Below are 72089 nucleotides of genomic sequence, written 5' to 3'. Positions count from 1 at the left end.
GCAAGAATTTGTAAGCAAGTCTGGTAAAAAAGAACTTAGAAGTTGACTCTCAGACCCGAAAAGAACTATGGGAAATGAAGTCCAAAAGCTAGTTTGCAATAAGGGACTGATATAAGGGAAATGCATTCTGGGAAAGGTAGTTTTTCCACTAAAGATGGCGACATTGCCCTGAAACACTTTTGTCAGCTCGAAAATACGTTCATGGTAAACTTAAAATACAGCTTTTAAAAGAATAAGGCGGAAAATCGTCTAAGAGTTTAAGTGTCAGTTCCAATGAAAAATTGAAAGGATACGGAACTAGGTGCTTCGCGGTTTGGGGCTCCATTGGTAAAGTGCCTTATTTACCCTAATAGCTGTGCAAAGTTTTTATGGTAGTTGGATGATTAAAAAGCTACCTTTAAGAGCAAACAAGCCACTTTAAAATCCTTAAGAAAGTATGAGAAAGCAGTTTATGCACTGAATGTTGTCTTAGAAGGGCATTCAAAAAAAGAAATGACTGCTTTATAGACTGAAAACAAATTTCAGAAAAGCTGTCTTACAAAAGAGTTGCTTCACCTGAAAGTTCCTTATAAGAAATCAATGCTAAATATCACAGCTGCTCATAACATCAAGAGTTAAAGCTAATGAAATGAAAATACTAAATCCTGAAAGTGTTTTTTCTCAGAGTAAGCTAATGAAGGATACGTTTCATGAAAGAACATCTGTGTTCTTGACTCCTTTGAATAGTAACAGTTTTGGTGAAAATACTGGAACTTAACAATCAAGTCAAAATGTTTCAACAAATTCAAGACGCTATTCACAAAAGAAAGCTGCCATGCTTTGTGGGCCATATTAGAGCTCACTCCAATCTTCCTGGTCCTTTAGCTGAGGGTAATGCAATGGCTGAGCATTATCTCAAGTGGAAATGGCTCAACAGTCACATGCTCTTCATCAAAATAGCAAAAGTTTAAGAAAGCAATTCAATCTTACCAAAGCAGCTCGTCAAATAGTTAAATGATGTGGGGTATGTCCAAAATATTTTCCTGTCCCTCACTTAGGGGTAAACCCTCGAGGTCTTCTTCCCAATTATCTATGGCAAATGGATGTTACTCATATTGTAGAATTTGGCAAATTAAAATATGTACATGTGACCATTGACACTTATTCAGGATTTTTAATGGTTAGTGCACAACTTGGGGAAGCTACAAAACATGTAATTATGCACTGCTTGAAGTGCGTTTCGTATATGGATATAAAACTGATAATGGTTCTGGATATAGTAGTAAGGCATTTCAACAATTTTGTACCCAATAGGAAATCGTACATAAAACAGGTATTCCTTATAATCCTCAGGGACAAGGTATTGTGGAAAGGGCTCATAGCAGTCTTAAAATACAGCTTCAAAAAATAAAAATAAAGGAAGAAATTTACCCTCAATCGCCACATAATGCATTAAATCATGCTCTTTTTGTTCTGAACTTTTTGAATATGGATGTCTGTGAGCAGTCTGCCACAGATAGATTTTGGCACAGTGGCACCCAAGCGACTTTTGCTCAAGTGAAATGGAAAGATCCCTGCTCGGGATTATGGAAGGGTCCTGGTCCTGTGTTAATATGGGGTCGAGGACATGTTTGTGTTTTTTCACAAGAGGAGAATGAAGCTCGGTGGTTACCGGAGCATTTCGTAAGGAGCGTGGAACTAAGAAAAGTCAGCTCCTATGACATTCCTATAAAGGAACCAGAATGAAAGTGGCTCGATTAGTGTTTCTGAGGTTTTGTCACTGGTTAATGCAAACAGTGAGGAAGTAGAGTTTGGAGCTGTGCCGCTTTTGGCTTTACTAGCTCCTCTAGAAAAATACTTTATATCACCTATATAGCTGTGCAGTATTTGGCGAAGAGCTTTACAGCAGCTAAACACCCTCAGCGTGAAGTGAAGTGTTTTGGTAGAATGAACCAAAAGTACTGCTGTAATAGAAATGTTTTTCTGAATTGAAGCACTTAGGGGAGCTATTATGAATTTGGGTGAAGGGACAGCCTCTAGTTAAAAACCGTTTACCGCTGACAGTGCATCTCTGCCAGTTCCAGAATGGCTGAGAGAACTCAGCAACTTTGGGGTGTGGCTTCATCCTAAGAATGTTACAGTCCCCTACCAACAAGTATCACAACTCTATAACAACAACCCTCACTAAATCCCAGTGTTGTATAGCAAAGCTGACTATAAACTCTAAACTTTAGAAATGATGTATGTACTTCCTGTCTAGTTAAGAGAATCTTTCTAATAGAGATAGTGATAATAATTAAGAGTAAGAAGTAGAAAAAGATGAAAATAAGATATGTGAGTTTGTAGAAATTCTGTCTTGTTAGATCTCTGTGTTAAGAAATCTTTAGGTAGCCGGGCGGTGGTGGCGCACGCCTTTAATCCCAGCACTCGGGAGGCAGAGCCAGGCGGATCTCTGTGAGTTCGAGGCCAGCCTGGTCTACTGAGCGAGATCCAGGAAAGGCACAAAGCTACACAGAGAAACTCTGTCTCGTAAAAACCAAAAAAAAAAAAAAAAAGAAATCTTTAGGTGTTTGCTAAGTTAAATATATGCTAATGGTAGCCCTATATAAGTTTATAAAGTAGATCCATAGAGTTCCTTTAAGAATATAAGCTTGCAAAAAGTATCTAATGTAGTCTTAAGACATATAGTAATAAGCTTGTAAGAAGTAAAGATGCTAGTTGTAAATGTAAGTTTAAATAAGAAATAAGATGGAGTGAATATAAGTATATAAGAAGTAATAAGAAATATATTTGCTGAAGTAGTTCTGTAGTTTCCTTAAAGAGTATATAAATAAGTAGATGTTAATATGTTATATGTGAGTTTGTAAAAGTATAAATATTGAGTGTGAATCTATGCTTAATGTATATGGCAAAAGAATTGGAGACACAGAAGATAGTGTCCTAGTAGACTGCAAAGTAGGCAGTCTGAATGGTTTCAAAAGCTCCAGAAGCCGCTAAGAAGCTAAGAATGGCGGACGCCAGAACCAGCACAACAAGGCATCCGCTGCTGAGATCCATGGAAAATCAACATAACACAGATAAACCTGAGCTAACATCAAAAAATGGTGTGGTTTAGAATACTATTGTACCTAAAAAGGTCTCTGTCTCTGAGAACAAAAGTTACAGAGACGCTTGTTTGAACTAAAATTGTTAATGCAAAAAGTTTTGGTTGTAAAACGTCTCTTCATATTTGGAAGTGAAAGCCTGATACCAGAATTTATTTCTTGTTTGAACTTTTTGAACTTAAAATGAGATAAAAGTATAAAAAGATTTGTTATGGATTTCTTCATATTGGAAGGCTAGTACCAGAATTTATAATTTGAATTTTGGGATGGGTTTATAGAAATTGTGTAAGTTTGGGTTCCTCTAACTAGGTTTGAGATTTTGTTTAAAAAATTATAAAGAAAAGGAGTTATGAGTAAATTAAGGTTGAATGTATGTTTGCAGAAATTATGTTTAACCTATTGATGATATTAATGCACTCTGGTTTTGTGGAGTTAAGGAAATATTTACGTTTGATGTGAATACATCAGAAGTTTTTCCTATGTTGTAGCTAGAGTTTTCCTGCTTGGCCCACAGTCAGGACAAATCTCTGTCACCCGCCAGTCCCACAGCCGCTCAGACCCAACCAAGTAAACACAGAGACTTATATTGCTTACTAACTGTATGGCCGTAGCAGGCTTCTTGCTGATTGTTCTTATATCTTAAACTAATCCATTTCTATAAATCTATGCCTTGCCACATAGCTCGTGGCTTACCGGCATCTTCACATGCTGCTTGTCATGGTGGCGGCTGGCAGTGTCTCCCTCCTCCCTTTTCACTTCCCAGAATTCTCTCAATTCTCCTCTCTGTTAGTCCCACCTATACTTCCTGCCTGGCCACTGGCCAATCAGTGTTTTATTTATTGACCAATCAGAGCAATTTGACATACAGACCATCCCACAGCACTATGTTCTGTTAGCAAGAAAATTCAAATGATTAAGAGTTAAAGTTGTAAGACTGAGAAAATTGTTAACTATATATAGCACCATATATGTTAATTCAAATAGTTCTGTAAAGAGTTTGCTTTGAATTGTAAGACTGGGAGAATTGTGACTATGTATAGCAATATTTATGTTAACCTGTTAATGGTAATAATGAAGCTAAGGGATTCTTTAAGTTTGCAATTACATTAAGTTTTTGGTTTAGAAAGGGCTGGATGCAGATAAAGACTGCTGTAGTCACCTTGGACCTAATTCAAAAGAGAAATGCCATCTTTATCATCCTCTACTCCCATACTGGGAGGTATAACAGCTATGGAGATTGCTGTAAGCCATTAATAATTAGTTATTTTTTATATATTAAGACGGGGGACCTATGGGAGCCCATTTTCAGGTTCCTCGTGGCTTTACCCAGCATGTCCTCATAGAGGATGATTAGGACCACGGGCCTGAGTGCATGGGTCTAAGATGGTCTGCACTTGGCTGTGCTGGGGGTGGGGGGGAGGTCTTTTGCTCCACCCCTTGGCGTCTCCATAAATACCCTGGGGCAGAGACAGTCGGGGCCCCTTTGGAAAAGGTTCCAAGCCGTCTAGAGGCTATCCTTTATTTTCTAACTGTTTATCTCCGCAAGATTCTCCACAATAAATCCTTCTATCTAATATTTCCTGCTGCTCACACTCAAGAAAACTCTGGGGAGCTGTGGGGTTGGTGGGTAAACGCCCCACAGGTTGTGAGTCGAGAAGCCTAGGGTACAGGAAAGTAAGGGAGCCCAGCAGTGGGATCACAGGAGTTAATATTGGAATGCATGAGTGGGGTGCGTGGACAGGTCCATAAAGTACATTAGCCAAGCTCTCAGTGCCACTCTGAGCCTGCATGACTTGGCCAGTCCTGTTGGGCTGCCTGATACCATAGAAAGCCATATCCTGGGCTCAACACAAATGTAGGCACAAAACAAACATTTAGTAGATAGCTGCTGTTCATAGCTCCTGGCTGCAGAAACACGTTCATTTGTCAGTGTAGGTTGCTAGAGCTAGAAGCAAATATGTGAGAAAGATCCTGGTTTTCTGAGATCCTAAAGGGTCTGTCTTTAAAGCAGGAGGGATGACAGCTGGAAGTCCTTGGCAGGAAGTTCACAAGTTTGCTAGCTCCTGCTCCAGAGTCCCGGAGTAAGGTGTAGGCAGCCTAGGATGGCCAAGGAAGTGTAAGAGCTAGAGACTAGGAAGTTAGAACCACCAGAGGCTAGTGTTACACACACACACACACACACACACACACACACACACACACACACACACAAACCACTTTCTGATCATATTCACAGAGTGGACAGTAGCACCCAAACTTAGTTCTTTCACTGGACACCAAGTCCACACAAGATCTGTGGCTGCACGAGAGGTCCTCATATGTGTCCACCCCACCCATACTTAACAGATAGAGCATCCACATGGCAGAGTCAGGCTCCCAAACTGAACTTACTTCCAGCATTTTTCCCTACAACTAGTGCCCTCCCCTCCAACCAAAGAGCAGAAGGACCCTACTAGCTTCTAAAGGAATCTAAGCCCTTCCCACCTCTTGGTGCTTTCCATGTGAACACAAAGACAGGTTGAAAAGTTTTTTTTTTTTTTTTTTGTAGAAAGGCCTCAGTGAACAGAAAGGTGGCTGGCTGGCTGGAAGTGGTTGCCGAAAACAGGGTTCCAACCAGCAAAGGATTCCAGCACTCAGGTACAAAAACCAAAAACGGAGGCTTTTGGTATAGAGCAGTACCAGGGAGTCGTCCCCCCCGCCACCACACACACACACAGTCACTTAGTGAACCCACCTGAACTACAGGGAGGTGTAGAGATGTTTCCTGCATACACCTCCAGGCTGTGTCACCAGGCAGGCTGTGTCAGGCTGCCTCTGGCATAGTGTACACACTGCTTGTTGTTAGGGAACAGAAGCAGAGGTGAATTTCAACACAGATAAATACATCTGCAGCCTTGAATGCAACCAAGCAACCTTCACAGGTCCTCAGCAACAACCTGGCAACTGAACCGTGCAGATATTAAAGCCAAATGGAGGGATTTGGGCTTCATCTACATACTGGATGTTGCAAAAGGAAGGCAGAAATCAGCCTTTTTAACCAGCACATGCTGAACCCTCCTAAGTGATGCCATCCTAATGTGTGCTCAGAGGCCAATGGTCTTGGGAGACAGCCCTGAGCGAAGGCTCCACAAGGAAGGCCACTGTGGCCAGCTCAGCTCATTCTTACCCATCCACAGGTCAGTCAGCAGACCCACAGGTGGCATTCTGAAGCTCAAGATAGTTCCCATTTCTGGGAGAACACTGAGCAGGCCCATCATGAGCATGTCAGGGCCAGGACACAGCCTCCACTCGAGGAGGAGGGGAAACCTTGCAGGTACAAACTTTCTCTTCTTTTAAGTTTGATTTTTACTTACGTGTGTGTCACAGGTGTGCTGATATCCTTGGAGGCCAGCAAAGAGTGGGAGATTCCCTGAAACTGAATGTGCAGGTAGTTGTGAGCTGTCTGATGTGGGTCCTGAGACCTGAACCCAGGTCCTCTGGAAGAGCAGGAGGCATTCAACTGCTGTGCCATCTCTTCAGCTCTAGCTACAAGCCTTCTTATGAGTGGACAAGAATCTTTCCCAAGCTACAGTTTTCTGCACACTCTGCTCTCTTCTTTCATGGAGGTGTCTAGAGCAGTGAGCACCACCTAGAATTAGGTGGAGGGCCCCCAATTCTTACTTGCAAGAGGAGAGACACATCCAGGCCTAGCAATCTGCATGTATCTGGGCAAAGGCATCCTGGAAGTTTAAACTCTGGCACACCTGGTGGTTGATATGTTGGGACTTCATTAGATTGCAGTGCCTTTACTAGATCTCCCCACAGGTGTATAGGTGACCCCCAAACAGCTGCACCCTTAAAAACTCCCACCCCAACATGGATGGCAACTTCCCTGAAGCTTCAAAGATGGAGTCTCCTCTTCATTAACCTTCCACCTCTTAACATGCTTTAGTACCTCCTGAGACCACAGCTGGGAAGGGTGACAAGAGGGAGTGAGTGAGTGGTTGCAGTCAGGTGAGGATCAGATGACCCCATCCCCCCCCCTCCTATGAATGAGTGCTGATAATCCCAGCCTTTGGAGAGTGTGGTTCAGGCAACACAGCTGCAGTGGTAAAGGTGCTACTACTAGCCATGCTATGCCCAGAGGACAGCGTTCCACAACAGCTTCTTCATTCCTGCCCTTTCCTGAGAAGCTTCATGAAGAGAGGTCAGTTTGGAAAATCAGAACCCTTCCTGGGTCAGTGTTAGAGGTGACCAGAAAACCCCTTCATTCAGACAAAATAGAGTGCCATGGTGACAGAGCAAGCCTGCTCACTTAGTCACAGTGACATACTTCAAAATATCTGATTGGGCATTTGAGTTTTAAATATTTGGTTTTGAGCTTATGTTTTACAAAGTAAGGAAATCTGTTGCCTTCCAGTGTTAATAGTTGAACACCAGCACGTTGGCGTCCCCTGGTGGATATGTTTAGAATCTCTGCTTTAGTGCACTGCTGGCAGCAGCCCTGGGCTTGCCTGCTCCAAACAGCTACCTTCTGCTCACCAGGAGCTGTGCTGGCTGAACCAATGAATGGCGTGAGGGAAAAGTCCAGGCTCAGAAAGGAGGAGAGAGGAAAGTGGGGAGATCTGTACAGAATGTGACGGGAGTGAGAAGAAGGACAACTGAGAAGTTGATGTGGAACACCAGAAGCAAGCAAAGATGTGTGTGGCCTTGCAAAGATGTGTGTGGCCTTTTGCATGAGCTGTTCATCTCACAAACTACTTGACACCGCATGTGAACCAGCTTGGTAGTGTAGCATGAATCTTAGAGGTCTTATTAATAAAAATCAAGCCTGAGGCCAGTTATTGGGGTAAATGCTGGAAGATCAGAGAGACAGAACAGGCCACAGCTTCCTCACCTTGCCAGTTCCTCAGCTGATCCTGTTTCCTCAGACTGGAAGCCTCTGAGTCCTCATATTCCAGTGGATCTCAGCTGAACTGCTGCTAGAAGCCTAAAAGCTTAACCAGCCAAACGCTTCTAGTTTCTGGCCCTCACGCCTTATATACCTTTCTGCTATCTGTCACCACTCCCTGGGATTAAAGGCTCACTTCTTGGGATTAAAGACATGTGTCACCATGCCTGGCTGTTTCCAATGTGGCCTTGAACTCACAGAGATCCAGAGGGATTTCTGCCTCTGGAATGCTAGGATTAAAGGCGTGTGCTACCACTGCCTATCCTCTATATTTAATATTGTGGTTGTTCTGTCTCTGACCCCAGATAAGTTTATTAGGGTGCACAATATTTCAGGGAACACAATACCACCACATGGTAGCTCTGTAAAGGTCAGAACTGCTGAGCAGCGCAGCCCCTAGTCTGTCTCCATGTGTTCCATGGGGCTCCACATGCACCTTTAGGGAACGAAGACAGAGTCAAAGTCTGGTTGTGATGCAATTCACTTTCATCATCCTCTGAAGCCAAGGGCAGCCTGAGCTGCTACAGACCATGGTGATCCAGGCCTGGCTATGTTCATCTACAGTTTCCAGACAGCAGGTGAGCAGAGTCCCATGGTTGCCTTGTACATCTCGACACAGCCACTCCTGAGAATATTCAGCTGCATGCTTGGCACTCTTGGCAGGTACAATGAATGTTGTATTCCATTTGGGGACACAATTTCATGTGTTCACAGAGTTTAACCCTGCCCTTCTTACTACAGAGTGAGTGTCCTCACAGGCATCATGCTGAATATACTGTGGGTTATTCACTCTCATGCATGTTATTAGCATCATATTACTTATTCCAGTGAGTCCTTGAAGCCTACCAAAGAATGCTTACAGGGATAGAGCAGTGAGTGGAAGGAATAGAGCCTACCACAAAGCTTATTCAGGGAACCCTGTCACACAAAGAAGTAAAATATCCGAATTCTCTTCAAAGAATTCATCTTATGAGTGGACATGAATGTTTCCCAAGCTACAGTTTTCTGTACACTCTGCCTCTTTCTTTCATGGAGGTGTCTAGAACAGTGAGTACCACCTAGAATTAGGTGGAGGGCCCTCAATTCTTACTTGCAAGAGAAGATACACATCTAGGCCTAGAAATATGCATATACCTGGCAAAAGGCATTCTAGAAGATTAGAATGATTATAAAGATAAAAAAATAAGGTTGAGAATATTCAAATAAGATACAACCTGTCAAACCCTGGGCTCCATATGCACACATGCAGTCCCATCCACACAAAAAAACATACAATGCACACACCCTGCCACAGTGGCAGGGTAGCTGAGTGTTAATTTTCTCTTGTGCTCTGTTTCTTGTTTCCCTGGAGACAGAGCCACAGGAGGGGAGACAGTACAAGGGCAAGAGAACTTGTGACCTCTATCTGCATAGCATCTCAGAAATTTCCTAGAGTTGCAGAACTGGCTTTTGTGATAGGTGAGAATAGCTCTGATGCATAAGTGTCTTAGATAGGCCCTGGAGTATCCTTGATAATATAGAAACACGTGAAGGCTGATTAATTTTCCTATGCCTCCAAGAAGTATGTGTGGGTGTGTCATTAGAAGACAATGCAGCACTGGGCAGTGGTGGCGCATGCCTTTAATCCCAGTACTCAGGAGGCAGAGCCAGGCGGATCTCTGTCAGTTTTAGGCCAGACTGGTCTACAGAGCGAGATCCAAGACAGGCAGCAAAACTACACTGAGAAACCCTGTCTGGAAAAACAAAACAAAACAAACAAAAAAAAAAAAAAAAAAAAAAAAAGGAAGACTGCAGCAGCTTGGACCCAGCTTAGGGTGAGGTAATTTATTTAGAAGGCAGCATAAATGCTTACTGTGTCTAAGGGCTGGCTAAGACTGTCCTGTGTGGGTTTTGTTTTTTTATTTTGCAGTACTACGGATTGAACCCTGGGCCTTATACGTGCTAGGCCAGTTCTCTACCAGTGGGCTGCATTCCCTTCTCTTTAATATTTTTTAGTTGGTCTTTGAGATAGGTTCTTGGTAAGTTTCTCAAGCTGCCTTGCATTTGCACTCCTGCTTCAGCCATCTGAGTAACTCCAATTGCAGGCCCAGTTACCATCAATTGTCTTAACCTCAAATTGTTTTTAAAGTTGTATTTAAAGTGTTAATGTACTTGTACCACAAATTGTGTGGCTTAGAAAATTGTGCCTTTCAGTTCTGGAGGGGAGAACTCTGAAATCAAAATGCCAGCTGACAATGCACTCTCTGAAGCCTATGGGGGAAGGTCCATTCCTTGCATGCTCCTAGCTAATCTTGTGTTCTCCAATGTCTCTGACATTCCTTAGGTGCATCGATTCACTTTTCTCTCTTTACATGTACCCCCACTCTCTTTGTTGTTTTTTTTCAAGACGGGGTTTCTCTGTGTAGCCCTGACTGTCCTGGAACTCACTCTGTAGACCAGACTAGCCTCAAACTCAGAGACTAGACTGTCTCTGCCTCCTGAGTGCTGGGATTAAAGGTGTGCACCACCATCGCCCAGCACATGTACATTTCTTTATGTGTATTTGTGTTCAATCTCCATCCCATATTTCTATGTGTATGTATATATGTTTATGTGTGTATTGTATGTTTTTTTGTGTGGCTGTGCCTGCATTATGCATGTGGAACCCAGGAGTTGATGTGTTGTATCTTATGTGAATGTTCCCCACCTTATTTCCCTGGCCAAGAGCAACTGGCCAGTGAATCTTAGGATTCTTCCTGTATCTACCTCCCCAGCACTGGGACTAAGGGTATGCTCTGCTGTGCCTGGCCTTTTTACATGGGTGCTGGGGGCTGAATTTATGTCCACTTATTCAGCAAGCACTTTACTGACAAAGCCATCTCTTTAACTTCCTAATCATCCCTATTTTTATAAGGATACTAATCATACTTGATCTGGAGTCACTGCACCTTTAACTTGGTTACCTCTGTAAAGACCCTGTTCCCAAAAAAATGATATTCTTTGAAGTGTTAAGTGTTAGAACTTCAATGCATCTTTTTGGGGTCAATACTTCAACACATAATAAGGTAACACATTTGGCTTATAGTACAAAATGAAAGTCATCCATTCTACTTCTTTAAACCATAGTTTTCACTTTAAATGTTTCTCATGTCAGTTTTGAGACTTTATTTCCCGAAAGCCTGTGTCTATATCTATACTGTTATCTTGTGTTTTTTCAACTTTAGACACTGTCTGCTGATTTCCTTTTGTGAAAGATGAGATTATAGTTCATTTATCTCTTCTTCTTTCTATGTGCATATTTTAAACCCTTGATTATGGAAAATGATCAAACCCATATATTGCTCTGGGAAGGAATAAAGCAGAGAAGGGCCCAGAAATAGTGCTCAGCAGTAAGGGGGTTAAGGATGACTCATAGATAAAGGGTCTAGTTTTTCAGAAGCTCCATTTGGTAGAGGTAGGACATGGAGTTCTTTTTGATCTTCAGTCCAAAATGAGCAGAGAATAATTGTTGCCACAGGAGTCCAATTCCCACTCACTGTGCCCATCTCTTCTCTCTCCGGAGCTCTCTACTTCGCTGGCTCCAGCCACCATCTTTCTTAACTATGCTCCATAATTGCTGTTCCCTCTTTATACAGACATCAAGCGGCTTGCTCCTTTCTTTCCCACTTTTGTTTAACTATCACTTTACCAGTGAAGTTCTAACTAGACAACCTCATAGAAAATAATAAGATCTTCCCACTCAGATTTATTTTGTCCAGACCAGGACCTCCCAGATACATTCTACAAATTTGAAGCTCAATCAGAGCAGGAACTGAGAACTCTAGCACTGCCAACAGGGCTCGATATACGTGTGTGTGTGTGTGTGTGTGTGTGTGTGTGTGTGTGTGTGTGTGTGTTTAGTGTTTAATAAGGATTTGAATCGATAAACAGGAAAAAAGGTCCTTTTAGGTATAGAGTGGAAGTTTTCAAGGGACTTCTTTGGAGAATGGGCTGCAAGGAAAATTAACATTTATAGAGAGATAAGGGTAGGACGGGACTTCTAGGTAAAAGGCACAGAACTAGCAGAGGCAAAGAGGCAAGAAACTAGTTCAACAGTAAAATCTTGAGAACATCAAAGATCCTGTCACCATTGTCTATTGTAAAAGGTGCCCTTTGAAAAGCCACCACCCCTTTGCTTCCGGCTAAGGTCCCGCCCACTATGGCGGATCAAGCTTTGGACTTCCAGCACCACAGGCTCTGACCCCTAGAGGGAAGGGCGGAGATGGGGGGAGGGGAGGGAAAGGGGAGTTGCGCAAGCGCATTCACGCTCGGGCCGGGCCCGGGCCTTTGAGCCCTAGGTTGCCCTGTCCCGCTGTCTTCCCTGATTGAGATTGTGGCGGCGGCGGTTGCTGCTGCTGCAGCTGCTGCTGAGGCGGCAGCGGCGGCGGCGACGGCGACGACCGCTACCCAATGATCCTGCTCTAGCCTGACACCACCTTCTCGCAAGGCTGCACCGAAGCAGGAATGTCGTTGCCGCAGCCGCAGTGTGGCTGGCGCCTGCTTGGCTTCAGCTTGTTTCTAGGCTCCTTCTGCTTCGCCCTGGAGTCTGCTGAGCTAGGCAACAACGTTACAGGTGCCAATTCCTCATTCTTTGCCCTGCCAAACTTTGTCTCTGTCCCTGCTAATGTTTCTTCTTCCATCCATCCTATCTTTTTTTTCTCTCCTCCTTCATTCCTTTCTCCCACACTTTCATTCCTATTTACCCTCTATCCATCTTTCCTTTCCTCTGTTCAGTCCACATTAATCTTTCATCCATTCCTCCTTCATAGGTCTTTCTCTCTTTTTCACCCCTTCATGTTTTTCCTCCATCATCGCTTCTTTCTTTTTTTCATTAATTTTTTTTGAGAATTTCATAAGTGCATGCAACGTATTTTTATAACACTCACCCCCCCCATTTCTCCCCCTAACTCCACCCAGATCCACCCACCCTCAACTTCATGTCCTCTTTTTGTTTTTATAACCCACTGAGTCCAATTTGTGCTTCCCATATACACATGGGTGTGGGGCCATCCACTGGTGCACATTACGTCTCTCTAACAGTCCATCCTTTTCCTTCCATCTATCCATTTTCCTTCCATTTCCCCCTCCAACTCAACTATCCTTCCCTCCCTTTCTCCTCCCTCCCTTCTATCCATCCTTCTTTCATTTAATTGTCCTTCCATCTTTTCATCTGTCTTCTCTATTCCTTCTCCTCATTCTTTCATCCCCCCCCCCCCCCCCCCCCCCCCCCCCCCCCCCCCCGCCCAAGTCTCTATTTGTCTTTCTTCTTCAACTAGGTGTGAAGACATGGCTGATACAAAGCACTCTCACCCTAGATTAGGGCTTCTCTGCACTCTACTCTCACCCTTGCTGAAGCAGAGCCCTGGTTGCTCCTTTTCTAGATGGACTGTTAAGGAGCCAGGGCCAGCCTAGATCTTCTCATTGCCTTGGTGGTGGTGGTGGTGGTGGTGGTATTTCAATGTCAGTGCATGTGATGTAACCAAAGCCCCTCCCTCCTGTGCAGATGCTCTGAATATCCTTCTGATCATTGTGGATGATCTTCGCCCCTCCCTGGGCTGTTATGGAGATAAGCTAGTGAGGTCCCCAAACATTGACCAGCTGGCATCCCACAGCATTCTCTTTCAGAATGCTTTTGCACAGGTATGTCTGGGGACCTTAGGTGTGGGTATGTGCATCTGTGCATATACAGTAGGGAGTTGCATGTTGCTGCCCTAGAGACAACCTCTTTGAATGAGGGAAGCAGAGCTTGGAAAATGGAGGACTAGGCAAGCCTATTCTCCACTCACAAAGAGCTTGTACCTCATTGGGTGGAGACTATGACCTGGCCTTGACATGCTTAAGACAGGCTTGGCCAGCTTTCAGCCAGAATCAGGAACTGCCTAGAGCTGAAAAATATAACTGAGTTGTGGGTGACTAAGAGTCAGTCATCTATCTATGGCAGTTGTCCTCCCTGAGCCACCTTTCAGGGCTGCTCTCCAAGAGCATCACCCTTTATGGGTACCTAGGGATGCCATTGCATAGAACTCCCTCCCCACCCCCACATACATCTGCTGTTTTGAGAGCATGATTACAGCCTTCCTTTGTTCAGAAGACAACAATCTCTAGTACCTGGGCGAGGTCCAAATTCCAATGGTTCACTTTGAGATCTGCATGACTCAGCTGCCAGGTGGTTGCTGAGGATCTAGAGAGGTTGCTTAGTTACCTTGAAGACTGCAGACATATTTGGCTGGGATGAAGTTGACATTTGCTTCTGCTCCCTAACAGCAAGCAGTGTGCGCACCAAGTCGAGTGTCCTTCCTCACTGGGAGGAGGCCTGACACCACCCGCCTGTATGACTTCAATTCCTACTGGAGGGTACACTCGGGGAATTTTTCCACTATCCCCCAGTACTTCAAGGAGAATGGCTACATGACCATGTCGGTTGGAAAAGTCTTTCACCCTGGTACTGTTCAATTATCAAAGCCTGGGCTCTCTGTTTCTGTGCCTGAATACTGGAATCCCTTGCTGGGTTGGGGCTGTCTTTGTAGTGATCTTTTCTGATAGGCTGGGTAAATTTCTATGAAACAACAAGAACAAAACAAAACACTTCTTTAACCCAGTTTCATGTTCACAGTCTAAACGAAAAAGAATAGAAAGAAACTGGTTTCCTTTAGAAGTTGGAGGTAATACTTTGGGACTTATTCAGCTGCTTGGGTTGTGGAAGTACACTGGCTGTTGGAGAGACAGTTCTGTTGTCAGTCCAGCTCTGGACCTGACCTTGTGCCTTGCAGGGTGCCTGTCTGTAAAGTTGGGTGTGAGATAACCATATCTGAGGATCTTGAATGTCCAGAGGTACTGTGTGGACTTGATATCCAGGTAAGAGGTACAGCTTGGTGGAAGCTAATGCTTTCTCTGTGAGTAATGTCAGAAAGAGGAAGTAAGTTGGGTGTCAAGTTCTGACTTTGAATACTGCCTGATAAACTGGTTGTTTACTTCTTAAATGAAGGATAGATACCACTTTAAAACAATGATAGAAGGATCACTTGATTTCAAGAATGGAAAGAAATCAAAGAATATAAATGTGTAACTGCACCACCCTGAGGAAAGCTGCATTTAATGTATTCCAGCCTGTTTTCTGGACATAGTATTTTTCTGATTTGTAGTTATGTTTTGTTTATAATTTTATACCCCAAGTGAGAGTAAATATTTTCCCATTATATTACACTCCACAAAAATCCCTTTTTAATGACAGCATAGTAGTCTGGCATACCATTCAGGTCATTTTGACTTTTCACTGCCATGAAAATCTCTAGAAGCAGAATAGACTACACTGGGCAATAGCATCAGGGATGTAGGTACCTGACTGTGGTTGCAGTGCTGCCACTACTTAGCCATGCAGCTGATTTTGAGTCTCACATTCCTTACCTGAGAAGCTGGGCCTGTAGTTGTTTTGATGCCCTACCAGGGGAGCATGTCATTGTGGGCATCCGTGAGTGTAAAGTGTGTTCAAAGTGCTAGATCCATTCAGATGATGATGTTCATCACCAAAGGAGACAGCTTGAGTGTCTCCAAGAGCCCTTTGCACACTGATTATAATCGACAGGCTCAGGACCTTTCTTCTGAAACCTAGCTGGCAGTCCAGGTTGAGAATACCAGTCAGGTAGACTATACCCTGCTCAGTTTTGAAAATGAATGTATCAGAAATCGTTTTGTGTGGCCTAAAGCTGAATATCAGTTGAACTTCCTAATTTGGTACTTATAGCACTTGCCTAAGGGAAGGAAGGAAGTGAGTATTTTCTAGAAGAGCAGATAATACTTTGGGAAGGTAAATCAAGCAAGGCCTGTATGTTCATTGATCTCCTTCCTGATGTGTAGATTTAGGGATGAGGTTCTCTATGTCTTACAGACCCTTACTTCCAAGGTACTTCTGTACTCTTGTCTGCTGGCAGTTCTTTCTTGGTTTCATATGGTATTTGTTTTGCTTGGTACACAGTAAACTACTAAGCTTTGGGCTGGAGTTATGCTTCACAATTGCATACTTGATCTTGGTCCTGAAGGCATGGATTTGTGTCTTAGCTCATTCATATATTGGATTGGCACTGTGCAGGCCATGATCCCTCTCTTAACCTCTCTATGCTCATCTGTCTCATGGTGGTGACAGTGCTTTTGCTTTCTCGTTAGGTGGTTGTTGCTTCCTTATGTTGGGCAAGAGTCTCTAGCTTGGGCCTCAAGGAACTGTATTGCTATGTCAGGTTGGCTGATCTTGTCATTTTGAGGCTTAGGAATTGGGAAGTTAGATGCTCAGTACTAAGTTAATGACCTGGACAGTTGGTCTTAATGGAAATGTATCATCTGCTTGAGCTCTTGATTTTATAGGTGAAGAAACTAAGGCTCAAAGAGGGGAGGAGCTACCTGTGTAGTTGTTCAATTTTAATTTGGCAGTGGGGGTATTGAAAGACCTTTCACATTTTATTCAGCAACTTTCTTTTCCCCAATTCAAGGTATATCTTCCAATCACAGTGATGATTCTCCATACAGTTGGTCTTTTCCACCTTATCATCCATCAACAGAGAAGTATGAAAACACTAAGGTAAGTCTGTACAAGAGCTGAGGAAGCACTGTCTTCTTGCCTAGCAAATGGACTATTAAATATATGGTATTTTCTTTTAAGCTGGTTATACTATGATGGTTGTTGCTTTTGCTTGTTGTAATGTCTTTCAGAAACAAGCATTAGGATATTTAGCAATTGGTTTGTTGAGCACAATGATTACTTTTTTGTGCAGGCTGGTTTGGAACTTGCTCTGAAACCCAGGCTGGCCTGAGACTCGGAATCTTCCTGCCTCAGCGTCTCTGAGGCTGGAATTAGAAGCATGGACCATCACAACTGGCTGATGGGGTGTTTTTCATTCTAAAACCTTAAGTTGGCCAAGGACATAGCTCAGTCAGTAAAGTGCTTGCTCTAGAAGCATGAGGACCAGAATTCAATCCCTAGCATCCATCAAGAAGCCAGTACTGGGTATACAAGCAGGTCCCTGGAGCTTGCTGCCCAGTTAGCCTAGCCTAATGTCTCAGTGCGAGACCCTGTCTCAAAAACCAAGGTGGATAGCTTCTGAGGAACAATTGAGGTTGACTTCTACTTTTCATGTGTACTAACCCCCCCCCCACAAATGTGCACTGGCACATATACAAACATACATGTGTACACATACACAAATATAAATTAAAGCCTTAACCTAAAGCATTAGTCTGATTAGTTCACTTAATGGATTTTTGTTGCTCACTCTGGATGAAGTATTAAGCTAAGGATCATAAATGTTGAGATAATTTTTGATAGTTTGGGTATCCTTTAATTATTTCTGGCCTGAAGATAGAATTCACAGGAATAAATTGAATGTTTGTTTTTTTTGTTTTTTTTTGTTTTTTTGCCCTTGTCTGGAGAAAGGACAAACACTTTTCTGGTTCAGTTCTGCTTCCAGTATGCATGTTCATTCTGAGTGACTTAAGAACTTGAGGGCTGGTGATGGTGCTATTTATTCAGTATATGATTGTCAGGATTTCTAGTTATTGAATTTAATAGACTGATGTTATACATTTTTTTTTGAAAGACATGTAGGGGACAAGATGGAAAACTCCATGCCAACCTGCTTTGTCCTGTGGATGTGGCAGATGTGCCTGAGGGCACCTTGCCTGACAAACAGAGCACTGAGGAAGCCATTCGGTTGTTGGAAAAGATGAAAACATCAGCCAGTCCTTTCTTCCTGGCAGTTGGGTATCACAAGCCACACATCCCCTTCAGATATCCCAAGGTGAAGAGCTGCCTGAGGGCTGATCCAACACAGCCACTATTATCTGTTATTCACTTATTCACCAGAGAGGCATTTGTGTATCGAAGGTGGTCATAACCCACTGGGATGCCTAATGTGTACTAGTGTACTTGGGATAGTGGTAGTCAAAGTTTAAGAGCAAAAAGTAGTCTTAGAACATGTAAGAATCTTGTAATAAATGCTTAGCTTTCCACTTTCCTCCCCTGGAGATTTGATTTCTTTTGTTTGACTCATCATGCAGATGGGATTGTACAATGATGTCATACAGAGGTGAGGCAAAGCCACCAGAAGCTGAAAGGGATTGTTCGTGGGAGAAAATCTCAGGAAACATGAAGCCCTCTTTCCTGTCATTCCTCCCTAAGGTTGTCATATCAGACCCTGTAAGCACAGGAAACTGTAGATGTAACCAACCGTCTTATTAAATAAGAAACACAGAACCAATGCAAAGAAGAAAGTCAAGAGGTTCGAGCTAAGAGCTAAAACCTTACCCTTCCTCCTGGAGTGGTCCTACTTCTCCGAACCAGAGCTATTTCCTGTGTTAAAGTCTTTATATAGAGTTTCTGTTCTGCCTTCTCTTTGGTTGTAAACCCAACCACATGACCACCTCGTCACGGCCTGTCTGTATAGGCCTCCAGGTTTTCCTTGCTTGGTATTGAGATTAAAGGCATGTGTATCCAATAATGGCTGTATCCCTGAACACACAGAGACTTACCCAGCTCTGCCTACCAAGTGCTGGGATTACAAGCGTACGCCACCACTGCCCTGCTTTCCTATGGCTTGCTAATAGCTCTGACCCCCCGGGCAACTTTATTTATTAACATACAAATAACATTTTAATACAAATAAAATATCACCATAGGAGACAGAATTGCTTGTTTGTACTTCAAATCCTATGCTTCTCTATATATCATTTAGAATGTATAGTCCTTTTAAGTAATCTTTCCCAGGTTTTCTCTGTTTTCTTTTACCTGGGCCTGAACAGCCCAGCCTTTTCACTTTACAAAGAATATCCCTTGGTTATAAATGAGAGTTCAGACCTGGAAGTATACCCTATGATGTTGTAGGCATCTTGTTTGATGACCCTTGAGTCTCTTGCCCTCACAGTAGGAGCTCTCAGCCCCTTTAGAAGAAGCTGTGACAATCTCTTCAGCTCCCTTGCAGAAAAGAGTTCACAAAGCTGCCGGGCTGCAAGCCTTTCAGAGGTCTGCTTATAAGTCTGGCCCTTGTTTGGCAACTGGGAACTTTGATTTGGGAGTGCCTAAGTAGTTTTGGCAGACATGGTACATGCTGAATCAGTGCTTTCCTTATGGAAGCCCAAACTTTTGTTCTGGTTCAGGCAAAGTGCCTACGTGATGAATCCCATGTCAAAACAGGGTGCTACAGTTTTAATGAGCTTCACTGATTGGTAGCATTTTACATGCACCCTCTTTCAACTAGCTGGGGCAATAAGTGCCTCATGTGAAATCCCTGGGAAGGACTCCGAAGCTTGTCATTGGTTTCCTCCAGATTTTTTGGCCTTATGTTTGTTTTTTCTTTGCTGATTAGATGTGAAATCTTTTCACTCTAATAAAGGATCACTGTAAATGGGACTTTCTGCTAAGTCCTGTGAGTTCTCATGACTCACGGAAGCTGAGGGAGGTTTTGGGAGCCCACCGTGCTTTGCCATGCCTTTGTATGTTGGGACAGGAGCAGGAGGGCACCTGTATATGAGAGGAGAGAACAGTTGCTGCTGTCATTGTAGGAAACATTTGGGGATTTTGTTGCTGTTCGAGTCTTATGAGAATGGCTTAAGGTAGAGAGCAGGTGACGGTGGGTGAGTACTTGGGGAGCATTAGCACCAAGTAAATGAATCATAGGCTTTCAGAAAACACAACCTTGGGCTTTTGCCAAATGAGCAGCAACCTTGTGGCTTTGTGTGTTTTTTTCCTAGGAATTTCAGAAGTTGTATCCCTTGGAAAATATCACCCTGGCTCCTGATCCCCAGGTCCCTGATGGCTTACCACCTGTGGCCTACAACCCCTGGATGGACATCAGGGAGCGGGAAGATGTCCAAGCCTTAAACATCAGTGTTCCCTATGGCCCAATTCCTGTGGATTTTCAGGTACCAGTGGTATACCTGGGAGATATATCAGGCACTGATAGTGTGATAGCATTGGTGAAGCCACATTTGAATTCAAGGCCGACTGGTGAGTTAAAAGCTCACCTAGGCTAAATAGTAAGCTCCTGTTTCAAAAAGCTAAAACAAACAAAAGTCTTCTTTGTGATTTTTAGGGGACAGTGAATTTCTGTTGTTATTGACATGGGCAGTGCTGTGTAGATCAAGTCTCCTTACTAGTACCTTAGCTTCTAAAGAAGGTAGCATCCGACTTGCTATAAGCAGACATAGGTTCAGGATATAGCTTGGGTGAACCTCCCTAGCCCATGGGGGATTAATATGGGCCACAATTTATTAATTATAGGATGTCGGCAGCTGTGTAGAAGCCTAAAATCCTTGGTTTTCTGGTACTTTTTTTCCTTTGTGGGAAAGCCTAAACTGGCACCTGCCACTCTTGGGCTGACTGAGTGAACTGAGGGAGGTGGGTTTTCATGTCTAGTGCTGTCAGCTGTGATGTCTTTGATCTGATACAGAGGTAGAGCAGCCTCCAAGTTAGTCATTTGGTTATGTTGACTCATCCCCTCATCCCTCAGCCTCTCCTGTAAGTAAAAAGACACATGGAGCCATATTCTTTTTGAAGTTTTGTGACATGAATGAATGCTAAAGCAGGTGGTAGTGGCTAGAAGAGGGCAGCATTTTCAAAATGTGCTCCTTGGACTGACTGTCTATGTCAGATTCACTGGGCAGACTTGTTGAAAGTACAGAGTTCTGGCTCACCTTTAAAAGGATATGGACATCATTTTTTTCTCTATTCCCCCCACCCCATTTTCTTCTTTTTTATTTTTTGCAGTGATTGAACCTAGGGCCTCACATGCACTAGGCAAGTACCCTACTACTGAACTATATTTGCAGCCCTAGAGCTGAAGATTGGGCGCAAGAAACCACATTTCCTCAGAAAGCATATCAGGTGATGGTGATGTACTCAGTGATTTGAGAACCATTGCAGGAGAATAGATTTTTTTTTTTCAGTGAAACAAGTCCAACACATAAAAGATACCTTTTGCTGTCTAAAGCCATTTGGCCCCTGAGTTTGCACAGCCAGAGTTCAGAGGTGAGGTGTGTGTGTTATTCACAACCGTGAGTTTCAAATGGCAAGTAGAGAGAGTTCAGAAAGCAACATATATGCCAATTTGCCAACTACCAGCTTCTTAGTTCTGTGTTGTCAAGTCTGATAACAAGATGGTTTGAACTGCAACCTTAGGTTGTTACCTGAATATTTTATTAGTGACAGTGACTTGAAATGTCCCTCTACAATGGACTGGGTGCCAGGAAGGGTTCTAAGTATTTAAGTGTCTGGGCTGGATGAGAACCTCACTGTTGCCAGACAGGAAACTGCTGTGTGACATGGTGGGGCATAGAGCTGGTGCCAGGTGGAGCTGCTTTAACTCCATGTACATGTAACTTCAAATCCCCATGGTTGCTTTTGTCAGTTCAGAAAAGTCTTGTTTTGAAGTTGCTTTCTACTCCATGCCAGCGGCATGACCCCTGTCAAGTCACTGTGCCTTATGTTCTTAATCAAACAGAAGCAGGAGGGGTAAAAGTTTTCTGTGAGAATACTGACTTGAGGTTTTTAGTTAAGAGAGTAGAGAATATGTGGAAGTATACAGAGAGGGTCAGTGCCACCTGCATGGAGAGAACCCCCTTGAAGTTCTGTGCCCTTTCCTTACACTCCTAGTCATGGGACACAGCAGGTAGCATGGCTCATATAGTTACTTGGGGGGGAGGGGGAGGGCATGCCTCTCATGCTCTATGGACCTGAGCTATGTTCCCTGCCCCATTGTGGCTTTGGATGTCTTTTTTTTTTTTTTGGTTTTTTGGGACAGGGTTTCTCTGTGTAGTTTTGGTGCCTGTCCTGGATCTTGCTTTATAGACCAGGCTGGCCTCGAATTCACAAAGATCCTCCTGGCTCTGCCTCCCGAGTGCTGGGATTAAAGGCGTGTGCCACCACCGCCTGGCGCTGGATGTCTTTTCTTAATTCACCTATCTCCTTCCTTCAGCCTCCCAGGTTTATGCTTAGGCCTGCACCTGCTTGGTTATGCGCAAGTCTGGTTATGGCCCCTTCCCCTTGCAGTTCCCTTGCCCGACATTCTTGTTGCCCCTCTTCCCATTCTGTCTTGGGGAGCGAGTCCCATGGCACGACCCTCCTTGTTGTTGCACTCTCTTCAGCACTCTTGCCCCATTTACAGTACCCTTATAATGAAACAGTTCAGCTGTGAGAGCTGCTGGAGAGAACCTCTGTTACTACTAAGCAAAGGTTCTCAGCTGTCCAGGTGAGCTCTTTGCTTGTTTTGTGAGGTCTATTCCTACTGATATTCTCTGCAGCCTCTTTGCTCATGTTTTGCTATCTTCAGAAGTACCATTTCTCTCACCTCTGCCTTATTCTCTTCTCTTTTTGTTTGCTACTCTGCTTCCTCAACTGTTTGAGGGCAGTGAAGAGTAGCCTATTCTGGCTGCATCCATGATCTTTCTGGTCTATTTGTTCTACATCTTTCTCTGCATGGGTTCCTGCCTTCCTGGATCACTAAGAGTTCTCATTGTGGCAGACACTGACGTTGTTGGCAAAAATCTGTCTTCTAAGTCTTCAACTTCCCTGAGCTCGGTGCTGCTTTCTCCTTGTTCACCAATCTAATCTGGAGCTATCTGACTCTGATACTTCCTTGCCAACCTTTCTGGTTCCCTCTCCATTTCAGTATGCATAGCAGGGTCCTTCTGTGTCTCCCACTTAGGTACTGCTCCTTGGTCAACTTCAGCCCCCTACCTTGGCCTTCTCCCTAGTTAGCCTCATCTGAACCTTGTTGTTAGATTAATCCAAGAACTACTCCAGCCTAGGCATCTCTCCTAACATGTCTACCTTCCTGTGACCTACTCCCAGGCAGATGATCGTTGAGACCCTGATTCTGTTGTTTTCCACGTGGTAGGCCACCACCCCTACTCTGCCTTTTCTCCTTCCTCTTCCACTATGTCTCTTCCTATCAAATGGTAGCAAATCATGCTGTTGCTGAATGTGAAGTTTTGTCACCCTTGGCTTTCTCATCTTCCTCTGATACTATGTTTCTTACCTGTCTCCACACCTGCTTGATCTCCCCAAATTATTCTTAGTTCTGCCTTGCTCTCTGAACATATCTTTCTGGACCACTGTAGTACATTTTGCTTTTTAAATTTTTTTCCATTTTTTCGAGATAGGGTCTCATTCTGTAGTCCCAGCTGAAGAAAAATGCATGGTGATCCTTCTGCCTCAGCTTTCCAAGTGCCAGAATCACAGGTATACACACCATGCCTTTCTGATTTTTTTTTAACAAGTATTCTGAATTCTTCTTAGGTGCCAGCAGTGGCTTGGTACTGTTTTGTCTATAGCCCCTAGAATCTGTGCTGCTATTGCCATAGGACTTTTGCTAATCTGCAGCCTATATTGCATTACCTCTGTCTTGAAAGACCTTCTTGGCCTACAGCCTGAGACTTTTACTCCCTTGAAGAACTTCTAAGTCTATGTCCTCTGGCCCTAACCTACTGTTTTTGTCTGCTTTCCTATGTTATTACATAGCTCTGAATGTACCCTCCTCTTCCATAACTCCACTCTGTTGTATGCATAACAGCTGTTGCTTTAGAGCATCTTGCTCATATTTGGTTGATAGCAATGGATACTCCTCTGTGAAGCCTCCCCTGGTTTATCCAGACCAACTCACTTGAAGTCTCATTTGCCTGTCTTAACCCTGGCCCTTCTGATGAGTATGTCTACTTCTCTGTAGTTGTACCCTTATTGGCTAGGTGGCTTAATAGGTCTGAACATCATACCTGCTTTTTTATTGCCTTCTTTCCATAACCAGCGTAAGCAGGAGGTGTTTTGATCCTTAGGAGAACTGAAGTTCTCTGGGCTCCAGACTGAAAAGTTTATTTACTAAAAGTGTATGTAGGCAGAGGCTCAGCATAATCCTTCTAGAAGCATAGATGTTTGTCACTGCAAGTAGATGAAGGGTTAAGTCTCATGACTGCCCTTATCCTAGCAATGAGAAGTAGCATCTCGCAGGTCCATCTCATGAGGGAGGGACCCTGAGGATGGTAGAAGAAGGGGCTGATCTGGTAAGTGGTTCTCTTGTTTGTTACCACTTGGGGGATAGTGGGGAGGGAGAATAATATTTTCCTTAAGGCTTGTGAACAATAATTGAGGAGTCAGTCCAGGAAAGGCTTATGGCTTCTTTACTTCTGGGTATAGACTAGCAGTCCCAGCATTTCCTCTTGGGTTATCCTTCATTATTCTTCTGCCCATTGAGGGTTTGTTAGAAATGAGCTACACTTGACACCTTGGTCCATAAAGTTAATCAATTGCCATTTCTTGCTGGGTAAGAAAGTAGTTAGAGGACAGGCCTACTCAGGGTCATTATTAAGGGTTAATTTGTGCCCCCCCCCCAAAGATATATTGAACTATTTAATTCCTCATACCTCAGAATGTAGCCTGCTGTAAGTTAAGATGCACTCATACTGATCAGGTAAATCCCTAACCCAATATGACTGTTGTCCTGATAAGGAGGTCAGGTAGGGAGGACAGTGACAGAAACAGATGCAGGAAGAGCTGCATGTAAAGATAGAGACAGATTGCAATGACTGTTGCAAGTCAAGAAACGCAGGTACATTTAGAACAGTGGTCCTCAACCTGTGAGTCTCGACCCCTTTGGGGCTTGAATGACTTTCACAGGGATCACATAAGACCATTGGAAAACAAATATTTATGTTACAATTTATAATAGCAAAATTATACTTTTATAGTAGCAATGAAATAATTTTATGGTTGGGTGATCACCACAACACAAGGAAATTTTTGTATTAAATAAAGGGTTGCAACATTAGGAAGTTTGAGAACTACTGCTCTAGAACTTTCAGAAATGGCCCTCCCCAAACATTGATTTTGGACTTCTGGTGTCAGTGGCTGGGAGACAATCCATTTCTAGTGTTTCTAGTCACCTGGTAGCTTGAATGGAGCTGAGTGGTATCTTTGGCAAACTCCTCATCAGAGAACATGTGGCTCTGGGAATGCAAGGATTAAGTAAGGGATCATTTTCTGCTTAGATGTTCATTTCTAGAGACTGTCCAGAATATGCAGAACAGACAGAAGGGAATAGTTAATGACATCCATTTGCCATGACATGTATCCTAAAATAAAAGCTGATTCGCTTTCAAACATGTCAGTTTTGGTCCTACATTGTTAATTTGGCCTCTGCAGGCATAGGGCTGCAGAAGGTAGGAAAAGGAATGTTAGGTTTAGGATAAGAACATCATCAATCAATGGAGAGGTTGGGCTTGGGAGAGATGTTCAGGTAGCTATTCTCTTTGTATGCCAAGGCAATGAAAATTGCTCCTACTCTTTTCATTTGCAGCAGAAAATCCGCCAGAGCTACTTTGCTTCTGTGTCCTATTTGGATACTCAGGTTGGGCATCTTTTGAGTGCTTTGGATGATCTTCATCTAGCCAACAACACAATTATTGCTTTCACATCTGATCATGGTAAGCATTTTGCAGGGCATTGGTGAATTGAGCATCTCAATTTCCTGTGAAGTATGCTTTGGACAATTTCCACATACATAGGGGTGTACTCTTGTGTAAAACAGTAGTGCTCTGAGTCCAGTGTCATGGGGAGCTTTTAAGAGCAACTTAATTGTTCTTGGCCCTCCATCTTGGATATGTGAGAATGGAGGCAAGTGCTACATCTTTTATCTTAGTGATTTCATCACTGACCTTGCATTTATGTGAGAGAGGGTTTGCTTTGGTGTCTCTTAACGTTTTTTAAACTATGTATGTACGTGTGTGTGTGTGTGTGTGTGTGTGTGTGTGTGTGTGTGTGTGTGTGTGTGTATGAGTATAGTGCCTGCAGATAACAGAAGAGGGCTTCAGATCCTCTGGTGTTGGAGTGATAGACAGTTGTGAACTGCCTAACATGGATGCTAGGAATTAAACGGGTCTTCTGGAAGATCAGGAAGTGCTGTGAACTGCTGAGCCACCTCTCCAGTCCTCTTAACATTTTTAAAAAGTTAGCATACATAGTTATAGGCTTCATTACAGCATCATCAAACATATGTCATTATACTGTATTAAAATTAATCCTTCCCTCTGCTGCCCTCTCCTGTACCTTCTGCACCTCCTCCAGCTGATTGCCTTCATCCACCAATGTGGTTCCTTCTGCTTTTGTGTCACATATATTCCACTGATATATCCAACTATCCTTCCTTTTCCCCCCTTCTTTAGTATTTCTTTCTTGGAGGAAGCTCCTATTTCTAATCTAGAGAACTGAAGGACTTTTATTTGGAGGTTCTCTACTTCCTCCTTGTCTAAAGACAGACCCTTGGGCCTCTCAGGGATATGGGCTTTCTTTCTCACATTTTTTTATCTTTTATTTTTTCCTTTATTGAAAATAGATTCTTTTTCTCACACAATATGTCCTGATTAGGGTTTCCCCTCCCTCTATGCTTCTCAATTACCCCCCACCTCTCCTCTCATCTGAATCTACTCCCTTTCTGTCTCTCATTAGAAAACAAACAGCTTCTAAGGAATAATAATTAAATAAAATATAATAAGATAAAATAAAAATTAACACATTGGAATTGGACAAGACAAACAGTGGGGAAAGAGCCTAAGAGAAGGCACAAGAATCAGAGACCCACTTGTTTGCGTACTCAGGAACCCCATAAAAACACTAAACTGGAAGCTATTATATATACACCAAAGATCTGGTGTGACCTGTCTAAGCCCTGTGCATATTGCCTCAAGTCTCTGAGTTCATATAAGCTTTCATCATGTTAATTCAGAGGGCCTTGTTTTCTTGGTGTCCTCTATCCCCTCTGGCTCTTAACACTCTTTCTGCCTCCTCTTCCAAAATATTTCTGAAACCTGAGGGGAAGGATTTGATGGAGATATCCCATTTTCAGGGTCTCTCACTCTGCATAATGTCTGTTGGTCTCTATATTTATTCACATATTTGTTCCTGGTTATAGCAGCCTAGACTGAAGCTTAGCAGAAGAATAATGAAAGAATATATTTATTTAGCCATGAACTAATAACAACAGCTCTGTACTGAATGCTATGGGTTAGACTAAGTGCTGTGCCTTGGATGATGCCAGGCAGCCCACTAAAGCTGGTAAAGGCCTGTGGACTTAGAATGGCCATATTTGGGAATGCCATAGGAGAGCTTACTTTGTCCCTTTCAGGTCTGTGCATGCACATCAGTCAAATTTCCCAGAGCTGACTCCTGAGGTCCCACTGCTGGTCCCCTAGGCTTCTTAACCCTCAACCTTTTAGCTTCATGCTACATAGGAACAACATGACCTCTGTACTAATGCCCTACAAACCCACTGGGTCAAGGCTGCTTTGTCCTGGAGAGTGCAGAGGAGTGGAGGTTCAGGGTTTCCCCTCACCCAGTCCACAAAGGTGATCGTCTGGAGAGACTTCTTACTGAGCTCCTACAGACTCTTTGAACACTCCTCTCTTAAGTTTCCAGCATTACAGACAGAGGAATGGACAGATTGCCAGAGCCCTTGCACATCCACAATGACATGATGTCTATTCTTAGCCACTGGTTATTCAAAGTCCTTCTAAGTAGGAGGCTGCTAAGGAGAGTAGTCTGAGGTTATAGCTGGATTCTAAGTCTATAATTCTCTCTCTCTCTCTCTCTCTCTCTCTCTCTCTCTCTCAATTATTTTATTATCTTTACTTATTTAAGTTTTTTTTTTTTTCCTGAGACAGGGTTTCTCCGTGTAGTTTTGGTGCCTGTCCTGGATTTTGCTCTGTAGACCAGTCTGGCCTTGAACTCACAGAGATCCGCCTGGCTCTGCCTCCCGAGTTCTGGGATTAAAGGTGTGCACCACTGCTGCCCAGCTGTAAATTACCTTTTATAATTCTAGAGGAATTTCCTGAAGTTATGAGGTTTGGTGTCCTCTGCTCTTTACATTGAGAAATGAAATGGTATCTAAAGTAAACAAACCATGATATTATTAATTTTCTTTCATTGTATGCTTTTTATGGCCCAGGGTGGGCCCTAGGTGAACACGGAGAATGGGCCAAATACAGCAATTTTGATGTCACTACCCATGTGCCCCTGATGTTCTATGTTCCTGGAAAGACAGCCCCACTTCCTGGAGTAGGCGAGAAGCTCTTCCCTTACCAGGACCCTTTTGATCCCACCTCAGAACTGATGGATCCAGGTATAAACACACAGAAGTGACAATGCCTAGCAGTGAGAGTACCTTTGGTTTATATGTGAATTACTTTATCAGACAACAAGCTGTCCCTCTTTGTGGTATGTTGGAGTTCATTTTCAATATTGTTTAGTATTCATATATTTTTTAGCATCTCCCATGCACTAGGTTGGGAATGCATGGCAGAGTCAGAGCTGACAAAAATGGCCCCTGTATATTGGGGCCCTTGGAAAGTATAGAGGGCCAAATGAGTAAGTGACATTCCCAAGGTGGGAAGGGCTGTTTGGAGGTGACAACAACATGTCAGACCTTAGAGGAAGTGGCTATAGACTGCTGAGACAAAGTCTCCCCAACATATGAGTGGAATGTTTCATGTGCATGCTTTTTTGGGGGACCTAGTGCGTACTGAGAGATATTTTTCATTTTGGAGCTCATTGACCTATTGAAACACACCAGGTTAATCTGCTCTGTACTCCCCAGCAGCAAAGGATATTTACTTTGATTTCTACATGCAATTCCTTCAAAGCCTTGAAAACCAGGCACTCTTCCTGCCCATGTGAAGTGGCAGGTGTAGGTTCTTGAGAGTTGTATTCTTAATTTATCTGACTAGTGTACTTTCAGACACCAATTGTATACTTCAATGGCAGTTGGCTTTTCAGAGTGCTTTCTTGTGAGCTATGCTAAATCAGGTCGCCCCTTTTTTAGACTAACTGGTCCCTGGCTCCATCTGTAACACCTAAGTCTTGCATTTCATGTTCATTTCTATGTATATTGATCTTGGTTTTAGATCTTCATTCTGGCCTTTCTGGATTTTTTAGTTTGCTTATATCATCCATTTTTCCTTTTGCACATTTAATTTTGTATGTTTCATGCTCTATGTGTCTTTCCTAACACCAAAAGAAAGGTTAAAGAGTTTCAAGGCATGAGTTTAATTTTTTTATTTCTGGGACAAATCTGGTTGGTGAGAGTCCTTTTTGAAACTTGTTGGAAGATACTCAGCAAATTAGAAATCCCTGTATTGTAGTGTCATCCAATTTCTTCCAAGTGTAATCTGTAGTCTTCATCTTTTCTCTGAATTTCAACTTTTACTTCAAATAGTTTGTCCCACTTGGCTAGTCAATCTAACATGTCTGGAGCTGAACTTAAACTGATTCACCTTCATTCTTACCTTTGTCACTCTTATCCTTAGAAATGATGTTGTAATTTAGGTTCCCAAACCAAAAACACCTCCCACTCCCCCAAGAAAAACAGCCTGCCAACCAACCAACAAACCAAACAAACAAAAAATCCTGTAGACAGAGACTTGTAATCATGGCTATTCAGAGGCTGAGGCATGAAGATCACATGCTCAAAACCTATTTGAGATACAGAGTAAGTTCAAGGCCAGTCTCTATAACTAATTGAGAACTCATCTCAAAAAATAAAACTCAGGCTCAGGACCTAGCTCAATGGTAGAGTGTTTGCCTATCATGCATAAGGCCCTGGTTTCAGTCCCCAATAATGATAAAAGAAAGTTGTGAGTCTTTTTAGTCCATCTTTTTTCTTTATCACGTATGTGCTTTGCATCAGCAAGCATACTCCTTTCCATTCAGAATCTGTCTCTGCCTGTTCTCATCAATTCCACTGCCATCATTCTTCTGCTGCAGCAACTTTCTGAAGTCACCTTGCTTGTGCCCTTGGTTCTCTAGAGTGTTTCCTTCTTATAGTATTGCAAGTAACCATTTCCAAACTCAAAGCGGAGGTAGGAATATATAGTTCAATGGTGTGGAGTTCATGTCTGGGATGGACTGAAGCCCTGTCTTCTATCCCTAGCACTGCAAAGATGAAAGTTAAAACCAAAAGCAGAACCTCCAAAATACAGCCTTACTCAGGAGCCTCCTGTGTTCCCAGCTCATGGAGTAAATGTCTTTATAATGGCTATCAAGGCCTTATATGACCCGATTACCTCCTCATCTCTTAGAATTCCTCTTGGCAAATACCCAGACCATTCTTTCTGTGCAGTGTTCCACAGTCTTAATTCCTCAATTGCTTAATTCCTTAATTGACTAGACTGAGGGTAAACAACTTTTTTTCAATGATGTATACATGTGGTCATATTGTCTTCTACTTTCATAGTGGTATTTTTTTTTTTTTTTTGTATGAGAGGCTTTATCTAGGGAGATGCAACACACACATGCATATACATCTCCTCATCCCCAGAAAGGTAATCCATGACAGACCAAAGTAACAATTACACCAAAGCCCGACTTGGTGAATCAGTGAGTTTTATTGGGGTCACTAATAGGAATATGGGTGAGGGGATACTGATGACTCAGAAGTAGATGCATTGCTGAAAATCCCACATCAACATGGTTGATGACACATAAAAGCTGTGTCCCTAGAGTTCTTGACATAAGTTGCAGAGAGCTTGACATTTCTAAGAGATGGCCTGTAAACAGCTGGGCTGGGCAGTCTCCTCTAGCAGTTGTTTACTGCTACCAATCTATGGTTATACACAACGTGGTATATACATACAGTATAATATTATTCATCCTTTAAAAGAAAGGAAATGCCAGTGTATCCTATAGAATGGATGAGGCTTGAGTACTCATTATGTTAAGTGAAATAAGCCAGGCACAAAGGATCAAATGTGGTCTGAGACTATTCACATGAGATATCTCTAGTAGTCAAATTCATAGTGCTAGAAAGCAGAATCAGTATTATCAGTTGATGGTGGTAGAAAAATGGACAGCTGTTGTTTGGTTTTTAGTGAAGGGTTTTTAGTGCTGAGGTGGTGGGGACAGAGACATAAAATGAATTGTAGAAGTGACAGTGATGCTGACACAATGTGAATACATGAATTGCCACTAAAAAGTGGTTAAGATTGTGAATTTTATGTTTTGTGTATTTTACATTAAAAAGAAAATATAGATCAAATGCAAATAGTTAGAAATGAGTAATCTTCAGCAGACTTTTTCATAGTGGGTAGAGCTTTAATTGGTTAAACTTGTCAGGATCAAATATTTGGCTCCAAAATTTAAGTAGTTTAAAAATGCTTCCAACAGGCTGGAAATACCTTAATTTTATATCTCATTACATTGAATGGACCATTAGTGAAGAGAGAAGTCCTGGAGAGGTAGCATTTCTAAACTTCTTTTGCTAAAAATTGGGTGTTATATTTGAAAACGAAATGGGGAACAGTTGGTGCTCAGACAGGCTTCTGGTTTAGCTGGTTCTGCAGTGTACTAGATCCAGCTGTGCTGCTTCCTGTTTCAGGTAGGCACATCGTGGACCTTGTGGAACTTGTATCTCTCTTCCCCACACTTGCTGGACTTGCGGGACTGCAAGTTCCTCCTCGATGCCCCATCCCTTCTTTTCATGTTGAGCTGTGCAGAGAAGGCCAGAATCTCCAGAAGCATTTGCAGCTCCATGACTTGGAAGAGGATCCACACTTCCTTGGTAATCCCCAGGAGTCCATTGCCTATAGTCAGTACCCGCGGCCTTCAGATTCCCCTCAGTGGAATTCTGACAAGCCAAGCTTAAAAGATATAAAGATCATGGGCTATTCTATACGCACCATAGACTATAGGTATACTGTGTGGGTTGGCTTTAATCCTGCTGAATTTCTGGCTAATTTTTCTGACATCCATGCAGGGGAACTTTATTTTGTGGATTCTGACCCATTGCAGGATCACAATGTATATAATGACTCCCAACATGGAGGTCTTCCCCACTCATTGAAGCCTTGAGTTCTGCCAGCCAAAGAGGACACATATGTGTCCCCTTGCCCCCTTCTGGCTTGTGAAAGGTGACATTAGAGATGGTTATCTTTTACTACCCATTGTATTAGATGTAACATGATTGGGGAGCAATCAAAACATGCATCATCAATTTGGCCTAGGACTATGTGGCAGACGAGTCTTTTCATTTAGTTCTTCTTAAGTTATAATCAATCATTGGATTTGGGCTAGGCTGAAACTCGTCCATTTTAAAAGCACTCATAGCTTAGATTAAATAAGTACAAAGTAACTTACTGGAATGCAATCATACCTTTGTATATAAAATCCAATGCCAGCCAAAAATACTATACTCAAGAAATAATTTACTTGTCGAATTTAGTGCATTTCAAAAAGTAACCATATATCTTAGGTAGCCCATTGTAGTAAAACATGTTAACATGGGACTCATTTATTCTCAAATGTGAAATTAAGTAGTAATTCTAGAAGCAACTACTATGTGGTCTATGTTCAACTTTTGCTTCTAAGACTACAGATTTAAAAATCAAAAGTAAAATACACATGGGATTATTAATGCAGCATTCCTTCATTAAATAATAATGCTTAGTAAAGTATAGATAAAGGTAAGAAATTCAGTTAACTGTTTCAGTACTTGCTGGTCCAAATAATAATTTGTTAGTAAATAGCGTAACTCTTGAACTCAGTGGCTATCTGTTAAAAAGTCTGTTATTCACAATAAAAAGCATTTAAAATATAACTATACCCATGATTTGAATATACATTCAAAATTGTATTCATATTTAGAGAATTGCAGATACCCATTTATTCTGGAGGCAGGAGCTATTTTACTTCTACCTTTTGGTAAAGAAAGCATGAATTTATGAAATGTAAATTTTCATGTGGCTTGTGGAAACTTTTCATTAATAGGGTGTAAGTAATTTTCAGAATGTAGTTCTGTATTCCCTGCATATTCCCTAAATATGAAAGTGACAGGAAAGGTATATAGTAGGGATAATGTTATTTCATTACTGTTAAAGAAAAGTCAGTTCTTTAATATGCTAAAAACTGTTCAATTATCAGTAGTCAACAGCTTTCCAACACACAGTGTATTTAGTCTTGTCTTAAAGGAGTAATTTCAATAATTTTCTCCTTAAAAATGCTTCAGTGTTTCAAGGTAAATGTCTGTAAAACAAAATATAGCAAATAGCTAATTAGAATAAATTAATGTCATATATTAAATTGTAACCCAAAAGCCAAGATGTTATTTTTAAGTTTGTAAAATCTCAAAGACAGATTGTTTTTGGTAATTGGCCTATAGTAGAGAGGTAGCTGATAGTACAGTGATTTTTTTTGAGCAATTAAATGACTGTCTTGGCAACAGTAATTTGTATTTGGGGACTGATTTTCCCATTCATCTCTCCTGATCCCCAAATTTGCCTTGTCTAGAAACTGGCTTTTGTAGATGATTTGTTTCAGTCTTTTCTTGTTCTTTATCTTTATTACCCTCATTGTATTCACTCAGTACCATTTTTGCAATTTAGTTTAGAAGTTGTTCACAGCTTGTTTTTATTTTACTTAGCTTTGTCTCCTATTCCACAGTTATGGAGACAGATTTTGACACAGGTTTTTATTTTATGTCCATTTATTGTTCCTGTTTGACCATAGTATATACATTTCATTTTTCTTATTTTATTTCCTGAAGCACAGTTTTAGTGTCAACCCCCTCCAAATTCTGCTTCCTATGAAGTCATAAGCCCAGTGGTGCTATCCACTTAATAGCCACAAGACATATGTGACTATTTAAATTCATTGACATGAAATAAAATTTTAAACAATTTTTGGTACATCATAATTCAAGTGCTCAGTAGCTAGACTTAGAACCTTTCCATCGTAGCAGACAGTTCTATTAGACAGAGCTGCCCTGGATTTGAGCTATATTTGTTGGCCATGATTGGCAGGTTCCTACTGTCCTGCATTTGCCCATAATGAACAAACCATGTTTTGTTTAGGCATAGAGTGAGGAGTTTGCTGTGGCCATCAGCCTCTTCCTTTCATTCTCATTGCCATTGCCTCTGTCCTTCTCTCTCCCCTTCCCAAATAATTTACCTCCCCACCCTTTTCCACCCCTGTTCCTTAAGGAATCCATGTGTCTTCCTAAAAATCTCTCTTGACCCTGCCCTTTGAGAACACCGTCAGTGCCTATTAAGGGTCTAGAAAGACCTCCGCTGAGCAGTCAGAGTCTTCCCTGGCTCCACAATGCCCCTTTCCTTGGCTGACTTTCCCTTGCCAATCCCTGCCTCCCTGGCCCTTCTAGCTTGTGCCTCCCTTCTTTGCTCCAACACCTTCATGGCCATTCTTCATAACCTGGCTCCCCTGCCCCCACTGCTTAGAGGATGAGGCTTTTGGGACTCTCTAGACTATATTGTGGGGGAAAATGAACATGTCTAAAAAATCTGCTATTTACTTAACTTTTAAAAAGCATTTTTTTCTCATTATGAATTTGATGTGTTAATTATAGAAAAATTGGAAATCAGAAATAAAATAAAAGGCGAGAAAATGTCTGAGTGCTTTATCCTGAGATTGCCACTTAATATCTTGTCCGTTTAGGGTATGAATGTTTTATATTTCTTGATCCTCTATGTTCTTTATAATATAGTTTCTGTTCTTTCTCTCTAAACATTATGTATGGTTATTAGTGACTTTTGCAGATATTTTATATTGCTGGTAATATATTTTATTGCATAGTTTTGTTGTACTTTTCTTAACCTTCCTTCAATTGTTGGAAATTTAGGTTATTTCCAAACTTTCAGTATTATAAATAATGCTATGACCAACTATGTGAATAGAATGTTTTTATGTATTTCAAAGTATTCCCATAGGATAGTCTCTCAATGCCATGTCATCTAAAACAGCTCCATTTTCTCCTCACTCTATCTCTACTATAACATACTAAAGTTAGAAAACAAAGTCAACAAGCCTATAAATGAAAACCATAACACCAAGAAAGAAAGCCTGTAGTCCTACAATAATAGGTGAAACTTGTATCCTGCTTTGACTTCTGCTTCTTTGCATATTAATGACAGAAGCCATTATTCTCTCTGTGTGATAGTTGGGTATTTGCATTTCTAGTTGTCTGACTTTGTGTGGTTATATTATGGGTTTTACCTTTTAATGTAATAAAATAAATTGCTCTTTTCTGGTGTGATGGTTTTTCCTGCATATTTGTATTAACCATAGAACAACTCCATTTAGGAACTGAATAAATACTTGTTTTCGTTTTGATTTTTGGGGGGAGATCTTGGTGTTATTATCTTTTTATTTAATTAGAGTAGTGTGTGCTCACTGTGTGAAATGTTAAAGTAAAAAATGATGTCACTAGAAAGAAGCCCACTTTCTTAGTTGCTTTTTTGAAATTATTTTTGTTTATGTATATGAGTATATTGCCTACATGTAACTCTGTACATCATGTTCATGCCTGATGCAGTCAGAGGCCAGAACAAAAGAGTTGGATCCCCCTGGAACTGAAGTTACAGATTGTTATTAGCTGCAGAGTGGATGCTGGGAATTGAACGAAGCTCCTCTAGAAGAGCAGTCAGTGCTCTTAACTGATGAGTCATCTCTCCAGCCCCCTTAGTTTCTTTTTCAGTTGTGACAATATATATATAACCAAAGAGAGGAAATCTTGTTTTAGCTCCTAGTCAGTTAAGAGGGTGTAAGCAAAGGTATCTAGATCTTGGAGCCCCTGATTATATTCCACCAACAGTCAGAAGAGAATAATGAATATGTGCATGCTAATGCTCTACTCTCTTTGTACAGTCCAGGATCCTCAGACAGGGAATGGTCCTGCTCACAGGTATGATGGATCTTCCAAACATTAGTTAAAGTAATGAAGATAATCCCTCACAGGCATGCCCAGAAAGTCCATCTCCCAGGTGATTCTGGATTTTTATCATTGTGGCAACACTAAAAATCATATCAACCTTTCAGAATATAGCTAATGTTGATATCTGTGTGTATTTCTACTCCCTTTTTGTGTCCAAATACAATGTGTAGATAAGGACATTTTGTCTTTTCATTGGTGGAGTTTACCACATAGTCTGTGTCTTGTGATCTAGTGTAATGTCAGTATTTTTTGGAGACAAGACTTTATTATGTTGCCCAGGCTGGCCTCAAGCTCAGTACACTCTAACCTTTACAGATGTGTTGTCACAGCTTAAATAACAAGATATTTTGTTTTCCAGAACTGGAGATCAAACCAAATCCTCATATAATCTAAGCAACTGCGATAGAACCAAGCCATACTCAAGCTTTAGCATGTTTTTCATAGTAGTTGGCAGATATTGATTAATAATTACAACTGCCTGTGGCGAGCCACAAGAATATGTTATAAGGAGTCTAGCTGTGTATTAAAGCTATACCTTGATGAGGCCAAGGGTCAGTCAAGTGGGAAGCCATCTAGCATGGACTATTTGGTGTTATGTGGGGTGTTTACCCACCAACCCCACAGCTCCCCAGAGTTTTCTTGAGTGTGAGCAGCAGGAAATATTAGATAGAAGGATCTAGATTGCGGAGATAAACAGATAGAAAATAAAGGATAGCCTCGAGAAGGCCTGGAACCTTTTCCAATGGGCCCTGACTGTCTCTGCCCCAGGGTATTTATGCAGATGCCAAGGGGGTGGAACAAAAGACCTCTTCCCCCCCCCCCCCCCCAGCACAGCCAAGTGCAGACCATCTTAGACACCTGCACTCAGGCCTGTGGTCCTAATCATTCTCTATGCGGACCTGCTGGGTAAAGCCACAAGGAACGTGAAAACGGGCTCCCACAGGTCCCCCTTTCTTAATATATAAGAAATAACTCATTATTCATAGTTTACAGCAATCTCCATAACTGTTATACCTCCCAATATGGGAGTAGAGGATGATAAAGATGGCATTTTTTCTTTTGAATTAGGTCCAAGGTGACTACAGCAGCCTTTAGCTGCATCCAGCCCTCTCTAAACCAAAAACTTAATGTAATTGCAAACTTAAAGAATCCCTTAGCTTCATCATTACCATTAACCGGTTAACATAAATATTGCTATACATAGTCACAATTCTCCCAATCTTACAACTCAAAGCAAACTCTTAACAGAACCATCTGAATTAACATATATGGTGCTATATATAGTTAACAATTTTCTCAGTCTTACAACTTTAACTCTTAGTAGAATCATTTGAATTTTCTTGCTAACAACATAGGAAAAACTTTGATGTATTCACATCAAACTTAAATATTTCCTTAACTCCACAAAACCAGGGTGCATTAATAACAATAGGTTAAACATAATTTCTGCAAACATACATTCAACCTTAATTCACTCATAACTCCTTTTCTTTATAATTTTTAAAACAATCTCAAACCTAGTTAGAGGAACCCAAACTTACACAATTCCTATAAGCCCATATTGAAATGCAGTATTCTCAATCTAACCATTAACACTTTGAAAACTTAGCAAAACATCCAAAAGCAGTTTCATAATAAAACTCTTTACACTTTAAAAGTAGTCTCTTAGTATACCCCATTTGCATTTCTTACTAACAAAACATTACATTAATCCACTCAAACAATTTTTTTTTTATTAAATAGGCTAAGGAATATTAACTCTCCCTTTTCTTTATAATTGTTTAAGCAAAATCTCATGCCTAGTTAGAAAACCCAAATTTTCCATTTAAACAGTTCCATTTGCAACACAAAACAAGTTCCAAAAGTAATTCCATTTTTAAATAAACAGTTCCATAAAAAATTCATGAATCACCAGTTAATAGCATATATGCATGCACAAAACTGCATCTTTAGTCTAGGTAGAAACAATAAATTTCTTCATTTAAACAGTTCCATTTTTAACCCAATTCCAGAAAACAGTTCCAGGTCATTACTATAAGTAAACTCAAAATTGTCCTATTGCAATGAAATCTATTGTTCATTTCATTAAGTCCCAAAATTCAAATTATAAATTCTGGTACTAGCCTTCCAAATATGAAGAAATCCATAACAAAAATCTTTTTGTAGTCTTATCTCATTATTTTAAGTTCAAAAAGTTCAAAAAAGTAAATGCTGGTATCAGGCTTTCACTTCCAAATATGAAGAGACGTTTTACAACCAAAACTTTTTGCAGTTAACAATTTTAATTCAAACAAGCATCTCTGCAACTTTTGTCCTCACAGACAGACCTTTATAGGTAGAGTAGTATTCTAAACTGCACCGTTTTTGATGTTACCTCAGGTTTTTCTGTGTTGCATTGATTTTCCACAGATCTCAGCTGCAGATGCCTTGTTGTGCTGCTTCTGGCATCCACCATTCTTGGCTTCTTAGCGGCTTCTGGAGCTTTTGAAACCATTCAGACTGCCTGCTTTGCAGTCTACTAGGAAACTACCTTCTGTGTCTCAGGTTTTTTCACTATACACATTAAGCATAGACTCACACTTAACATTTACACTTTTTTACAAACTCACATATAACGTATTTTGCCTTGCAAAGCATTTAGACTCACATTCAACATTTACACTTTACAAACTCACATATAACGTATTAACATCTACTTATTTATACTCCTTAAGGAAACTATTATGGTGGTATTTTATTCATAGTGAAATGTGATTTTAATTGTATGTTAATAAATAAAGTTGCCCCGGGGTCAGAGCTAATAGCAAGCCATAGGAGAGTTGGGCATTTGTGGCGCACGCCTTTAAACCTAGCACTTGTTAGGCAGAGCTAGGTAGATCTCTGTGTGTTCAAGGATACAGCCAGCATTGGAGACACACGCTCCAATGTGTGTCTGGAGGTCTGTACAGACAGGCAGTGATGAGGCAGTCATGTGGTTGGGTTTACAACCAATGAGAAGGCAGAACAGAAAGTCTATATAAAGACAAACAGACAGAAAGTAGGTCTCTTTTGGAGAGGTCTCTTTGCTGAAGAGGATAGCTGCAGCAGGTGGGTAAGGCTCTTAGCTCTGATCTCTTGGCTTTCTTCTTTGCATTGGTTCTCTGTTTCTTATTTAATAAGATGGTTGGTTACATCTACATTTGGTGCCCAACATGACAAGAATCCATTAAAAACTGCTTGACTTGGCTTGGTGGCAGGTCCGGTTTCCTGCCTGGGTAGCCGGCTCCCTAGCCCGGGCCCAGGTCGGCTTGGCCTCAGGCCAGACTGACTGTAGCCCCAAGCGGTTAGCTTAAAGCCGGTGCTACAAACAACTCAGGCCTGCCCTGTCGAACAGGGCCCCTGCCTGTAAAGCCAACGCACGTGGTCGGAGCTTAAGGAAGCCAGAGCCAAGGCTTGACTAGGCTCAAGCGGGACACATGGCTGGATTCAAGCTCTTAGGCAGAACTTGTGGCTATTCTCTCTCTCTCTCTCTCTCTCTCTCTCTCTCTCTCTCTCTCTCTCTCTCTCTCTCTCTCTCTGGATTCACACCTCAGACACTAGGGGGATGTTTTGAAATTCCCTCGGATTTCTACTGTTCTACACAGACTTGGTAAGTCACTTAACATATCAGATATTTTAAAGAAAACTATTTAGAAGAGAAATTTTCTCCACATTAAAAAAAATGGGTTTTATGTGTACATTGAAAGAAAATTGGGCTTGCTTTGAAATGTTAGGCAGTCTGACAATGGAACAACTATATGAGAAGATTAATGTTGATCGAATTATGCACTTTATTACTATGCTTATCCTCATTTTACTATTTAAAAAGATAGTCAATTTAAGTGCCAGGATAACAGTTTTACAAAAACTTGTTTAACCTGTAAAAATGAATCATAGAGAAATTCAAATTCAGACAGAAGAAATTAACAGTGAAGTTGTTTCAAGATTGGATCATAAGGTTACAGAAAGAAAGCCTGTTTTCACACAGTCACCCTTAATTTATCTGGTAATCGTACAGCAGTTGCCTAATCAAATGACTAAACAAAATATTTGGGCTCCAATTGAAATGTTAGATTTACGAAGGTTTAAGGAGGCAATAGTATCTTATGGCATGCATTCCCCATATGTAAAGCAAATGTTAAACTCCTGGTCAACATATAATAGGATTATACCACAGGACTGGCAGGAGCTGGCACATGCTGTTATGGAACCTGGACAATGTCTCCAGTGGCAAATGTGGTTCAGGGAGGAGGCTAAAAACATAGAAAAACAATGGAGGGATAAAGGAATACAAGTCTGCCAGGATCAGCTTATTGGAGAAGGACAATATGCTTCAGTACAAGCACAATGTTTATATGATGTCCAAACCCTAATTCTATGTGGAACAGCAGCCTTGAATGCATGGGACTGAGTTGAGGAACCAGGAAAAAAAAAACTGAGTCATTTACAAAGTTTATACAAGAACCAAAAGAATCTTTCACAGATTTTTTATAAAGACTGGCTTTAGCAGTAAAGAGAATGGTCCTGGATTCAGAAGCTAGTAAGATAATAATTGAATCTTTGGCCTTTGAGAATGCGAATGCAGCATGCAAAAGAATAATCAGGCCGTTAAAGGCAAGATCTGCACCCTTGGAAGATTGGATTAGAGACACGGTTAATGTTGAGTATCATGACCATGATGATTTGTGGGTGGAGAAGCAATTTCAAAAGGTTTGAGGAATGTTAGATGTTTTGGATGTGGAAAGCAAGGACATTTGAAAAGGGACTGTAAACAGGTCATTCCTAGAAACAATGTTTCTTCAAGGAACAATGGCAACAGAATGCCCCGTCTTTCTGGAGTATGCAGAAGGTGTGGTAAGTGGAAACACTGGACCAACTAATGCAGATCAACAAGGGACAGGCAAGGTAATCCTTTGCCTCAGTCTTTGGGAAACTCCTAGAGGGGCCTCATGCAGGCCCCCATAGCAAATCCAGTTCAAACCTTTCCTGCAGTCGTCGAGGAAACCCCTACTCAGAGCAATTAAATAACCAAATGCCTATTGGAATAAATTATGCTGGTCAGGATGATGAAACAGAGAGAATAGAAAATTCAGGAGAAATCATAAAGAAAATTTTTTGGCAAACTTCTATTAATGAACAAAGACCAAAATTAACAATAAAAATAAATGGTATTTTGTTGTCTGGTCTGGTAAACACAGGTGCGGACGTTACCATAATTGCACCAGAATTTTGGCATCCAACTTAGCCTCTTCAGGAGGTAAACGTTCAACTGTTAGGAATTGGGACATTAAGTGAAACAGAGTGCAAGATGGCTCGAATGTATAGGTCCAGAAGGACAGAGAGGAAAATTAAAACCATATGTGGCTAACATAGCTATGAACCTGTGGGGTCAAGACTTGTTGCAACAATGGAATACTCAGATTAACATCCCTCCAATCTCAGAAACAAATCATAACTAGCACATGTTTCTGAGAGAAATATTAGAAGATATTATTCTAATGAGTGTTCACCAGCCATCCATATTATACAAGAGCAGGGCACAACAACTGATGATCTTCCAAAGACACCAACAGCTCTACCTTTAAAATGGTTAACAGACAAGCCTGTATGGGTTCAGCAGTGGCCTTTAACAACAGAGAAACTCCAGGCTTTAGAAGAGCTGGTAGAACAGTTAAATGCTCAGCATATTGAAGAATCAACCAGCCCTTGGAATTCTCCTGTATTTGTTATTAAAAAGAAATCTGGTAAATGGAGAATGGTAACAGACCTTAGAGCAATTAACAAAGTAATTCAGCCAATGGGCTCTCTACAATCTGAAATTCCTTTGCCTACTCTGTTACCAAAAGGATGGCCTCTCATAGTTATTGATTTAAAAGACTGTTTCTTTTCAATACCCTTACAAGAAAAAGACAGAGAAAGATTTGCTTTCATAGTGCCTACTTATAATAATTCTCAACCAGTTAAAAGATTTCAATGGAGGGTCCTCCCACAGGGAATGTTGAATAGCCCAACTCTGTGCCAATATTTTGTACAACAGCCATTGGAAGTGGTACGTAAAAAATTTCCTAAATCTATAATTTATCATTATATGGATGATATTTTACTAGCTGACTCAAATGCAGATACTTTAGAAAGAATGTTTGAAGAGGTAAAGAAAATTTTGCCTTGCTGGGGATTACAAATTGCTACTGAAAAGATACAAAGAGGAGATTCTATTAACTATTTAGGATATAAAATAGAGCTACAAAAAATTAGACTCCAAAAGGTGCAAATTAGGAAAGATAGACTACAGACTCTTAATGACCTTCAAAGATTATTTGGAGATATTTCTCATCTATGAACTATTGTTGGGGTAAAAAATGATGAACTGCATAATTTGTTCAAAACCTTAGAAGGTGACAAGGACTTAAATAGTCCAAGAGAATTATCACCTGAAGCTGAGAAAGAATTGGCCTTGGTAGAAAAAAAAGTACATTGTCACGGACTGGCCCACCGGGAGTACCACGACCATAGGAGAGCCAGGGCTTGGGTAGTCAGGAAGGCAAGGATTTGGCGAATGACAGACAGACAACACTTTCAGAAGTGGTTTGAATCTGCTGCAATTTTACTTTTGCAAATCAGTAGTTTATATACAGAAAAGAAAACTATCAAGTCATACAAGGAGCAACAAGAGCTTGGCAATAATTCAATTACATCATCTTTAAAAAACAGCAAGCACACAATTATTAATCGGCGCTAGACATATCCCTTCACCCATAAGAACGTTATGACCCAAAGAGCAGTCTGTGTTTTTTAAACTTAGTACAGTTCCTAGACTTGTGAAGGCTTCTTTGCAGTTGCAGCTGAGTCCTTCATCTTTATCTCAGCCGCTCTCTAGTTTATTATGCACTTCTACTTTTTTGGTTCTCATGACCCATTTAGCCAATTTGGATGTTATAGATCCTCCCTAAGTCTTTTTTTAGTTTTTTACCATATATCTCTTTAATATAAAACCTTTTTACCTGTTGAAATATGGACTCTTGTACTTTTACTCCTGTAAGGGGAAGGAGTTCTGTTGTAGTCCTTAAGTTTTTCATGTTGAACTTCCTCAACAGAGGGGCCCACCATCTGTCTCCTATGAGATAACATTTTCTGTCATAAATCACTTTAGTTGGGATTCCTAAAGGATTCCTAGTAGGTGAGTGTTCATTTCCTAGAAGTGTCTGAATTATTATATTTTTTATTATCTAGCAGCTTGGGGTCTTTAAGAAATAGCTCATTCTGTTGTATCTAAATGAGGTCCATGTCCAGCTTCCCCTTTTCTCCATAGTTCACAACCCAAGCATTTATTAGTTTTGGCTGTGTTTTATAGATTAATTAGAACATTATCAGGAAAGCAGTTATACAGAACCCATAGCTCAGAGAGCTCATGATCTGTGAAGCACGTCTCCTTCAAGAAGGAGGCATAACACGGGCACTCTGCCAGGGACCTCCAGGGAGCTTAGTCCCGTGATACACGTATCTCCCGTCCGCTATTATTGACATAATTGTTTATGTCACATGGACTACACTGGAGTTGGTGTGGCATTTCCCGGTTTTTTTGTTTTTAAGACGCAGCTCTAACAGATCATGCCTCATTGTGTGTAGGGAATTTAGGATAATTTTGAAAAGACAAGGAAATAATGGCACAACCAAAAGAAAAATAAGAATCAATATCCCAATGAATGTAAAGTATTGTGTCCAATCTAGAGGATTAAGAGAACAGACATCTGACTCAAGATCATGAGCTAAGGCATTCAAAGAGCCAGTCTCCAAATGAGCTTTATTTATAGCCGTGATATCTTTTTGTAAAGCTTTCATGTCATGAGTGGTATCTGAATCTTTTTAGACTCTTTGTAGATGATTTTTTTACCTTTTCTTAACTTTGACTATATACTGATATGCTGTATGACATCTAGTCTCTAATCTATTTTGAATATTAGCCAAATTTTGTCCAAGAGCCAGTATCATTTTTTTTAATACATTAATCTTTGTTTTTAATTTTTTATTATAAGGGACTGTTCTGACAAAACCAGGGTAACATTCTTATCTAATTTATTAACAAAATGAGCAGTATGAATTTTTTGTATTAAGGCAGTGGTAGCTACAGCAAAGGTGGTAATAATAACTATTAAGGCAGATATGCCTAAAATTAATGCAGCAACAGTTCTCATAGTAGTAATGAGTATAGTGATGCCCAAAATTAAAGTAGCAATAAATCTTTTAGCCTATTGAGAATATTAGTAATTATTTTTTGATAGCATATATTAAATAGGCATCTCAACCGTGTATCTCAGGTTAGGAAATCAATATTCCAGCCCTTTGTTAATAAATGAATGATAAGGGGTGATGTAATCATCTTATTACTTTTTGTTGAAACTTGGGGCGTAGTTGGGGACCCAAAAGGCTGGAATGTTGACCAAGTCCATGTAGCATGAATCTTAAAAGTTCTTATTAATAAAATTAAACCTGAGGCCAGGTATTGGGGTGAAGCTGGAAGATCAGAGAAGCAGAACAAGCCACAGCTATCTCACCTGGCCAATTCCTCAGCTGGTCCTGTTTCCTCAGACTGGAAGCTTCTGTGTCCTCATCCCATGGTTCTCAGCTGAACTGTGGCTAGAAGCCTGAATGCTTAACCAGCCAAATGCTTCTTAACCAGGCAAATGCTTAACCAGCCAAATGCTTCTAGTTTCTGGTCCTCACGCCTTATAAACCTTTCTGCTTTCTACCACCACTCCCTGGGATTAAAGGCTGCTCTCTGGGATTAAAGGCATGAGTCACCATGCCTGGCTGTTTCCAATGTGGCCTTGAACTCACAGAGATTCAGAGGGATTTCTGTCTCTGGAATGCTAGGATTAAAGGCGTGTGCTAACGTTTTCTAGCCTAAGTGTCTTGTGGCTTTTCTGTTCTCTGACCCCAGATAAGTTCATTAAGGTACACAATATTTTGGGGAACACAATACCACCACAAGTCCAGGAAGAGTAGACTGTTTTATTTGTTGTCCAGGTGATGTAGGACCATCTGAGGCTAGGGACGTTTAGGCAGTAGTTTGAGTAGTCTGTAACCTTTAAGTGATTAGAAATCTGTTGGAACAAATATATACTAATGGAAAGAACATGAAGTTAAGAAATTTTAAAGAGGAAATTTTTCTCTTAGGTGTACATTTGGAAATTTTAAGTGCATGGTTTTGGCAGATAATAAAGGGGAGTTCCAGTATTCAGAGAGAGAAAAAAGATGTGTCTCTCAAGGAAATAGGCAGTCGGGGAAACAAATCATAGATTGATAGTACTTTTTTTGAAGTCTGTCTTTGCCTATGGGCATTGGTGGGTTTAGATCTCTCGAAGCCTGTAAGAACCTTCTTAAAGAGACAAAAATTTTAAATGGTATTTTGTTATGAAACTTTGGAGTCTCAATATAACAGTAGAATAGCAAGACAGAGAAATCTGAAACATGTTATTTTTTTATACATCTCAAGTTTTTTTTAAATCATTATTTAAGCCTTTTTATCTTTTTCCCTTTATAACTTGTTTTTATATTGCATATTTTTAAAACATTTTTTATATTTTTATATTTAAAACCTTTATATCTTAGACCCTATATAAATTTTACTTTTATTTAAACCTCGTAATTTACTTAAACTTTAAAGTTAGACTTTAAAGTTCCATATTTTTATGTCTCAAAATACTTACTCAGACCCAAAATATCACGTATTCAAACCCTCATGACATGTTTAAGCCTTTAAATTTTTATATCTTAAACTGTTTTTTTAAATCAAAAAATTATTTATTTAAAATTTTATCTTAACCAACAATAATTCGAAACCAATTTTTTTAAATGATGACACATATTTGTAACCCATAGAACTCAAATGACCAAAACCATGTAAATTTTTATTTTTTTCTGTGGAAATAAAAGCATAATTTTTTTTTAGTATCTTGAACTGGTAATTTAATTTTTTTGAATATGTTGTATTATATCTATAATGAATCTTTTTTATTTAGACTCATTATGGCCCATACCTTTTATAGTTCTGTTTTATATCTATAAAGAGTCTTTTTTTAAAACTCTTTATGGCCCATAACTTATTTATAATTATTATTTTTTTATCCCATTCTAGTTCCTCATCTACTTTTTTATCAAGGAGGCTCTTAAAACCCTTTTTCTCCTGTTAAAGGAGTTCCATCTTTGTGGAACTTGGATTTGTATACATTTCTCCAGTGTCTTTTTCTGACACTGTGAACATAATCCAGGAGCTGTATTTTTACGGTCCTTGTTGTCTTGTTCTGTACATGTCTTTTGTATGTAGCCTATTTGTCCACACTTGAAACAGGTGGGTTCTGGGGATTGATTATTGTTGCCCCCCATATGTTTTCTTTACATAGGCACTAAATCTCTGTCCTTTCATTGTTGCTGGAGAATTTCTCTCCAGCTCCCGCCACCAAGTCCCGCCAGTCTCAGAGCCCACTTATAAAATAAACACATAGACTCTTACATTATTTAAACTGCTTGGCCATTAGCTCAGGCCTGTTATTGTCTAGCTCTTACTCTTATATTTAGCCCATTTCTATTAATCTTTACTTTGCCACATGGCTCATGGCTTACTCGTACCTTACATCTTCCTTGTCCTGATGGCGGCTGGCAGTGTCTCCCTCCCAGCCTTCCACTTCCCAGAATTCTTTTCCTTGTCCCGCCTATACTTCCTGCCTAGCCAATGGCCAATCAGTGATTTATTTACTGACCAATCAGAAACACACTTGACATAGAGACCATCCCACAGCACTTCCCCTTTTTCTTTTCTTAAAAAGGAAGGTTTTAACTTTAACATAGTAAAATTACATATAACAAAACAATTATCAAGCAAGAATTACAGTTACAATATTAAAGAAGAGATCCTATCTATCTTATATTTGTAAGTTTAAGGTTTTATATCTAACTTATCTTTTATTATAACTAAGGAAAATTGTAAGTATCTAGTCTTTAACCACATCAAAGACCTCAGAAGGATATATTACTACCTGAGAAATGGAGAAGGATATAAGCAACTTTTAGGAGTCTTGTAGGGTAGACAGAGACAGCTGGCAGCTTGGACAGTCATTCAAAGTTCTCTTGTAAAGTTGGGGCATCTGTCTTCAGCCCACAGGCCTAGAGTCTCTTATTCATTTTTCTCTGTGTCCTGTAGAATGTCTGGCAGTTTTCTCTGCAAAGCAGGAACCTGAAGGACCATTTTGTCAAGCAAAGTTCAGTGGTCACCTTTGTATGGGTCCTGCATGTCCAGTTGATCAGGCAGTCCAGGCAAGAACAGTTTCTTGCCCAAATGGCTATTTTTGTCAAGGTGAAGATAAACTCCGTATGGAGTGTCTTCGATGCCCATCCTCCTCTCTGAAGTAAATCGGTGCTGTCAGGAGCAGACATGTCTCATTGTCCAGAAAGTCTAAATTTTTAAAACACTTTAAATGCCATATTCTGTAGGTCTTTGAAGTGTTTGAAGACTACCTATCTATCTGAAATATAACTATGTATACCTAGAAGACTTAACTAACATGGCTACAAATATGATTATCATAGATGACTAATTATTAATCTATTTTTTAATTATCCATTATAATTTTAAATGAGTTACATAAACATAATACCTCAAACAAGAATAGAAATATATATACAGTATAACAAAATTAAGTTTAAATTTGTATCAATAAACTAAAATCTATAGTAATGTAAAACATTTTAAACAAGTTGTTACTCTTTAAAAGTAGGTTCATTAATCTACCCTTTCATCCTATCATATCTAAACTATTCCCTTTTTTTTTTAGAAAGAGATTGTATTTATAATTAACCTGCTTTAAATAAAAATATTGTTTTTTCTCTGTCCCACACCAGAGGGCTCTTCTGATTTGGGACATAAGAATCTCTTAACCATTTTTTTTTTTTGAGCAATATGTCTGGGTTTAGAGGGGGAGTGAGCCAATTCCATCTCTAAAGCCAGCTTGGTATATTTGGGAATTTGGGCGTAGCTTCTCTTACTATTTCCTGCTGGAGGGGGGCGCTGTATCTTATGGGGATACAAAGAAAATTTTTAGGATTATGGAATAGTCCATGAGAGTGTATCGTCTGAGCCAGTTGACTTGAAACCATTCTGGATGTTGAATCATCTGGGCCATGGTGTCATTGGAGACCTTTCAGGGGGTCTTGGCTGGTCAAACCTGATGTATCTTAATCTGGAACAAATCCATAGTCTCTGGCTTTCTGTGGAAACAAGAGCAGAGACTCTTTTCCAAAGCAACATATCCTTATATCCAAATTTTGAAGTCAAGGTACCTTTAAAATATACATTTTGGCATAATTTAACAGCTTTTACAATCAAATGTTTTTTTGTAGTTACGAATATCAAAGAGAACATAATCCAGATTCTCTGTGTGGTAGTCATCTTTACGTGGCTTATTTTTTATATTACCTTTACTGTCTCTTTAAAGACTTTATTTTTTAAAATTATGTATGTTTTTATAACTCTATATATCATTTTTTTTGTCTCTTTTAAGCCTACGTATCTTTTACATACATTGTAAATTATTACATCTGAATCTGTCTTATTGTGAATCTCTTGCCTTAAACTGCAGCAGCTGTGGCTGCTGGCTCCGCCCATTTCAGCTTCCCAACATGGCTACGTTTACCGCCAGCTCTGGGAGCTATCGTGGGTCTATGCTTTTATCCAAGCAGCGTGTAGCCCAGAAACTTCTTTTTTTTGTTTTGTATTAGCAAAGGCTAAATCCATCATATAGCTTAATGTGTTACTTGTAGAGGCCTCATTCCTACCATATTGCAGGTCGAGAGTGCATATTAGGAACCCGCCAGTAGCTCAAACCGGCAGCTGCCGCTTATTTGAGAGAGACAATTAGGAAGCTGTTTTTAGTTCCGTTTTAGAATCTTTTTTCTAAGTTTTTAGGTGGAAACTCTTGCCACCACGTTGGACGCCATTTGTTGCTGGAGAATTTCTCTCCAGCTCCCGCCACCAAGTCCCGCCAGTCTCAGAGCCCACTTATAAAATAAACACATAGACTCTTACATTATTTAAACTGCTTGGCCATTAGCTCAGGCCTGTTATTGTCTAGCTCTTACTCTTATATTTAGCCCATTTCTATTAATCTTTACTTTGCCACATGGCTCATGGCTTACTCGTACCTTACATCTTCCTTGTCCTGATGGCGGCTGGCAGTGTCTCCCTCCCAGCCTTCCACTTCCCAGAATTCTTTTCCTTGTCCCGCCTATACTTCCTGCCTAGCCAATGGCCAATCAGTGATTTATTTACTGACCAATCAGCAACACACTTGACATAGAGACCATCCCACAGCATTTCATAGCTGTAGCATATGTCATACCTTGGACAGCTGTTGGTGAGGCATCCATGCAAGCCTTAATATAATAAACAGACTTTCCTGTTTTGACTCATGTTGCCCCATGTTACCTTAAGGTTACTTGCCCTTAACTGATCATCCTTTATCGGGGGAACTGAAGCTTCCTGGCAAGAGCCGATCCTAAACCTTGAAAGAAAGAAAAAGAAGAGGGAAAGAATTACCTGTCCCAGGTCCCTGTTCAGGCACCACCTGCCATGGACTGGCCCATCGGGGGTACCATGACCATAGGGGGACCGGAGCTTGGGTAGTCAGGAAGGCAAGGATTTGGTGACTGACAGACAGACAACAGTACATGAAGGGAATGTGGATCGTAGTGATCCAAAGCTGGATTGCATTTTGGTTATTTTAACTTCTAGGCATTCTCCTACAGAAATATTAATGCAGAGGGAAGATATTATATGAGAATGGATATTTTTACATAATAAACCCAATAAAAAATTAAAAAATTATGTGGAAAAAATCTCTGACTTGATTTGGAAAGGAAAATTGAGACTTCGTCAATTAGCAGGAATAGACCCAGCAGAAATTGTCATACTTTTAACCAAGGAGGACATTGAAAAATTATGGACAGAAAGTGAACCTTGGCAAAGAGCTTGCAGTAATTATTTGGGAGAAATTAACAGCAAAATATCCCAAAAGCAATAGAATTGATCTTATAAAGAGAGCTGATTGGATCTTGCCTCAAATTGTATGGGAAAAACCCATATCTGGAGTTCATACATTTTATACAGATGCCAACAAACAAGGAAAGGCAGGTTACAAATCAGAAAATTTAAGTAAAGTGGTTCAAAGTCCACTTCAAAGTCCTTATAATTCAGTTCAAAAATCAGAATTGTATGCTATTCTGTTGGTATTAATGGATTTTTCAGAACCTCTCAACATAGTAACTGACTCTCAGTATGCTGAAAGAGTAGTATTACATATTGAGACTGCAGAATTTATCCCTGATGCTTCAGAATTAAATTCACTATTTATTCAATTACAAGATAAAATCAGGAAAAGGAGTCATCCTTTATATATAACTCACATCTGATCCCATACTGGTCTGGCAGGCCCTCTAGCACAAGGCAATGATGAGATTGATAAATTATTGATAGGAAATGTGCTGGAGGCCTCAGAATTTCATAAAAAATATCATGTCAATAGTAAAGGTTTAAAAAAAGATTTTTTCCATAACCTGGAAACAAGCCAAAGAAATAGTAAAGAAATGTCCTACTTGTTCCTTCTATAATCAAACGCCATTACCAGCAGGATGTAACCCAAAGGGTACTCAGAGGAATGAAATCTGGCAGATGGACGTGTTTCACTTTGCAGAATTTGGAAAATTGAAATATGTATACCATACCATTGATACTTATTCAGGATTTCAATGGGCAACTGCTTTGAGTTCTGAAAAAGCTGATTCTGTAATCACTCATTTGCTAGAAGTTATGACCATCATGGGTATACCTGCACAAATCAAAACTGACAATGCTCCATCATATGTTTCTGTTAAAATGAAACAGTTTTTTGCTTATTACAATATAAAGCATATTACAGGCATACCACATAATCCTACAGGTCAAGCAGTTATAGAAAGATCAAACAGAACTCTAAAGGATATGCTAAACAAACAGAAAGGAGTAACAAAAACCCCCAGAAATAGACTGCATAATGTTCTATTAACTTCGAATTTTCTTAATGCCAATGAGAAAGGAAAAACAGCTGCAGAGAGACAATGGATAATAGAAAAAAATACAGAATTAAATCAGCCTATGTACTTTAAGGATGTGCTGACCTCAGAATGGAAACCAGGGTATGTGTTATGTTGGGACAAGGTTTTGCTTTTGTTTCTACAGGAGAAGATAAGCTGTGGGTACCATCAAAATTGATAAAGGTTCGATTTGAACAAGAGAGACCTCTTAATTAGAGGAGGTGATAGTTCATCAACCAGCATGAACATCCAATTTAAACTAACTTATACCAGTAACACATGCCTTTTCATTTAATCAGATAATAACTTGCCAAAAAGGAACATCCCCAAAATTAGTCTTGGGGAAAGGTTTTTGTTTTTGTCTTTTAGGAGAATGAAGGTTAAGGAATCTGAAGAACACTAGACAAATGAGACAACTGAAGAAAAGGGACAAATCATCTATCCCACGGCACAAAACATCAACTGAAGTCTCCAGGAAGAAGATGGGGGTCCCACAACAACAACAATTCCATGTGGACAATAATAATATCATTAAGCTGACAAACATCATCTACAGATCAGCTTTGGACTACAAAGTACTCAGAGCAATTTTGAGATGGCTCGCTGAGATGATCCAGTCTCAAAGACTACTTGAATAAGGACTTGAGATAAACCCTGAACTTTGACATTATACACAGACTGGATAATGAAGGATATAGTTACCTTTCCTAGAATTTGACAATTAACCTAAAATTTTTCTTTCAGGATAAAGATAACTTCACCCATACCCAGCAGGAAGCAATTTTAAGAATATGATGCCCACATTCCCAAAGAGGTGGTGTGGGGCGGGTGGTTTTTTGTCTTTTTAATGGGTTTTGGGTCTGGGATATTTTTCTTTGTTTAGGGGGGTTGGTTACAAGTTGTTGTCAAGGGTTAGGAAAAGGGCTAAGCAAGGGAGATTAGATTTAAGGTTCTTGTTTAAAAAAAAAGAAAAAAGAAAAGAAAAGAAAAGAAAAAGACAATTACTAGTTTTAAATGCTTTACATTGGATTGGATTGTTTTATATTGTATACAAAATATATATATTGAAATTGATATTGTTAGAAAATGCTATATGTACATTTCTAATTGTACTTATACCATTCATTTAACAATGTAATGCAATTTTCTGATTCTTGAATGTTATTATTACCAACTATTAGGGTATAAAGAAATGAAAGTTAGTAGGTAAACATTATAATAGAACTTGTAGTCATATTAGATATTTTTTCAAAATTGAGCAGATATGTTTTAGATAGACAGGTCATCTTCAAACCCTTCATAGATCTACAGAATATGGCATTTAAAATGTTTTAATAAGTTAGAAAATTTTTCTTTTGTTATGACTATGAGACATGTCGGCTCCTGGCAGTACCAATCTACTTCAGAGAAAATATGGGCATTGAGGAAACTGCATATGAAGTTAACTTTCATTGTGGCAAAAGTTAGCCACTGGACAACAAAGTATCCTCGAATCAACTGTTGACAAACAGGACAGACAGGGCATGAAACAAAGGACTGCTGATTCTTGCCAAAACAAGAGTGGTTATGGTTTTATCAAAGGCATCTTCTGAGGCGAGGACAATATGACACCTTCCCTGAAGCAGCCTTCGCAATCCGGAAAAGTTACAGTGCCCTTTTCTTTAAAGGCAGCTGAACAGGCAGTGGGCCAATGGCTTCTGATGTGCAATGGAACAACAGCTGACACAATTATTCTTGAAGAGTAACTAAGCTCACGCCTCTCGGTAGTAGACTGGCATTTAATAGAGGGATGTGTAGAAGAACGGGATGCTGAGATGAAGCCACATATACACAGCCAAGAAGAATGGACAGCTGAATTCAAAAACCATCAACAATTTCCAGAATTTAAAATCCTGAATCATGATATGACAATAGTGGAATTCAGGTGTTTCTGGTACATGGACTGCCCTCACCCAGTGTGAGGTTGAACTGTTGTCTTTGTGTACATCCTACTTCACAAATGAATTTGTCAGATATGCTAAGCCTATAGGCTGAAGATGATACCCCAACACTGCCGAGAAACCTCAGGTGACTGTCCAGGCAGCTAGCTGTTTCTGTCAACTCACAAATTTTTTGGAAGTTGCTTGCGTGCACTTTCTGTTTTTATTTTTGTTAGGTAATATTATTTTCCTTCTTGGATCTCTGAGGGGAGTTGAAGATTAGTTAGTTATAGTTGAAGACTAGTTAGGATAGAAAGTGAATTAGGTACATTTTGGACTTACCAAAATAGGATAGATAATGGAATTATTCTCTCTGAATTTGTCAAATACAAATGGACTAGACATTGTTTAGGTATTTATTACTTGTATATATTATATATAGTTATTATACTTTTGTATATAGTTTTTCTTATGTTAGTTATAACCTGTTTCCTTTTTTCTTTTTATTAAAATAGAAAAGGGGAAATGTGGCATTTTATTCATAGTGAAATGTGATTTTATTTATTTATTTATTTATTTATTTATTTATTTATTTATTTATTTATTTATTTATTTATTTATTTATTGAGACAGGGTTTCTCTGTGTAGCTTTGTGCCTTTCCTGGAACTCGCTTTGGAGACCAGGCTGGCTTCGAACTCACAGAGATCCACCTGCCTCTGCCTCCCGAGTGCTGGGATTAAAGGCGTGTGCCACCACTGCCTGGCCGAAATTTGATGTTAATTGTATGTTAATAAATAAATTTGCCTGGGGGTCAGAGCTAATAGCAAGCCATAGCAGAGTTGGGCATTCATGGCACACGCCTTTAATCCCAGCACTTGTTAGGCAGAGCTAGGTAGATCTCTGTGTGTTCAAGGATACAGCCAGCATTGGAGACACACGCTCCAATGTGTGTCTGGAGGTCTGTACAGACAGGCAGTGATGAGGCAGTCATGTGGTTGGGTTTACAACCAATGAGAAGGCGGAACAGAAAGTCTCTATAAAGACAGACAGAAAGTAGGTCTCTTTTGGAGAGGTCTCTTTGCTGAAGAGGATAGCTGCAGCAGGTGGGTAAGTCTCTTAGCTCTGATCTCTTGGCTTTCTTCTTTGCGTTGGTTCTGTGTTTTTTATTTAATAAGATAGTTGGTTACATCTACAAACTATAAAAGTACTTAGCAAATATATTTCTTATTACTTATATACTTCTTATATTCATTCCATCTTATTCTTATTTAAACTTAGATTTACAAGTAGCTTCTTTACTTCTTACAAGCTTATTACTATATGTCTTAAGACTACCTTAGATACTTCTTGCAAGCTTATATTCTTAAAGGAACTCTATAGATCTATTTTACAAACTTATATAGGGCTACCATTAGCATATATTTAACTTAGCAAACACCTAAAGATTTCTAACAAGAGAATAATTTCTACAAACTCACATATCTTTTCGTTAGCTTACTCTGAGGAAAAGCATTTTCAGGATTTAATATTTTCATTTCATTAGCTTTAACTCCTGATGTTATTAGCAGCCGTGATATTTAGCATTAATTTCTTATAAGGAACTTTCAGGTGAAGCAATTCTTTTTTAAGACAGCTAGATTTTCTGAAGTTTGTTTCCCATCTATAAAGCAGTCATTTCTTTTTGAATGCCTGTTTTCTTGTCTCCTTATTAGATTTGCAAAGGAATTACTCATTGCATGCTGTTTGTTCAAAGAACTTTTTTAATTTCAGCATAAGTTTTTTTATATCTAAGACAACGTTCAGTGTATAAACTGCTTTCCCTTGTTTTCTTAAGGATTTTAAAGTGATTTGTTTGCTCTTAAAGGTAGCTTTTTATCATCCAACTACTGTAAAAACTTTGCACAGCTATTAGGGTAAATAAAGCATTTTACCAACTGAGCCCCAAACCGCGAAGCACCTAGTTCAAAATCCTTTCAATTTTTCATTGGAACTGACACTTAAACTCTTAGACGATTTTCCTCCTTATTTTTTTAAAAGCTGTATTTTAAGTTTACCATGAACGTATTTTTGAGCTGACAAAAATGTTTCAGGGCAACGTTGCCATCTTTAGCGGAAAAAACTACCTTTCCCAGAATGCATTTCCCTTATATCAGTCCCTTATTGCATGCTAGCTTTTGGACTTCATTTCCCATAGTTCTTTTCGGGTCTGAGAGTCAACTGGTTTTCTTTTACCAGACTTGCTTACAAATTCTTGCCTGGGAGGTTTGAACAAAGTTTTTTGCTTTTGCAACAGGAGATTTGAACAAGCATTTTACATTTTCAGCTATGGCACATTGGGAGATTTCTATTCTCTCCTCAGCTGGCTTCAACAGGTGTCTCTCCTTCATTTGACATTGGCCCCCAAATCAGAACTGCACCTGCCTTGTTAGTGCACATTGAGGTGGGCAATTTTTGATAGCAACTTTCCTCCGGGCTTGTGTTTGCCTTTGCCAGTCAGTGAAAAACAAAAGCATTTACAACAGCTTTTCCATAGCTCCTTCAGAGAGATTTTCTCCCACTGATAGATCTTTATCATATTTTGCTTGTTCCCCTTTCCCCCCAGATGCAGAGTTTCAGGTATCTGTCTGCAGCTCTGTACCTCTGCTAGCTGCCTTTGGAGGTAGGGGTGAAAGGACCAAGCAGGTGCCATAACAGGCTGCTCAGTCTTCTCTCAGAGATCAGGCCTCAATTTCAGTTTCCTGAGACTTGAGCAAGCAGTTTCTGGGAGGGCCCGAACAAAAGACTAGTCCTTGCAGTAGCTCCCTTTCTGCATGTACTCTGACTGCTCAAAGTTCAGCCAGATGTTTACTGTCTGGGGTCCCTCACCAACTTAGAGTTATGTGCATGACATGCTAGGCCAGCCAGCCCCCATAGCAGCTCAAGGACAGAGCCTGGACCACTGAGCCAGCCCCCACAGTCAGTATGTGCTTGGCCAGCCAGCCCCCATGGCGGCTCAAGGACAAAGCCTGGGACTTGTGCTGGACTGCCCCCAAAGTGATAATTGTAACCACCTACCAGTAAATTCAAAGGTTACATACCCTCACCCAATTAAAAGAGAACAGAGATAAAAATAAACCAATCTGAGTTGCACCCATGCAAAACCCCTCCCAATCCCCCTGAAGGGCTTGTGGGTTTTGCCTTTAAATAGCTAGCCACACAAAGAAAGAGCAACTCCTCCCTGCCTCACTGTATTGGGTGTAGGAATGAGTTCCCTGTCTAGACTTGTATGTACAGAATAAAACTTGCTGTTGCATTCTGGACACCTATGGTCTTCGGTGGTCTCTTTGGGGTTACAATCTGGGCACAACAGGAGCTTTTTTTTCCCTCCGGAATCTGCCTCAAACTCTAGCAGCTTTGTCAGGTCATGCATTTTCTGGGGGAGGAATCTGTCCCTTCTCTGTTTCTTCAGAGTCTTTCTCCCTGACAGTACCCAGTTTGGTCTCAGTTTACTCCCTCTAACCTAGAAACAGTTTCTGACACTACAGTGGCGGCTTTCCCTGGTACTGAAGGTAGGGGCTTTTTGTCCATTTCTGTTTTCAGGGTCTGAGGTTTTTGTTCATAAATAAAGCTTAGCAAGAGGGGTTTTTGCCATATCTAAGCTAGCATTAGGACAGGTGTTTTGCCTCATCAGGCCTTCACCTGGCCCAGTCCATCAGTGGGTTGTGTTTGTTTCTCTGGGTGCTCAAGGACAGAGCTTATGCCAGAGGCAATCACCCCTCAGGGCTACACTCCCTCATCTCACTGGGAGTCAGTTGAAACAAAGCTTTTCTCAAAGAGATGGTTTCTCGGATAGAAAAGAAAGCTTTACTCCTGGATAGTTCTGTTCTGCCCTGGCTGGGCTCTTTCCCCAGACAGCATTCTGACTCAGCAGCACAACTGCTTCAGACACAGTTCAGCTTTACTGTTTTCCCAGATAGGTCGTTACTCTGATAGAAAAGCTTTTTCTCAGATTTTTTTTTCAGCTGTGGACCTATCATCCTGGGACTTGTAGGAGAGCAGACAACTGTGCCATTCCCACCAGCTTTAGCTTTGTTTGTTCATTAGCAATCTTCCCCTGGGTCCTGCACCTTCCTGACTCAGCTGTGCGCTCCAGGAAGTTTACTACTGCAGGAATCCTAGTATCCCAGAAATGCATTTCAACTCAGAGATGCTGGCTAGTCACCTCTGGGATTTTGGTCAGAAGCTAGGATACAATGCTAACAGTTTGCATTGCTTCAGGGGATCTTTGCATTAGGACGATTAGGAGCACCTTTTCATTCTGAAATGCTCACTCAAACAAAACCCTTGATGCCTTAGCTTGGCTGTAACTGAAAAGCTTGGCTTTTTTGCCTTTCTCAGTTAAAGTTTCCTGCTCTATTGGGCTCTCTGTAGCTCTTTACCTACACTCTCCCAAGGGTTTCCCTCAGGGTACTTTGACCCACTGCCTTTTACTAGCTTGAAGAGACAAAGCTTAGAAGAGGATTTTAGGAACTTGTCCCTGTCTTCTGCATTGCAGGGAGGATTTTTAAATCTTGAAAGAGAACTTAGAGAGGTTTTGCTGTCTTAAGAAGTTTGTTGTTTTCCCTTAGAGCTAATCACAGTTGGTCCCCATACTAATATCTTCAGGTGATTCTAATTTTTGTCCTTTTGAGAGAGAGTTCTGAAAGGCTTTAGTTTTTTAAGTTTAAGAGAGCTTTTGAGAAAGATTAAGGCTTTTTAGAGCGATTTTCCCCCCCACATTTTCCAAGGAAAGCTTTTAGTTTAAGAGAAAGATTTTTCCCCCAAGAGAGAAAGACCAACTTTTCCCAAAATGTTTGAACTTTAAACTTTTTGGCTTTTTACACCCCCCATTTTTGCCTCAGGGAGAAAACACTTTGTCCTGCTGCTTGGACTTAGTATTTCAGCTGTCCTCAGGACAAAAGCTTCCATAGGAAACTTTTTCTTCCCCATAAGCTCAAAGAAGAGCTTTTTTACTATCCATAAAGCCCAAAGAAAGATTTTTTTCCCAAAGTTTGCATTCATAGCCCCCAAAGTTAGAAAACTGAAGAGTTTTTCTGTCTAGTTGCCTTACTTATTTTTTTCTACATGATCTTACACTTCTAAGTTTTTCCTACACTATATTACTACCCTATACCTTATACTTATTTTTCACAGATAGAAATTGAGAAAGTGATAGAAGATAGAAAATTTTGACAGAAGAGAATTTTGCGCTGCAGCATTGGACATCGTTCCAGTCATTTTCTTTTTCTCTCAAGGATAAAACCCCTCCCCCTCAATAATATATATATATATATTCCATAACACTGGCATGCCACTTTCCACTGACAGGGCTGACTCACTCTTTCGCCAAAAACTCTGTAATAAAACTATTATTTTCCTTTTCTTTAGTCCCTGTTACTTAGTCTTTAGTCCCTGTTTATTTGTCTTTAGTCCCCCCCTTTTTTTTCTTTAGTCTCTGTTCATGGCACCATTCTGTGGGGCGTTTACCCACCAACCCTACAGTTCCCCAGAGTTTTCTTGAGTGCTAGCAGCAGGAAATATTAGATAGAAGGATCTAGATTGTGGAGATAAACAGAAAATAAAGGATAGCCTGGAGAGGGCCTGGAACCTTTTCCAGCAGGCCCTGACTGTCTCTGCCCCAGGGTATTTATAGAGATGCCAAGGGGTGGAGCAAAAGACCTCCCCCCAACACAGCTAAGTGCAGACCATCTTAGACACCTGCACTCAGGCCTGTGGTCCTAATCATCCTCTCTATGTGGACCTGCTGGGTAAAGCCACGAGGAACCTGAAAATGGGTTCCCACAGTGTTATACAGCTTAATATTCAGCTGTGCCTTGTTATGAATTTCTTATTCTCACAATTCCTATAGAATGTGTGTGTGAACGTACTGCTTGGGCCAGTACTTGGATAAGGTCTTGTAGGCAGAGCCAAGCAGGTGGTAGATGCATAGCTTTGTTTCTTTTGCAAATGAAGCTCTGACCCTCCCCTTGCCTTGAGGCCTAGTGGCTCTCCTGAACAATTGACTGAGAACAAAGGAGGTTTTTACATATCAAGGTGTAAGGTAGGGTGAGTGGCCAGGGGAAGAAGAAACAGGCATTTTCCATAGAGGCAGACAGAACTGCATGACCAGGGAGAAGGGAACAACACAGAGGTTTTGTAGATGGTAATGCAGAACTCTTGAAGAGTTCATCAGAGCCAGGAGTAGAGAGCAAGTAGAGATGGAGGGCATAGAAACAGAGGACGAAGATGAGGTTGGAAGCGTAAGAGCTTAGTTGTTAGCAGGACTATGAGAGGACAGTAAAAGAGGGGACAAAGAGAAACTGAGTGTCAGGATGGAACTGAAGCTATGTAGACAGAATTTCATCCAAGAGAAATAAAGTAGATAGATAAAGAGCTTGGCGTATCTAGATTTATTCCTGCCCTGAATGCCTGACAGAGCTATGGCTGTATAAACAGAATTTTTTTCTCAGAGGAATAAAGTTAACATACATAAGAGCATAGTGTACATAGATTTTTCCCCTCAGATATCCCACACTGGATGTAGTCTTCCCAGGACTCTGGGCAATACATAACTACCATCTTTCCTGTACTAGTCTGTTTTTGACAAAAATTCTCAAATTTTAATATACATTTAAATATTAGTAAAATACATGTCATAGAATTTACCATCTTAACCACTTTTTTTGTTTATTTATTTTTTACATCTCAATCCAAGTTTCCCCTCCCTCCCCTCTTCCCAGTTCCTCCTCTTCCATCCCCCCGCCCTATCAACTCCTCCGCTGTTTCTCTTCAGATAAAGGTGTGCCTCCCATAGATATCAGCCAGAATGGTATGTCATGTTGCAGTGAGACTAGGCCCCTTCTCTTCTATTAAGGTGGGTGAAGCAATCTGGTAGGGGGAAAGGGGCCCCCAAAGCAGGCAACACAGTAAGAGACTGCCCCTGCTCTCGCTGTTCGGAGTCTCACAGGAAGACTAAGTTACACAACTGTAATACATTTGTAGAGGTCCCAGGTCAGACTCATGCAGGCTCCCTTATTGTTGGTTCAGTCTCTGTGAGCCCCTATGAGTCACCATTAGTTGGTTCTATGGATTTTCTTGTGCTCCCCTTAATACCATGGGGTCCTACAATCCTTCCCCTCTTCCACAGGATTCCCTGAGATCCGCCTAACATTTGGCTGTGGGTTTCTGTATCTCTTTCCATCAGTTGCTGGGTGAAGCCTCTCTGATAACAGTTAGGCTAGGCATGAGTCTATGATTATAGTAGAATATCATTAGGAATCACTTCATTGACTTTTTTTTTTGCCAATTTGTGTTTGGTTCTATCCTAGGTCTCTGGGGTATCCTGCCTCTGGGTCCTGGACCTCAGGGGTAAGCTCCCTCTCAGGGTATATGTCTCTAGCTATGCTAGTCACTAATTGGTCACTCCCACAATTTCTGCATCCTCTTTACCCTGGTACATCTTGTAGGCAGGACAAATTGTAGGTTGAAGGGTTTGTGGTTGAATTGGTATACCAGTCCCTCCCCTTGAAGTCTTGCCTGTGGAGACTCCATGTCCCCCATTGCTGGGAGTCTTAGCTAGGGTCATCCTCATGTATTCCTGGGAGTTTCCATTGTTCTTTCTAGCTCATCCCAGAGATGCCCCCAGATTTCTCTCCTTCCATCCTCTCCCGACCTAATCCCTCCTGTTCCCATCACCACCCCCCATCCAGACCCCTCCTCCTGTCCACGTGCAATGTCCATTCTATTTCTCCTACACAATGAGATTCATGCATCCTGCACTGAGCCCTCCTTATTACTTAGCTTCTCTCTGGGTCTGTGGATTATAGCGTGGTTATCCTTTATGGCTGATATCCACTTATACGTGATAACATACCATGATTATCTGTCTGGATCTGGGTTACCTCACTCAGAATGATCTTTTCTAGTTCCATCCATTTGCCAACAAATTTCCTGATGTCATTTTTTTTTTTTTTACAGCTGAGTAATATTACATTGTGAAAATGTACCACATTTTTTTTTTATCCATTTTTCAGTTGAGGAACATCTAGGTTGTTTCTAGTTTGTGGCTACTATGAATAAGGCTGCTGTGAACATAATTGAGCAAGTGTCCTTGTGGTATGGTGGAGTGTCCTTTGGGTATATGCCTAGAATTGGTATAGCTGGGTCTTTATGTGTATTGATTCCCTGTTTTCTAAGAAACCACCATATTGATTTCCAAAGTGGCTGTACAAGTTTGCATTCCCACCAGCAGTGGAGGAATATTCCTCTTGCTCCACATCCTCTCCAGCATAAGCAGTCACTTGTGTTTTTGATCTTAGCCATTCTAATAGGTGTAAGATAGAATCAGAGTCCTTTTGATTTGCATTTCCCTGATAGCTAAGGATAATGAACATTTCTTTAAGTGATTCTTGGCCATTTGATATTTCCTCTGTTGAGAATTCTCTGTTTAGGTCAGTACCCCATTTTTTAATTTGATTTTTTTATGTCTAGTTTCTTGAGTTCTTTGTGTATTTTGGATATTATTCCTCTGTCAGACATGGGTTTGGTGAAGATCTTTTCCCATACTGTAGTTTTGTTCTTTTGATAGTGTCCTTTGCCTTACAGAAGCTTTTCAGTTTCATGAGGTCTCATTTATTAATTGTCGATCTTAGTGCCTGCATTATTGGTGTTCTGTTCAGGAAGTTGTCTCCTGTGCCAATGTGTTCAAGGCTACTCCTCACTTCCTCTTTTATCAGATTCAGTGTATCTGGTTTTATGTTGATTAACCATTTTTCTTGAGACAGTCTAATTGTGTAGTCCTGCTGGCCTGGAACTTAATATGTAGATTAAGATGGCCTTGAACTCAGAGACCCTGCCTCTGCCTTCTAAATACTGGGATTAAAGCTATGTGCCACTGAACTGTCCTATCTTTACTGCTTTTATTGGTTTACTTCTATGGCATTAAGTAAAATTACATTGCTGTGCTTTAATCACCACTATCCATCCAGAGAACTTTGTTCTCGCAAAATTGACTCTGTCCTACTAAATAGTAAATCTCCACTTCTTTTTTTTTTTAAAAATGATTTATTTATTTATTTATCTACATACTTTTTTATTTGTCTGCATGTATGTCTGTGAGGTTGTCAGACCCCTGGAACTGGAGTTACAGGCAGTTGTGAGCCTTCATGTGGGTGCTGGGAATTGAACCCAGGTCCTCTGGAAGAGCAGCCAGTGCTCTTGACTGCTGAGCCATCTCTCCAGCCCCCTAAATCTCCACTTCTAACAGCTACTACCATGATACTCACTTTTTCTGTGGCTTGGACTATTCTAAGGTACCATAGATGTGTAGACATACAGTTGGGAAATTTTGTGACTAGATTATTGCAGTCCTTATAATGCCTTCAGTATTGTACCATGTTATAGAATGTTAGAAGTATCTTTCCTCTTGAGGCTGAATATTATTCCATTGTATATATTTACCACATTTTGCTTATCTATTCATCCATGGATGGGTTGTTTGTATCTTTGACTATCACTGACAGGGCTGCTATCAACATGTATGAACAAATTCATGATTGTTATTCTTTTGGTGTCTACTACATTAATCATTCATTATTAAGATGTTGGAATGTGGTGTGAGAGATGGCAAAGTGGCTGGAGAAGCCTTGCCTGGGTTACAGAAGGAGTTTTCTGAACAGCAGTAAGTGGGAGGCTCTTCCCTCTGTCTAATCTTTCTGATGCCTGTTTGGTTCTCAATCCACCCATACCTCACTGTGTGAGTGGCTTCTAGTATAACTTCTCAGGTGGGTGCTTGACTCCTTTTCCTTCCCAAAGTCCAACATTTGGGCTCCAGTTCTTGTAGGAGTCTCTTGAGTTCTGGCTTGAAATCTGGGCAGACTGGGACCAAGATTAGTGTTGAGCCTCTGTCTTTTACCTATTGTCACCTATTGTAAAAACTATCAGCTTAGCCTACTCTCAGCTGTCTATGGGGACTCCAGGGTAGGTTTTTTTTTTCTGCTCCATATGTGCATGTGAAGCAGAAAGCTGTCATCAGTTGGTACCTTCAGATGACCTGTGTGGCTACTATGGGTCAGAGTTCTCACTGCTTCTGGGTATTGCCTTTACACATGCCACTGAAAGCTCCATCTAGCTTCCTTGTTCTTTCATGCACTAGATGTAGCAGATGCCATGTACTGCTTGAGTTTTTGAAAAAATACAGGCCAGTCTTTGTGACAAGGAGACCACTGTCAATAGTTTTCTTGAGGGTTCAGAGTTTTCCAGATGTAACTTCAAATATTGCCTGAGACCACTCTCAGCCATAATGTAAGTCTCTATTTTTTATTGACTTTTTTTGAGACAGGGTCTTACTATGTAGCATAGGCTGGCCTCGAATCTTTCTGATTCAGCATTCTGAGTGCTGAGATTCTTGTGCTTGGCAAAGATGCTAATTTTAGATTCTGTATTCTAGGCAAAGTTTCTTAACCTCTGATGGGAGAAAAGTCCAGATTAGAGGAAACAAAGGTAGTTAAGGTTGGCACCAGATAAGGCATCTTTGAGACTAACCTCAGGAGTCAGGCTCTGGGAAGTGTAGCAGGACCCACTTAGGAGTCTCACCACTAAGAAGGTCTAGTGAAATATCATCACATGCTAAGGAAGCAAGAGTTAAGATGAGCCTAGGATTACTTACTTTGCTTTCTTCCTTCTCTAGAATCCAGAGACTATGATTTATGTTGGTAAGAGGGTTTGGAGCAGGACTATGCTGGCCTTTACAAAACCCTTGCACTAATTTATTGCCCTTTGTGGTATGTTTTGGAAGGAGCTCTTTGCAGGTTATTTATATTCAAAACACATTTACTTAGCAGGTTTTATGAATTCATCTCTTTCACACTTTTGAAAAGCATGCCCTTGTATTTGTGTTAAGAGCAGCCTGAGTTTTCATATGAGTAAGTTCTGCTAAATTTACCATTGTTACTGTGTGTACAGTTCTTGCTGTTTTGTCAGGGCTTCTCAGTGCTTCCTTAAAATGAATGACACTGTTGACCAAATTGTGATACCATTGCCCATATTTGTTCTTTCCAGGTTCCTAACCCATTCTTACTTGTGTGAGTCTAAGGCTGCTGTGCTGTGGGTATTGCTCAGGAATTTCTTTTCTGTTGCATAATTTTTTTCAGAGTATAAAGTGGTGTTTTTTGTTTGGTATTTTATACCTCTATGTAATTATGTTTTGTTCATATTTGCTCCTCTATTCTCCTTTGTCATCCACCACCATGTTGGTCTCCTTTCTCTGGCCAAATACCCTCTGTCATAGTTTTTGTGAACTTGATAAAAACTAAACATACATGGGAAGATGGAATCCCATCTAAGGAATTGTCTCCATCAGATCAGCCAGTGGAATGTCTGTGGGAGCGTTTTCTTGATTGCTAATTAATGGAGGAAGGTCCTGGCTAGTGTTGACAGCAGGTGGGTGTAGATGAACGGTCTTGTTAAATAGGAAACACATAGCCAATGCAGAGATGAAAGCCTGAGAGGTCAGAGCTAAAAACCTTACCTTTCACTGCTGCTGTTGTCCTCTTCAGCAAGTGAGCTACTTCCTGTCTGTCTGTGTTTTTTATAGACTTCCTATTCTGCCTTCTCATTGGTTGTAAACCCAACCACATGACCTCCTCATTGCTGCCTGTCTGTACAGACCTCCAGGTCTTCTATGGTTGGTATTGAGATTAAAGGCATGTGTCTCCATGCTGGCTGTATCCTTGAACACACAGAGATCCACCTAGCTCTGCCTCCCAAGAGCTGGAATTAAAGGCGTGGACCACCACCACCCAGTTTCTGCAATGGCTTGCTATTAGCTCTGACTCACAGGCAACTTTATTTATTAACATACAAATAAAATCACATTTCAGTACAACTAAAATATCACCATAGGTTGGCCTGTGTTTTATAAGAAAGTAGCTGAGCAAGTCATGGGAAGCAAGGCCATGCAGTGTTTCTTCATGGCCTCTGCTTCAGTTCCTGCCTTTAATTCTTGCCCTGGATTTCCTTGGTGATGAACTATAATCTGTAAATTACATAAACCCTTCTCTCCCCCAAATTGTTTTTGATCAGTTTTTATCACATCAACAGAGAAACAAACTAGAACACCATTCTCTCTCTCTCTTCCTCTCTCTGTCTCTGTCTCTCTGTTTCTCTCTGTGTGTCTCTGTGTGTGTGTGTGTGTATGTGTGTGTGTGTGTGTGTGTGTGTATTCTAGATTTTGTATATGACAGAAAACATGATATTTGTCTCCCCTTATTACTTTCTCTTGTTCTCTCTCTTCTTTCCCTTTGGTCCTCTTTCTCCCCTCATATAAGGACTTCTTGAGGATTGGTAGTGAGTTGCACTTGAGTACCTCTGTGGACAATGGCAGCCCTCTCATTTTGCTTTGTAGTTAACAATAGAAACAGGAAGCAGGCTCATTCACTTCTCTTGGAAATCTAGCTATGCAACTGCAACTAGGTAAAGGGAAAAACAGCAGTTAAAGGTTGGAATAATCTGCTTCTAGGTGTGGTATACTCTATGTCACCTAAGGCATGAAAACATTTCCTAGGCCTGTGGTTCTCAGGGTGTCATGGCTTGAAATGATGGAGTCAATAAATGAGGCAGACTAAAGTCATATGCAATAGCTAACTTTATTTGGAGCATCAGACAATTTATACTCCAAGAGCTAAGAAGAGTCACATGAGTAAAGTGTCCAATCACAAGGACAAGCCACACATGGCAAAAACATGTTTTCCTATAGAGCCATATAAACGATAACAATAGGCACTTGTAATGAATAATCTGAATTTAAACTCATTTCTATCTGCTACACCTGGTAGAGACATGAAAGCACAAACTAAGCACAATTCCATGGTTTTGAAGAAACTGAGGTTACAAGACTCTTGTCTTATTTTCTTGGAGTTTTCTGACAAGCAAATATCCTCACACAACTTCATTCTTGGACCATGTTCTGACATCAGGGGACATTTTTCTTTCTTTAAAATATATTTAATTTACTTTTAAGAATCTCATATGATTACTATATTTGCATTATTTACTACCTTCCTCTCTTCCCTCCAACTCCTCTCATATTTACCCTCATTCCTCAAATTCATGGCTTCTTATTCTTCAATTATTGTTGTTATACACACACACAATCTGTGGAGCTCATTTAGTGTTACTCACATGTATATATGTTTAGGACTGATCACTTGGGATTGGATCACTTCATGTGTCTCTTCCCTGGAACAGATTGATTCTCAATTTCTCAGCAGTGATTAATGGCCTATACTTCTTCATTTAGGGATTGGGCCTTATAAAATTCTTCCATCCATGCTGGCATGCCAATTGGTATTGCCAATTTTCATATCTTGTTTAGGCAACCATACTGTTGAAATTTCATGGGTGCAGCTTTCCTGATTCATAGTAGATGTCTTGGCATCCTGGCGCTTAAACTCTTCCCACCCCTCTTCTGTGATGTTCCCTGAACCTTAGGTGTATGGGTTGTGTTATAGATGTATCAATAGTGTTGGTAACCCACAGTTAGTTATTTTCAGTATTTTGACCACTTAATGGCTTTCTGTAATGGTCTCCAGCTATTGCAAAAAAGAGAAGCTTCTTTGATGAGGGGTGAAAATTAAACTTATCTGTGGGTATAAGGATAAGTTTTAGAATGCTGTTAGAAATGACAATGGTTTAGGAAAGTGACAATAGTAAGATCTTCTCTAGGGTCCATGACCTCACCAGCCACAGATAGTAGGCTGGATTTACCATGTTTACCATAAATTCCTTCCTGTTTACTGGGTCTTAAGTCCAACTAGATAGCTGTTGGTTACCCTCAAGATATATATGCCACTATTGCACCTTCCAGAATCTCTTGCCATTCTGGTTACTGTTGTGATTCCTAGGTGTTAAAGCTGGGTAGGATTGCTGATTGCTTTTCTCCATTGTCATATTGCAGAGCTCCTCTCAGTGCTATGAAAGCTTGTCAGTCCTCAGGGAGGAAGTTTCCAGGTCAGTTCCAGCTCAATTCCTCCAAGTTCTGTGTCTGAAGTATATGGTATTTTCAACAATATAATGTCTTACCTTCAATTTTTGGTATTGTTTTAGGAATTGCTTGAACTCCTCTGACCAACAACTCAAAAGAAGGTTTCCCATGCCTCACACTGGGGTTTTTGTTAGATAGTCTATTGTAGTGGGTAGCCATTCCAGCTTTGATCTGGAAGTTCCAACCCCCATTGAGACTTCGGCAACTGTCACGCCTACAAGGCAGGGCCAAGGGAGGCACCTGAAGACCTGAGATCTGGATGGGCCAGCGCTCTCTCTCTGTTCTGGGACCCTGGACGGTGGAGGTGGGCCAAGCAGAGCTCCAGAGAACACCACTGGACTGCGATACACCTTCCCCAGACCCCGCAACCTACCTATCCCTTAATTTGTAAGTTCTGCCATTAAATAAATCTCCTTTTAACTACGTGGAGTGGCCTTAATAATTTCACCAATAGTCTGTGGCTTTGGAAGGGGAGCATTTTCACTCTAAGTGATGTAACTTTATTTAAAAATATATTTATGTATATGTTAAATTTATACATAGACATATATGTATACATATATAAAATAGTAAGTAAATAAAAGTTAATATGATTTCCCTATGGCTTTTTCAGATACCCTTCTCTCCCTTTCCCTCTGTGTTGCCATTTTACCCCACTTGCCAGGAAACTCTCTCCTCCTCGCCATTTTCCCCATTTTCTCCTTCTTAATAGCACCAGTATGCTATGGGATGTCTTTCTGTATGCTGTGAATATGTGTTTCTCTGATTGGTTGGTAAATAAAACACTGATTGGCCAGTAGCCAGGCAAGGAATATAGGTGGGATACTCAGACAAGGAGAATTCTGGGAAGAGGAAGGGCTGAGTCAAGAGTCACCAGACAGACACAGAGGAAGCAAGGTGACAAGGCAGAACTGAGAAAAGGTACCAAGCCACATGGCTAAACATAAATAATAATTATGAGTTAATTTAAGTGTAAGAGCTAGTCAGTAATAAGCCTGAGCTAATGGCTGAGCAGTTATAATTAATATAAGCCTCTGAGTTATTATTCTGTAAGGGTGCCACAGGACTGTGGGGGCTTGGTGGGACCTAAGAACCATCTGACTACAAATGGCACCCAATGAGGGGTGAGAGTTTCCACCTGAAACCTGAGAAAGCTTTAAAAAAATTCTGAAACAGAGCTGAAAACATCTTCTTGTGTCTTAGGCAAGCCATGAGCTACAGTATGGTGGGTTCACAGCATGTAGGCATGAGCTACAGCATGGTGGATTCCTGCCAAGTTACACAGAGGTTTCTCCAAACAGTGCATTGTACTGTGTGGTAGATTTAGCTTTTGCTAGTACAGACAAAAAGAAAGTTTTCTGAGCTACAAGCTGATTTGATAAAGACATGAACCCACTGCCTCCAAGAAATGGCAGAGAGCATGGCTCCAACAGCTGGTGGTGAATTGCCTCTGTCAGGTTGGAAAGCTGAAATGGGCAGAGCCAACAGCCAAGGCTGCTGCTTCTGTCCTATCCACTGTAGATGAAACCAACCGTCTTATTAAATAAAAAACACAGAGCCGATTCAAAGAAAAAAGCCAAGAGGTCAGAGCTAAGAACCTTACCCTTCCTGCTTCAGCCAAGAGAGCTCTCTGAAAGGAAGCTACTTCCTGTGTGTTTGTCTTTATAGCCTTTCTGTTCTGCCTTCTCATTGGTTGTAAACCCAAACACATGACTGCCCTCATCACTGCCTGTCTGTAGAGACTTCCAGGTCTTCTATGGTTGGTATTGAGATTAAAGGTGTGTGTGTAGCATGAATCTTAGAGAGTCTTATTAATAAAATCAAACCCAGGGCCAGTTGTTGGGGTGAAATGCTGGATGGTCAGAGAGACAGAACACAGCTATCCTCACCTGGCCAACTTCTCAGCTGACCTTGTTTCCTCAGACTGGAAGCTTCTGTGTCCTCATCCCAATGGCTCTCAGCTGAACTGTGCTCAAAACCTAAAAGCTTAACCAGCCAAATGCTTAACCAGGCCAAATGCTTAACCAGCCAAATGCTTCTAGTTTCTGGTCCTCATGCCTTATAAACCCTTCTGCTTTCTACCACCACTCCCTGGGATTAAAGGCTGCTTTCTGGGATTAAAGGCATGAGTCACCATGCCTGGCTGTTTCCAATGTGGCCTTGAACTCACAGAGATCCAGAGGGATTTCTGTCTCTGGAATGCTAGGATTAAAGGCGTGTGCTAACATTTTCTAGCCTAAGTATCTTGTGGCTTTTCTGATCTCTGACCCCAGATAAGTTTATTAAGGTACACAATATTTTGGGGAACACAATACCACCACATTTCCTCTCTTTTTGTCTAAAATTAAAAAAGGCTTATAACTAATACAAGAAAACTATCCAGTAAGTATATACAATATATACAGCCAAAAATTACATTAATGATGTCTAGTCCATTAACATTTGACAGATTCAGATAAAAACTCCATTATATATATTAACAATGTCCAGTCCAGTAACATCTGATAAACTCAGACCAAAATTTTTTCATTATTTATCTTATTTAAAACATTAGCTCCTTTTTAAAAGTAGATTCCATAATCTCCCTTTTTATCTTATTATAACCATATTCTCTCTTTTTTCTTTTCATAATAGATTCAATAGTCTACCTTTTGTCATTTTTATATCTTCCCCTTTTTCTTCAGTGTAGATTCAGTGATCTACCTATTTATCCTATTATTTCTTTATCTTTTTTCTCAGAGTAGATTCAATGATCTATCTCATATCTTATTGATTAAATAAGATTAAGGGCGTGTGTCTCCAATGCTGGCTGTATCCTTGAACACACAAAGATCTACCTAGCTCTGTCTACCAAGTGCTGGGATTAAAGGCGTGCGCCACCACCGCCACGCTCTTGCTATGGCTCTAATAGTTCTGACCCCCCGGGCAACTTTATTTATTAACATACAATTAAAATCACATTTCAGTACAAGTAAAATACCACCATAATCCACTCTGCAGTTTAAAGCAATAGATTCACACTAAGACATATTCAGATGGAATAAACCCTTAAACAATTTACAATGTGTGTAAAAATGTACATAGGCTTTGAAGAGAGAAGAAAATAAATATAGACAGTTATATAAAGAAATGGTTTCAACAAAAAAAACTAGGAAAGCTAAAAGAATTCTGTATAATAAAGCAACCTCTGGAGGCATCATGATTCCTGACTTCAAGCTCTATTATAGAGCTATAGTAATAAAAAAAGCTTGGTACTGGCATAAAAACCAACATGTGGACCACTGGAATCGAATTGAAGACCCTGACATTAATCCACACACCTATGAACATATGATTTTTGACAAAGAAGCCAAAACTGTAAAATGGAAAAAAGAAAGCGTCTTCAACAAATGGTGCTGGCATAACTGGATGTCAACATGCAAAAGATTGCAAATAGATCCACATCTGTTGCCATGCACAAAACTCAAGTCCAAGTGGATCAAAGACCTCAACATAAATCCAGTTACACTGAACTTGATAGAAGAGACAGTAGGAAGTAGTCTGGAATGAATTGGCACAGGAGACCACTTCCTAAATATAATACCAGTAGCACAGACACTGAGAGTGACAATTAATAAATGGGACCTCCTGAAACTGAGAAGCTTTTGTAGAGCAAAGAACATGGTCAGTAAGACCAAACAACAGCCTACAGAATGGGAAAAGATCTTCACCAACCCCACATCTGACAGAGGGCTGATCTCCAAAATATATAAAGAACTCAAAAAGCTAAACATCAAAATACTGAACAATCCAATTAAAAAATGGGCTACAGAGCTTAACAGAAAATTCTCAACAGAAGAATCTCAAATAGCTGAAAGGCATTTAAGGAATTGCTCAGCATCCTTAGTCATCAGGGAAATGCAAATCAAAACAGCTCTGAGATACCATCTTACACCTGTCAGAATAGCTAAGATCAAAAACACTGAAGACAGCTTATGTTGGAGAGAATGTGAAGCAAGGGGAACACTCCTCCACTGCTGTTGGGAAGGCAAACTTGTACTTGTACTTGTACAATCACTCTGAAAATCAGTATGGCGGTTTCTCAGAAAATTGGGATCAGTCTTCCTCAAGACCCAGTTATACCACTCTTGGGCATATACCCAAGGAATGCTCAATCTTACCACAAGGACACATGCTCAACTATGTTCTTAGCAGCATTATTTGTAATAGCAAGAACCTAGAAACAACCTAGATGCCCCTCAACTGAAGAATGGATAATGAAAATATGGCACATATGCACAATGGAGTACTACTCAGCAGTAAAAAAAAATCATGAAATTTGCAGGCAAATGGATGGAACTAGAAAATATCATCTTGAGTGAGGTAACCCAGACTCAGAAGAACAAACATAGTATGTACTCACTCATAAGTGGATACTAAACGTGAGAGAAGGGATGACCAGACTGCAACCCACAGCTCCAGAGTGGCTAGCTAACAGTGAAAGACCCTGGGAGGGACACATGGATGACCCTGCAAAGGAGAAGTAGATGAGATCTACATGAGTGGACTGGGCATGGGGGGATGGCAGAGAGCAAGGATTGGGGGATGAGAACATAGGCAAATGGGAGGGTTAAGCTGGAACAGGGACAGAGTGGGAAGACAGGGAGGAAGATACCATGATAGATGAGGACATCATGGGAATAGGAAGAGGCAGGGTGCTGGGGAGGCTCTCAGGAATCCACAAGGATGACCCCACCTCGAACTGTTGGCAGTGGTCCAGAGGGTACCTGGACCAGTCTACTTTAGTGACCAGACTAGCAAATAACCTAGCTGTCATCATAAAGCCTTTGTCCAGTGACTCATGGAGGCAGATACAGAGATCCATGGCCAGGCACCAGGCTGAGCTCTGGGAATCCAGTTGATGAGAGAGAGGGGAGATACTGCAGGCAAGGGACATTGAGATCATGATGGGAGGATATACAGAGATGACTGGCCACACTAGTGGAAGCCCATGAACTGTGGACTGGTGGCTGTGGAGTCCCCATGGGACTGGACTAGGCCCTCCGGATATGGAAGATGGTTGTTTGGCTTGAACTGTTTGGGGGGCACCCAGGCAGGATTGGGATCTGTCCCTGATCTATGGGCAGGCTTCTGGAGCCCAGTGCTTGTGGTGTGATACCTTGCACAGCCTTGGTGCAGTGGGAAGGGGCTTGCACCTGCCTAGG

The 72089-nt window shown here is 40.6% G+C and overlaps 1 protein-coding gene across 3 annotated transcripts; it reads left to right on the top strand.

The window, feature by feature from the left end:
- Window positions 1-12310: 12310 nt before the first annotated feature.
- On the top strand, window positions 12311-66852 carry Ids (iduronate 2-sulfatase). Of its 3 annotated transcripts, none has more exons than XM_059250369.1 (9): window positions 12311-12604; window positions 13535-13671; window positions 14296-14473; window positions 16512-16600; window positions 17616-17816; window positions 19765-19935; window positions 25362-25485; window positions 28002-28175; window positions 31425-35088. In XM_059250369.1, the coding sequence occupies exons 1-9, from the start codon at window positions 12496-12498 to the stop codon at window positions 31895-31897; spliced, it is 1656 nt and encodes a 551-aa protein (XP_059106352.1). In that variant the 5' UTR covers window positions 12311-12495; the 3' UTR covers window positions 31898-35088. The 3 variants fall into 3 exon arrangements, with proteins under 3 accessions (XP_059106352.1, XP_059106353.1, XP_059106351.1); XM_059250370.1 differs by lacking the exon at window positions 31425-35088 and adding an exon at window positions 66799-66852 and having other exon boundaries at window positions 12312-12604; window positions 25359-25485; XM_059250368.1 differs by having other exon boundaries at window positions 12313-12604; window positions 25359-25485.
- The last annotated feature ends 5237 nt before the right edge of the window (window positions 66853-72089 follow it).

Source organism: Peromyscus eremicus, chromosome X (genome assembly GCF_949786415.1).
Source record: "Peromyscus eremicus chromosome X, PerEre_H2_v1, whole genome shotgun sequence".
NCBI classification, from domain to species: Eukaryota; Metazoa; Chordata; class Mammalia; order Rodentia; family Cricetidae; genus Peromyscus; species Peromyscus eremicus.
Note: the sequence above shows the minus strand (reverse complement) of the source record. Positions and strands in the feature narration are given on the sequence as shown.

Bases quoted from the DNA above. Each gene is read 5' to 3' on its own strand.
- Ids (XM_059250368.1), top strand. From the start codon at position 12,496: ATGTCGTTGCCGCAGCCGCAGTGTGGCTGGCGCCTGCTTGGCTTCAGC. The intron at 14,474-16,511 runs GTACTGTTCAAT...CCCCAATTCAAG, and splicing joins TGGAAAAGTCTTTCACCCTG to GTATATCTTCCAATCACAGT. The intron at 19,936-25,358 runs GTACCAGTGGTA...TTTCATTTGCAG, and splicing joins CAATTCCTGTGGATTTTCAG to CAGAAAATCCGCCAGAGCTA.